The sequence below is a fragment of the Physcomitrium patens genome, chromosome 10 (genome assembly GCF_059467195.1).
Source record: "Physcomitrium patens ecotype Gransden chromosome 10, ASM5946719v1, whole genome shotgun sequence".
In the NCBI taxonomy this organism is placed as follows: Eukaryota; Viridiplantae; Streptophyta; class Bryopsida; order Funariales; family Funariaceae; genus Physcomitrium; species Physcomitrium patens.
The window spans coordinates 5,385,783-5,450,305 of NC_143419.1; the positions used below are offsets into that span (position 1 = coordinate 5,385,783).

At 36.0% G+C, this 64,523-nt stretch overlaps 6 protein-coding genes and 1 long non-coding RNA gene across 11 annotated transcripts in view; 5 read left to right on the plus strand and 2 right to left on the minus strand.

Moving 5' to 3' along the window:
- LOC112287273 (putative receptor-like protein kinase At1g11050) overlaps window positions 1–1,887 on the minus strand; it is a 3,193-nt gene extending 1,306 nt beyond the window's left edge. The window contains exons 1-2 of one of the 4 annotated variants that reach the window (XM_024530136.3): window positions 1,378–1,887; window positions 1–1,097 (exon numbers count right to left, since the gene is read on the minus strand). The exon at window positions 1–1,097 is cut by the window's left edge and continues 1,306 nt beyond it. In XM_024530136.3, coding sequence (XP_024385904.1) covers window positions 1–1,016 — 1,016 coding nt within the window. In that variant the 5' untranslated portion in view covers window positions 1,017–1,097; window positions 1,378–1,887. Of the gene's footprint in view, window positions 1,224–1,377 lie in introns of all 4 variants that reach the window. The other 3 variants (XM_024530135.3, XM_024530132.3, XM_024530134.3) reach the window with 3 other exon arrangements.
- Window positions 1,888–13,274: 11,387 nt separating this feature from the next.
- On the plus strand, window positions 13,275–20,905 carry LOC112287232 (uncharacterized). The gene is made up of 19 exons (XM_073536699.1): window positions 13,275–13,415; window positions 13,548–14,202; window positions 14,612–14,731; window positions 15,193–15,255; window positions 15,402–15,681; window positions 15,836–15,971; window positions 16,320–16,437; window positions 16,662–16,721; window positions 17,021–17,073; window positions 17,420–17,622; window positions 17,928–18,123; window positions 18,321–18,381; window positions 18,597–18,653; window positions 18,819–19,076; window positions 19,253–19,317; window positions 19,488–19,544; window positions 19,767–19,860; window positions 20,187–20,327; window positions 20,493–20,905. The coding sequence occupies exons 2-19, from the start codon at window positions 13,588–13,590 to the stop codon at window positions 20,577–20,579; spliced, it is 2,664 nt and encodes an 887-aa protein (XP_073392800.1). The 5' UTR covers window positions 13,275–13,415; window positions 13,548–13,587; the 3' UTR covers window positions 20,580–20,905.
- Window positions 20,906–22,233: 1,328 nt separating this feature from the next.
- LOC141045857 (uncharacterized) lies at window positions 22,234–23,815 on the plus strand. The gene is made up of 2 exons (XR_012218376.2): window positions 22,234–22,475; window positions 23,629–23,815. It is a non-coding gene; the product is annotated as an uncharacterized LOC141045857 (long non-coding RNA).
- Window positions 23,816–24,257: 442 nt separating this feature from the next.
- LOC112287756 (succinate--CoA ligase [ADP-forming] subunit alpha, mitochondrial) lies at window positions 24,258–25,995 on the plus strand. Its single transcript, XM_024531114.3, has 2 exons — window positions 24,258–25,667; window positions 25,856–25,995. The coding sequence occupies exon 1, from the start codon at window positions 24,586–24,588 to the stop codon at window positions 25,558–25,560; it is 975 nt and encodes a 324-aa protein (XP_024386882.1). The 5' UTR covers window positions 24,258–24,585; the 3' UTR covers window positions 25,561–25,667; window positions 25,856–25,995.
- Window positions 25,996–26,397: 402 nt separating this feature from the next.
- On the minus strand, window positions 26,398–29,289 carry LOC112287757 (putative oxidoreductase C663.09c). 2 transcript variants are annotated; one of them, XM_090253550.1, is made up of 7 exons: window positions 29,120–29,289; window positions 28,637–28,916; window positions 27,918–28,067; window positions 27,662–27,758; window positions 27,353–27,435; window positions 26,997–27,150; window positions 26,398–26,751 (listed from the first exon to the last, which is right to left on the minus strand). In XM_090253550.1, the coding sequence occupies exons 2-7, from the start codon at window positions 28,868–28,870 to the stop codon at window positions 26,516–26,518; spliced, it is 954 nt and encodes a 317-aa protein (XP_090109676.1). In that variant the 5' UTR covers window positions 28,871–28,916; window positions 29,120–29,289; the 3' UTR covers window positions 26,398–26,515. The 2 variants fall into 2 exon arrangements, with proteins under 2 accessions (XP_090109676.1, XP_024386883.1); XM_024531115.3 differs by lacking the exon at window positions 29,120–29,289 and having other exon boundaries at window positions 28,637–29,084.
- Window positions 29,290–38,424: 9,135 nt separating this feature from the next.
- Window positions 38,425–48,788, plus strand: LOC112287548 (transportin MOS14). Its single transcript, XM_024530623.3, has 24 exons — window positions 38,425–39,360; window positions 39,903–40,001; window positions 40,283–40,507; window positions 40,831–40,941; window positions 41,177–41,260; window positions 41,477–41,536; window positions 41,745–41,873; window positions 42,120–42,181; window positions 42,432–42,488; window positions 42,703–42,811; window positions 42,992–43,144; window positions 43,493–43,579; window positions 43,730–43,843; window positions 44,182–44,261; window positions 44,557–44,692; window positions 44,949–45,098; window positions 45,404–45,489; window positions 45,832–46,007; window positions 46,282–46,374; window positions 46,610–46,797; window positions 47,055–47,166; window positions 47,349–47,506; window positions 47,626–47,742; window positions 48,004–48,788. The coding sequence occupies exons 1-24, from the start codon at window positions 39,055–39,057 to the stop codon at window positions 48,244–48,246; spliced, it is 3,135 nt and encodes a 1,044-aa protein (XP_024386391.1). The 5' UTR covers window positions 38,425–39,054; the 3' UTR covers window positions 48,247–48,788.
- A 424-nt stretch (window positions 48,789–49,212) lies between these two features.
- Window positions 49,213–52,646, plus strand: LOC112287549 (uncharacterized). Its single transcript, XM_024530624.3, has 7 exons — window positions 49,213–49,688; window positions 50,052–50,141; window positions 50,308–50,452; window positions 50,941–51,080; window positions 51,314–51,468; window positions 51,586–51,803; window positions 52,130–52,646. Exons 1-7 carry the CDS (start codon window positions 49,578–49,580, stop codon window positions 52,483–52,485), a joined length of 1,215 nt encoding a protein of 404 aa, XP_024386392.1. The 5' UTR covers window positions 49,213–49,577; the 3' UTR covers window positions 52,486–52,646.
- Window positions 52,647–64,523: the final 11,877 nt, after the last annotated feature.

The following is a 64,523-nucleotide window of genomic DNA, read 5'->3' on the forward strand; positions in this document are numbered from 1 at the left end:
TACACGCTCCCATAGCTGCCCCCACCTAGGAGACGATCACGTGAGAAATTTCGAGTAGCGGATCTGATATTGGACCATTCGAACCACACTGGAGTTATGCCATTGGATTGCAACATACAGTTGTTTCGAGTCACGAACTCACGATTTATGGCAGTTTCTTTGCGGTGCTGCCTGGCAAAGAAGATTAGCCCGCAAAGGATTATCAGGATGAAAACCGCAATTCCAACACCGAAGCCGATGTACACACCCATGTGCCTCCCCTTTTGGCTTGAACTTTCAACCACAGCCCCGAAGAGGCATCGAGCAGTCTGGACCCCCCAGGGGCCGTCATTGTTAACAATTCCAGCTACATAGACTATTACATAATCAAAGCAGTTGGTCCCTGTCGAGGAATTTAAAGTTCCCATCTTGTCTACTGCGATCATCATATCTTCCACACAAGGACCGCAGTGGCCTACAGACAAAGTACCTTGGCAAGAGGTATCCATCGACATAGAACCAGCAGCTGCTTGCACACTTCGGAATTCTTTTACAGTATAGATGCCTTGGCACTCATGAGGATTGTAAAGGAACGAGTAGGCGCTGTAGTTGTCCAGAGTTCGTTGCTGCTCGAAGCAATCTTGGACAATGTCACGTTGCAACCCGATTCGACGCAGGTTAATGCGGAAGGAACTCAAGCATGCATTTGATGTGGGCAGATCATGAAGATGAAAGAGCTCCGTCTCCTTCAAATATTTGGCCATTCCCAGCCCCATGCCTGCCAAAGCTGCGGTGCAGCAGCCCGGCGTTTTTGCTCCCTCGTTGCAAACATCCCTGATCCATGGAAACTTCTTCAAGAATGAGAAATCCAAAGGGCAAGTCACATTTTCCTCGTGCAAGCTCCTTCGAGAATCGATCCTACTCGCAAGCACGGTGCCACCAGTCCTTCCAATCGTCAACCCTTCCGAGGCCGCAGCCAATTCAAGCACGAGACTAAGGAGGCCCAGAAACACAGCTCCCCACCCGATGGGAACCATTTAACCTTTTTCTAGAGTGGTTTCACAACAAGCAGCTGCGAAATACGCCAAGACAACCCACAGCGACGAAATGACCTAGTTCTGCAATCCGAAGTAGCAACAACACCGATATCAGCGTCAACTACCACCGTCCTGCAAATCAAGACCCCCGGCGTGAAATTTGGCCCCTGGAATCGCAACTCCTCCCAACTCCCTCGTCGCTACCCACTCCACAAACCCCAACCAAGCACCGAAACCTATTAAAATAAAAAATAAAATAAAATTGATGGCAGCGAATTCGATCACCCATCTGCCACACAGAGAAATCACCATGCACATCAAAATCTCTTTTTTTTCCCCAAACCAACACCGCAGCTCTCACCTTCATATCACCACGAGATTCTCTCTCGCGTGCTTGAACTACGAACCTCCTCAATAGCTTTGAGCCGAACTCCACCGCCACCACCAATCATCTCTCGAGACGATGCTCCAGTCTATAGACCCTACACTCTCAGATAACCAAACTCCCCCCTCCCCCTACTACTCCAAAATCGAGGAGTTTCTAACGTCGACTCAGAAAAAGACCACCCACTGAGCAGAGGAGGCGATCCGATCCACTGGGGCTAGCACACAATCACTCAACCCGGGAGGCTCTGCACCAGTTAAATAAATATACATACATGTATGTAATATAAAAAAACAGCTGTTTGACAAGCCACTAACCAGAGCTCGCAGCTATCACAGCAACTACTACCACTATTAGCATCGTCAAAAAGACATGAGACACGACACAAATGCGGAGCTCAGATTGCTGCAGCTAAAAGAAAAAGAAAAAAGAACAATAAAAACTAGCAGCAGTAGCAGCAGGTCTGAATACCGACAGTGTGGGATTGTAGATATCTTTTGTTGCAAGTGGGTGGACTTCACATCGACAAAGGGGAGTGTGGCTGAATCATCCCCCAACGCGGCCGCTTCTGCTGCTGGCCATTGTCCACCACGTGATGTGCGAATTCATGACGCTGTGCTTCCCTTTTTCTCTTGCAAAAAACATAAAAATATTTTTTTTCATATTTATTCATACTTAAGAGTCGACATACTTTAAAAATTGACAAGTTGTGTTTATTGAAAAAATTGATATAAAACTAGCATATGCAAAAAAATTACTTGAAAAATCATAAAGATATTTCAAAACCAAAAGGTTCACTATAAGTGATATTTTAGCTAATATCTTAATAAATTATTTTAGTTGATTTTATGAAGAAATACATTAAAATTTAGTAAATAAATAAATATTATTATATGTTTTGTGTATATTTTTATAGTTACATGTACAAATATACATACTAGATTGAATTCAAAAGAAATCATACTGTTATTAACTGAAATTATAACTTACTTAGACATAAAAAAATAAAAATATAAAAATATGTATCATAAAAACATATATAACTTAAAATAAAAATCTTTTAGAAGAATGTTTTTAAAATTTAATAAAATATCTTCATATGAATATAACAGTTTAAAAAGTTATAATTAAAATACAAATTGAAAAAACACTTCCAAGAAAGAGCACATTTTTAATAAAAAGAAAAATAGACCTTGTTTAAATAATAAAAAATTTAGAAATAATTGATGATAAAACATCTAATTTAAAAATTTACAAATAAATAGCCAAAATTTATTTGAATCAATTTATATACCCCTTCTATACCCTGGATTTGTCCCCAAATCTTTACCAAAGACACTCCAATCATATCACAAGTTTGATGTCTATTACTGCTTTAATTTGTTTTAAGTTATAAACACAATTTGATCAAACCATGATTTTGGATTTGAGGGTACTTTGTCTGTTTGAAGGCCCCAGGAAGAATAAAAACAAGGAAAATTACAATATTCTATGCTTTTGCATGATTTTGGCTTTGCATCTTCACATCCATGTGCCGCTCTTGAAGTAAAAATACTTAATTGTGTTAAATTTGTTTAATTATCGTCTAGATACGAGGAATAATATTACTTTTCATAGTCAGCACAATTTCATGTCCCTCCAACTTTGACAAGGAACTCTACAGGTAATGTTTGGTGCTTCCCAGCTTCTTCATATCTGACACTTACTTATACTTCTGTTTTGTGATGGGAACTATATAAATCTGACAAACTGAACTGCAAACTGTTTTGCAGGCTGGTAGGGACTTTAGATTCTTGAGTTTTAATATGACCTTTTGCTTCAGTGGCTGCACTATCATACTCCCTGGTGCGTAGGATTTCTTTTTTGCTTCTAATATCCAGCTTAATTGTCTTGTAACATACCTATTTACATAAGCTTGCCTTCTCCACCTGGGTCTACAGACACTGCATTTCTTCATGGTCAAGGAATTCTTTCATTATTATTGGAATGGCTCTCAATATTCTATTGCATGTACATTAAAAAATAAAGACACTTGCAAACCACCGAAGCTCTTGTCACAAACTCAATGTAACATGGTGTAAAGGAAAAGAGTCTCCTCGGGAGAACATGGGGTCCATGGCTGCAAATGGAATACAAGAATGCACAAATTTTCCAAATGATCTCAAATATATATAAAGGCTGCCCTAAAGGGCTAAGTACAATGATTAGATTAAACCCCACTCACAAATAGAATTGAAACAATTTCAAAAGTAGACTATCATGTTATCCAATTTGTCCTCATTCCTCTAAACACTATTGAAACCTTGAAGCCCACTTCAAATGAAGTTGGTCTTGATGGAAGCACAACACCAAATGAATCAACTCCTCAAGAAAATCAACCTTCAACTCCAAGAAACAAAGTAGGAGAAGAATTACCAAATAGAAAGATGGATTTCCACCCTTCAATAAACCTCTTTTCACCAAATTGGCCACTAAAACATTGTCACAAATCCAATTCAAAAGATCTTAGGTTTTATTGAGACAATGTCATTAACTTTAAGGGCACTTTTCAACAAAACATCTTCAACATGACTTATTCATTTAATTTGTAAGCTATTAAATGTATATAATACAACTGATGAATATATATGCATATAAACACATGTATTTTCAGTATTATTGCATACTAAAAATCAGCAATGTAGTTAGCATGATGTTCTTTAAACTTGTTTACACTTTTTAAATATTCTTGCATGCAATTGAAACCATCTTCATGTGGTGACTTTGAAAAAGTAAAAAAATAATGTTTTATCATTTTTACTAGTGACTTTGAACTAATAGTTTAGGTCTATTACAACATTTGTCACTAAGTACCATTTGTAATGTAAATTTTTTCCCTATCAGCTTTAATTGTGACTTTATTCTTGATCCTATTGTTTAACTTCTAGCATCTCTGTCTACAATAAAATCTATCATTAAAGAACAAAAAGTTGAACTTATGTCTTTCTAAAATTTGAAATAAATATCATTTTAGATTTTTTTTATTTCAATTTTTTTTACAACCACAATAAATTATTTTATTTATGAATCTTACCTATTATTTTTAAATAAGTATCAAGGTTAGCTTCTCTTTGTATAGAAAAAAAAGTTAAGAAATGCAATATAAATCCAAAAGTTAGTACTTAATGGCATAATTATTTTTTATTTGATAAATTATCATTTTTTTAGTTATTCTAAACTATTATAAAAATTAATTTTTATAAAATCATTTTATTATAAAATAATTTTAATGGAAGAATTTTAAGGTAAAATTAAAAAAAATGAACCATTTTTATTTTAGTATTAGTTAAACATCATTATAAATAATTTTAATGAATAATAAAGGAGATTACATAAAATAATATAAAATAAAAATTATTTTTTATTTTATTATATAATCTAATCATTAAAACTTATCAAATTTTAATAAAAATATGATATCTTGCTTTAATTAGAATTATTTTTATTTTTATTCTATATAATTTTAGAAATAAAAATTATCTATAAAATCTTATATTATATTTTTAAAATAGTAAATTGAAAAAAAATTATAATACCACTTTATCTCTTTTTTAAGATATTTTTAGGAAGTTAAAAAAGTATAGGCTTCAATAGTTAACTATATTTTAGTTTGTATTTTTTAACATATTACTTTAAAGAATAAAATTTTATTTTTTTGATTAGCTAAATAATGTTTTTAAGATAACACTATATCTTTTTAGACCAAAGTATAACTATTTCAATGAAAATGTAAGTCAAAATAAAAAAATGTCAAATTTGTTAAGGCTCTACCACCAAAAACTATATAGTATGGAAAAATTATTACAACTTTAGTTGGTTGTCACTACTTTATAAGTTGGTATAATTATAAATTTATACAAGTTGAATAATTAACTATTGTCTTGTGTCTTTGATTATACATCTACAAATCACAATGCATAAAGAAGAATAGGAAAATATCATAATCTTATTCATTTCTTAAGTCAAAATAAGAAACTAAAATTTTTTACTTAATATTATTTAGGTGTTATTAAAATATAGATGTCAATATCTAATAATTTTATAATTTTATTTGAAATTAATAACTATTAATTTTTTTTTATCAAACCATTCAATTCTAAATATCATAACTTATATTAAATATCTACATATGTAATCATGTCATATAAAGAGCTGTTATTTTGAAGTTTGGTAATTGGTACGTAATGTTTTGAGATGTACAATCTAAAATATTTTCTATTCATTCTTTGCTTAGAACAAATTTAGTGAAGTTTTTTGTTATGTATTTTTGTATAGAAACCATTAGAATATCTTATACAACTTTAATAGAGACATTGACAATGGCCAAAAAAATAAAAGACAACTTACAAAAATATCTAAATTACAAGAAAGGTGCAAATTCATTTGATCAATAAATGAACATTGACTAGATTATAATAGCATATATATATATATATATATATATATATATAGATATATTTCAAAAACCTAACCAATAAACATATTTCTATAAAAAACATAGCATCAATTTGTTTTATAAAAAAATACTAACTATGCCACAATAACTATAAAAGATGCATTTAGCAAAGATGTATCTACATGTTTTAAAAAATATTTGTAAAGAACAAATAAATCTAACTATCTAAAAAGTACTTGTTATTTTACAAATGTAACAAAAAATAAATCCAAGTTATAATTTTTTTAGCAATTTTTCTTATAATAGCTTGATTCTACAATATAAGTTCTTAAAAAAGTATTAATATATTAATATCTTTTAATAATATAAATTAAATAAATAAGAAAAATAGAATTTATTTTTAAATAGTAAATTTGGTATAAATATCAATATTGAAAGAAAAAAATGTACTATAAATATTTAAATATTTTCTTATAATATTTAATTTAAATGCATGCTATGTTTTTATTGTTTAAAGATTCAAAATAATGAAAAATGTCAAAATTAATATCTATGGTAATTCTTACAAGATTGTGATTTTTAATTAGATTCAATTACAGACTTAAGACAAATTAGACTATTTTACTTGATAGACTAAACTTGAAAGATGACCAAGTTATCTAAAAAAAATTAAAAGTAATTCATAATAGTTTATAAACAATAATATATCTAAGATTTTTGGCTTCAATATGAAACTTGATTTTTTATGTTATCATGTTAAAATGATTTTTATTCATTTATTTATACTGTGTAAATAAAGCATAGACCAAGATAGAAGAAGTCTTATTATTAAAAATAAGTAAGTTACATATATTTATAATGTTTAGTATATATTTATTATTCAGGAAAATATACAAAGAATGTATTTGAAGGTGTCACTTGCATTCTTGTTGTCAACCTGTTCCGCACTCTCCATCTTACCCACCACAAAATTATATGCGCCAAGGGTGTGCAGACAATGAGGAGCCAGTCATGGACCCCACATAGCCGCAATTTGCAAGTTGTATATAAGTTTTTGTTCCGGTCGTGGAGAAGGATTCCAAACTGGCCGAAGTTACGGACGCCGTGGTGGCGAAGAGCCGTGAATGAAAGCTGTGAACCAGGCAAAGGAAGGCCATGAAAGCAAACAATGAGCCGCAGAGCTGGACTGACCTAAGAGGCTCATTGACGACGACGATGCCAGTAACTCAAAATCTTTACAGACAAAAAGCCCAACAAGGAAAGGGAGTCAGAAGTCAGAATAGTAACAGAGAACACATCTTAGTACAACAAGGTCTGTGAGGGGGATCTTAGACCAAATGTTTGGTACCAACTGCGTGATTTGCTTGGGCGGTTTGGATCAGCTTTCTTCGGAGGAGCAGTTCACACTTTGGACAACCAATTCTCAGCAATAACACAAGGATTGTATTGCAAATATTTGTATTGCAAAAGCTGCTTAAATTTATATGGTTTCAACAAGCTCAAGATTGCATATGTAGAGGAGCATTGAAGAGATTGGAGTGGTTATTGGAGTAAATTGTCTTAAATCAAGGAGTTGGTAAGTGGTTGAATGTACCAAAAGTAAATAAAAAGTGTGAATATTAAATTTTATTATATATAAGTTGGTATAGCTTGTGATTGTGGTTATATTTTTTTATTTAATCTATTGATAATAATGTTTTTGGATAAGATTTATTATAATTATAATTTATTTGATTTTGTAGAATTAGAATTTTTGATTATATTTAGGATATATTATAATTGATTAGAATGAGGGTTTGGAAGTTATGGAGGTTTTTTAGGACATAAATTTGGAATTTGATAAAAATATGTTAGGATGTAGGATTTGCTTTGGATTTGTTAGAGTATAGGATTTGTATTGGATTGGTTAAAATTTAGAATATGTTTGGAATTTTAGAATCTCTTTATGCTCTAGTTAGCAATTTCTAGGATTTGATAGTATTGTTAAAGGTATTATAGATTATAGTTAGTGTTGCTTAAAACAAATCTAAACTAAAATTGTGAATTTGTTTTAATAGGGTCAAACCGGAATACTTGTAAGTAATTCATTATCATATTGTTTTGGAAATCAATCAAGAAGTGTATATTTATGATTTAAAGTATTTACCTTATTTTTGGAAGCAACCATTTATAATCAAGTTCAAGCAATATAATAATCAATTCATAGATTTTCTTGAAACATCAAACTTGTAAGACATTGGTAGAAATATGTGAAGGAAATGTCAAATGTGTATTAGAGAATTAAAGCATTTACTCAAAAGAAGAAGAAATATTGAACAAAAGCCAATGTATAAATCTATGCGAGAATTTTAATTAATTATAAAGATATTTTGCTATCTAATATCTTATAGTAAAGAGGCATTAGAGTAAAATTCTTCCAAGTCACTCATACTTGGACAAAACACAAGAATTTTGGCTATAGCTTTGGCTCACAATTCCCTAGTGGCTTTCTTTTATGATTCCATTTTTGTAAGATGATGTACCTATTTAACTCATTGTAAATTTTTATTACTGTGTTTTGTATAGTTTGATACCATTTCTAAAAAAGTCAAGACGCTATACGAGTTAAGTTCAGACAAAGATGCTTTCAAAATCAATAGCCAATCGTCTCTTGCAATAAACACTACCCTATTATCTTTTTGAGAGTGGAGTTGATTTGAGATGGTTCTGCCCCCACCATCCATATTTTTCATTTCATTTGTATGGTTCTTTCTACTTCAATTATATCTTTTCAGACTTAAAATCACATACATTGTAAATGCATATCAAGTATTAAAGCTTCTATTGACTGAGTTATTTCTTATGTGAGAGAAAGTCTTTTCTTTAATAAAGAGTTGTGCAGAACCAATTTACAACAAAGTAATTATCTTTCAAATGAAGAACAAATTTTTTTTAGAGAATCCCTTTGGGATTTAAATTATTATTGTGATGTAATAAGTGATATGATTTTAAAATATAATTTCAATAAATAAAAAGATAATGTATTGGTTTCTTTTTATACAACAACCAATGATGAAATAGAAGGTGATAATAAATATCTATATAAAAGATTGATCTATGAAAATGAACAAGATCATTTTAAAAAACATGGATTAATAAAGCATTTAGTAAAAAGGTTGAAAGATTTTTATTCTATAGAAGGTAGGAAATTAAAAGATTTAAAATTATCATCAAATATTATAAAAAATAAATAAATAAATAAATAAAAACTTAAACTTATAAAATTCTTGATTGAAGAAGCTTATAGGAAGGTTAATAAGTTAAAATGGTTAGAACTTATGTGTGCCTCTAAAAACATAGATCTTGAATTTGAAAAACTTTTCATGAAAGAAGTGAGTATTATAGTAAGTCTAAGTCATTTCAACTTGGTAAAGTATTATTTTGCAATGAAAGATAATGTAGAAAAAAGAAGTCAATCTTATGTACTAATAAATATTAAAAAATACTTATATTTTGAGATGGAATTGATGCAAATAATTTTAACTAAGATACTTGAAGAAAAAAGGATAAGAAACCTACATTTTTCTTCTTGATATTTTGTTTCAAATTTCAAAAGGAATATGTTACTTATATGACATGCACATTGCTCATTGTGATCTAAAGCCTAATAATATTTTAATTGATATTATAGAAGAAAATATCATGAATAAGATAATTTGACATACAATTATTAAGGTGATTGATTTTGGAATAACTAAGATTGAAGTTGGAAGCAAACCAAAAGCCAAAAAGAATAAGCATGTTTATAATACAACAATATACATGGCTCTTAAGATATTAAAGAATAAGTTTCAAATAATGAAAATTTATCTTTTTGAATTAGATATTTATTCATTTGCAATGGTATATTCAAAGACTCTTTCTAAAAAGATCCATTTCATGATATATATAAGATAAAAGAGATATTAGAAAGAATATCTCTAATATGATAGACCATTCTTATCTTCATATTATGATGAATTAACTAAGCTCATTGAAGAGTATTGGAGCTTAAATCCTTTGCAATGACCAAAATTTGCAAGTATTTGTGAAAGATTGATTAACTTGAAGTAATTGTTTTTAGCTAGAATCATAATAGAAAAAAGAACTAAGTTTTTGTGCATCAAAGAAAAATTCATCAAACTGTAGAATTATATAATATATACACACTCATATATATATATATATATATATATAATAAACTACTAATTTATTATATCTTAAAAATATATATTATAAAATATTAGTTTATTATTACCAAATGGTATATATTATGGTATTTAAATTTGACATTATTGAAAAATAAATTGAGTTACTTCACATCTTTCAATTACTTAAACATGTCATGGTCCTATGGCTTGACATCATTGGAAAATAAATTAAGTCACTTTACATCTTTAATTACTTTAAACATTTCATATTGTTTAGATCTAATATCATTGCTAAATAAATTAAGCCATTGTACATCTTTGACTACCATAAATAGGTTCAAGTATTTAAGCTTAATATCATTACCAAATAAATATAGTAATTTTACATCTCTGACTACCTTAAGCATAACATATTATTTAGACTTGATATAATTGTCAAATAAATTAGGCCACCTAATACCTAAGACTACCTTAAATATGAAGGAATATCCAAGCTTATCATCATATCCAAAAGAATTGGGCAACTTCATATCTTTGACTATTTTAGACATGTTGTAATAACTGACCTTGACATCATTGTCAAATGAGTTTAGAAATCTCACATCTTTTATTACTTTAGATATGTATGTGTCCTTAAGCTTGATAATATTGCCAAATGAACTAGGCCACTTCACATCTTTCACTACCTCAAACATATTGAGGTACTCAAGTTTGACATCATTGCCAAATAAATTTAGGAACTTTACATTATTAATTATTTAATCCATATAAGAGTGTTCAAATCTAATATCATTGTAAAATGAATTGAACACCTTCACAGCTTTGACTACCGTAAATATGTGATAATGCTCAAGCTTGATATTAATGCCAAATAAATTAGATAACCTCACATCTTTGATTATCTTAGATATGTTGAGGTGCTTAAGTTTAACATCATTATTGAGTGCATTAGGCAATCTTTCACTTTTAATTGCCTTAGATGTATAAGAGTATTCAAGCTTAATATTATTACTATATGAATTAGAGAACCTTATATCTTTGAATACCTAAAAAATAATAAGATATTTAAACTTGATATTATTACTAAATGAATTGAAGGATCTCATATTTTTTATTACTTTATTTATGTAGGAATATTCAAGTGTATCAAATAAATTTAAAAACTTTACATTATTGATCAACTTATCTATGTAAGAGTGTTCAAATCTGATATCATTGCAAAATGATTTCAACAAATGACAACTTTGATTACCTTAGGTATATCAAGGTGTTCACCCTTGGCATTATTGCCAAATAAATTAGACAATCTCACTTCTTTGATTATCTTATGATGACTATAAATTTTGTCTTTAGCTTAGTATTATATATTTAATATTATATATTTTTATAAATATATTTTAAGTATATATTTTTATTTATTATTTTATCAAAATATTTTATGATCTAAGTTTTTGTTATTTTTTAAACTCTAAAAATTCCTACATAAATTTTTATTTTTTTATTAGATACCAGTAATAATAATTTATTATTTTTCATTATTATATACTTAAGAATTACATTAAATAACTACATTCCAGAATCAATGAATGCATGTTGATGTTTTTAAAAACTAATGTATTTGTGAAAGCATATGTGTTGAATGCAAGGTTTAAGATGCTAAATAGAAAAATTAACAAATAATTCGGAAATTTTATTTACTATAAAACTGTCCAATTTAAAATGTAGAAATTTATATGAGTTTTAGAATTTATTTTTAATTATCAATTGAATCAAATAGATCCCATAAAGGTTGTATCTTTATTAATTAATTTATATTCGTTAATTTATATTAAGGTGTAAAAAATCACTGGATGTAATTATAATGCAAAAATGATGTACATATTATACTCATCATGCAATTGAATTCTTATGCAATTTTAAAATAAACATTTACACTAGATATGCAAGAATTTTAATAACAACAAGATATTATTTAATAAGAAATGTTTGCTAAAATCATCAACTGAAATATAGAAATTCAAATTAAAATCTATGGATATACATTAAAAAAAAACGATTCATCAGATTTGTATAATATATGTTCTTTAAACCAAATCAAAAAAACACAAAATCTTTGAATAATTATTAAAATCCTCAAAGATAAAAAGCAGTCAGTAAATATAAATATATATATATATATATATATATATTTGAATAAAAGCCCACAAAATATGTAACACAAAACACTATACATCAAAAAACCCATGCCATGCAACATGCTAGTGATTGAATCTAACCACGATTTCCTTGCTCATTCCATTGCTTCAACCCAAATCCACCATGCAAAGCTTCAAAGCGTAACGAGAAGCATGTGAATTTCATCCATCGGATGTGTAACCAACTCCACATCCGCATCATTCATCCATATACGAGACTCATCCTGGAACGATGAACGTCGTACATCCATGGAGCTGGTGGGGGTGGGTGTGAGAACATGAGGAATGGGGACAGCACAGCAAGCAACGTCGGCGCGACGCCGAAGCGGCGAGGGGGCTCTCATCATCATCTTCGTCGTCGTCGTCATCGTGCATGGGATCATCGCAACAACGAGGCGAGGGAAGGGACCGAGCGAGGCAGCCGTCGTGCAAGAATCACACGGTGTGGAGTCTCTCGCATATCATGCACACTTCTCATGCTCATGCTCCTTGTGCTGCTACTTCACATCCATATCCTGCGGGGAGGAAAGGAAGGGGGGCTTAACTTGCTGTACTTAGGGATAACACGGAGATTTGACTACGCTGCAACTGAAGCTCACGGGGACGGAGCCAGGGAGCGAGCGAGGCGGAGAGGCTGGCACAGATGTTGAGGTCCTGGAAGCATGGGCGTCGAGGGTGGATTCGGCGTGACGAGCGAGTCTGTGATCGTATTGCTCCGACGTGGGCAGGGTGGCATACGGCGTGGAGGGGACCGGGCCTGCATGTCCGGGCAGGCCGAGGTGAAGGGAGAGAATGGGAGAGAGTGGGAGAGAGAGGCTCTTGAGAAGTGGGTGGGGGCGGCCGTGACGTTGCAAGATGTACGAGGTTGACAGGCACGGCTGACTGGCCACCCAACTACGGTAGGCTACTGGTGCCTGCCCGGGGCCGGGGCTTTAGGGTACGAATTGCAGGTGCCGGGACTTGGTGCGTAACGTGTGAGCGCGAGGTGTCGTGGGTAGATCGCAACGGACGTGCAGGAAGCGAGGCAGCAGCGGCAGGAGCAGGAAGGAAGGAGCAGCTATTGGTTGTTCCACGGTACCCGGCCGGCTTTGGCTATCCCGCTCGAGGGTGTCTCGGTAGTTGTTGTTGACCATGGCTGCTGCGGAGCAGAGCTGTTGCGGAGCTTGCATTGCGAACTGTCGATCGAGTCTGGCCGATCGTGTCTGAGGGAGATGGGTGGGTGTATATCACTGCAGAGTGAACGTCAGAATTTTCTGGGTCGTGTGGTTGCTGTCATGTCCCAGTGGGTTGAGGATGGACGAGGAAATTTGGGAGACGAGCGTTTAAATTTGGTGCTGTGGCTGACAGTGGACTAGGAGTGGACGAGCCGGGTGCGTGTCAGAAGATTATGGGGGCACAAACCAACATTACGCAAGGGTTGGGTGAAGGTGATTACGTCGTGGACGCAGGTCGCGGCCCAAACATACAGGGTGCAATTGCGACAAAAATGGTCGGTTCGACTGACGACGATACTGAGCATTCGCCGAGGGTTTCATCATCGGACGCCGCTGATAGCAGCGATGCAAAGGCTCCCGACGTGAACATTAGTGTGTTGGACCATCAAGACAAGGATGAAGTCATGGTGGATGCCCAGGGGGGAGGGGGAGAGGTATCGCCGAGCGTAGAAGCACATCATGGTGTCTTGAACGGAAATGCCCCCACGGTCATGGTAGCATCGAAATTGGGTGAAGCGCAAGTATTAGACGTTCAGGCTAGGAAAGACTCTGGTGGGCTTAGCGACAGTGTTGTGTCGAACGGTTTGGTTCATGACACAGATCGGTTGGTGAAAAACGGCGGGTCTCGGAAGAGGAAGCCCAAGACTATCCACTACATGAATTCTAGGGTACCTCATTCCGTTCCTACATTGGAGAGCGAAGAGGGCTCCGATGGTCAAGAGAGTCATGAGGAAGGAGACACTGGTCCCGTGCGCCCAAGCCAAGCCCCGCGTGCAGCTGCCACTAAGGTTGGTTCATGAGATGAATTTTCCAAAAATGATTGGGCTGATATTCGGGTTTCAAATGGCCTTAAAAACGCGATTGGGAGTGATTGAGGATGTTTTAATCATGACTGCCTATTTTCGTGTTGGTCCCCATATAGAGAATGCATTTTCCTTCCAGCGCAGCGCATGTGCAGACTTCCAAATTTAGGGCAGCATCGTAATTTGTCTGATGACTAGCGGTTGGCCTGGTTCACTGTAGCATAGACAGTTGAAATTAGTTTTGTGCTGCGAGGAAGTTTCGGCGAGCTCTTTGAGTGCTGCACATAGAGAGCTGTTCGTGATCTTAAAGACCAGATCTTTACTCTACCATTCACCTGCCGTTCCTACGTGTGGATGTGACCTCAGCTAACGTGTCTGTGATGGTGGGAAGCAGCTGAAGTCGATGGTCCCAATTGGAGACAAGTTACTGAAGGCTCCAAGGAACGCGAAGGAGCTCATGGCCACCAGACTCATGGAGGGCCATTTTGTGCGATGCTCATGCCGAGGCATACAAGTATGTGCCTTCGCCGTGTTTTTGTTTTGGATATGAATTTTGGTGAGGAGATTCTTCTAATATTCATCGCTTCGTTTACGTGAAGCCTCGGTCATTGTGAATGAGGCTGATTCGGTTTCCTAGGTATTGAGTGTTCGGTTTACTAGGAAGGACAGAAAAACTAGGTCTTTCTTTAATGCAACTTTTCGGGGTAATGACGGCGTGAGTATTTTATTGTGGAAGTTTTTGTATACAATCTAAATCCTGTCATTGGCTGTAGTTGCCTTGATGCCGCTGTATGATTCCTTCTAAAATAATCTATTTCCTGTTTTGCGAATTGAATTGAATCCTCCATTCAAGAATTTAATCAAGTACGGGCATGCTGCTGTGGGACTGCCACGCCTTTACAGGGGTACTGTGGTGGTACATTAAGGTGTTGTGAGCTTGAATTTTCACGTGATCATGTGTTGTTCTTTGCACAGCTTACGGGAATGTTGAAAGACATGGGTGTGCGGTGCGACTGCCGGAATTGCAAGAGTTCTGTGGTATGTTGATGGCAGAACTTAAATTATATCATTTGATAGTATCCAGCATGATCGTGTCCTTGATGATGCAATGCTAACGAAACGAGTGATGAGGTCTGGATTCCCTGTTGACCATTCGGTGGTTGTTACTGGGTAAAATTTTGCAGATCGTTTCTATTTCAGCATTTGAAGCACATTCAGGAAGTACTTCTCATCATCCAAGCGACAACATTTATCTTGAGAACGGGAAGAATCTTCGGGACATACTTAGCGCCGGTCAAGAAGCTGCAGATTGTGGGGACAACATACTTAGAGCTTTGAAGATGGCTATAGGGGACATTCAGGGCGTTGAAAAGTGGAAGGTTACATGCGCAAAGTGTTGGAATTCAGATGAGGGTGACCTAATCTATTGCAAGGGAGCAAGATGCTCTATAATAGCACATTCCAGTACGTATAATACTTTTGTGAATGTAGTTTTCTTCTGAAAATGTAAAAAAATTAAGTTTTTATCCGGATGAATTGGGCCAATGTAATAGTGATGCATGTATTCTGCTCTTTTTTAAACGAACATGTAGTGTCTTGTTAAATCGTAAACTTGCAGGATGTATTGGAATTTCGAACCCACGGCTTGGGGACTGGTTTTGTGACAAGTGTGAAAAAATGAAGAAACCTCATGCTACAGTGAAAGTAAAGCGGTCCATTTCCAGTGGAACGGAGAAGGATGACGGCAGAGTGAGGTGAGGGTGCCATGAGACACTTGAATGCCAATGGGTTGTGGAGTGCTTGTGTTTAACGATTCAACGTATCGTTGTTCTAGTAGCAGTCTGTGTGATGCAATACAATGTCTTCTGAACACCAAAGTTCATTCCTGCTTCACTCATTTTCTGAAAAGTTAGGTCAACAAATTATTGTAATTTCTGTATCGGGCGGAACAAGGTTTCGGAGTCTGGTCAGATTTCGGTGGAAGTATATTTACTATGTGATCTATGTGTATTATATAGAGTTTCAAAATTGGCTTTTAATGAGGTTTTAGGCATGGATATTACAGGAAGGATTTTTTTCATTTGGCCAATTGATCTTTGCAGGGAGAAGGATGCAACAGAGTCGACCAGATTGAACCGAGATGCGCATTTACATAAGGCTCTTTTCTTGCCTGGTGGATTGGAAGACGGAACAGAACTTGGCTATTACACGAAATCCCAGGTATTTGGTCAGATCTCTCACTTCTCAAGTTCCTGTATTTCTTTGTTACTTACGTTTTAAGATTATTACGTAACCGTGTTTGTAGGAGCAAGTACTGTGCGTATTAGTTGATCCTTCATTTCCATGGAGTTTTAGTGAAGTAACTTTGATAATGTCTTGGATTGTTCATGGTAATGTCACAAAGTGAGTGAGAAATTTCTGATATGAAAAAGTTGTTGTGGCAGCTGAAACTGAAAGGTGTGAAGCGTGGTGAAGGTATAAGCTGCAGTTGCTGTGACAAAGAGGCAAGTTTCACTGTAGTCTGAGTTTTAACTCCCGAGCTTATTGTGATGTTGCTTAAATGATCTATACTGCTTATGTTGGTTCACACTTCGGTTTAGCGGTTTGTGTGCGATTGTAATGAACTTCTTCAAAGTCATGTGAGGAAAGTTTAGGAGACTGCATAAATCCTATGGTATTGTAATGATCTGCAGCGTTCAAGAAGGTAGTTGTGGAGGTTTGATTTCCTGCAAGCATTAGGTATTAGTGTGGACATATTTCGAGGACATGAGAGTTGTCTAATGGCCAATTTGATTTCTCACAGATAAATTGTTACAAGTTTGAACAACATGCTGGCTGCGAGGCTCGCCGAAATCCGTAAGTGTTTTTTCTCCTTCAGTCCACGCATGACGTGGGAGTTATTGGATATGAAATCATGCTTGCAGTTGTGTGAGCTGCAGTTCCAGCGCTGAAAGTCATGTTTCTGTTACACTGGGTCATCATTAACCTTCTGGTGATATAATGGTCATTCTGTTTCATCGGTGAAAGAGGAGTATCGTCATGGTTCAAGTGTAATTGGCTATGTGCTAAACACGCTTCATATTGTTGTTGATCGATGAACTGAAACTTGACCTTAACAAGCAAAATTTGCATACCCATTGATCCAAGTAGTGGAATATCACTTCGCTATCATGTATGCTGAAACTAGTGATGGATGTGTCAGGTACGGAAATATCTTGTTGGTGGCGGATGGTCGTTCTCTGAAAGACGTTTGCAAGGAGCTGGCACATAAGAACAAGCTGGGTGAGAAAGAAAAACGTGTTGCACGTGCCGGAAAGGTCAACTCCTGCTATGAATGTGGCACTAGAGGGGAACTGAAGAACTGCCACGGTTGTGTAGAAACATGGTGTAACAGTTGTACCAAAGGTGGGGTCAAATGATCCAGCGAGAAATCGCTTAATGTATGTCTCTGCGTTTTGATTCTGTCTAAAGGAGTACCTGCACATATTCATAGAAACGAAGCAGGAATTTTTCGGCGATGTTCTTGGTCCGAAATTTCGGTAAAGAGAAACTGCGGTTCTTGTATGGTGTCGACTCTCACGTCTGTTGGAACAAGGCTTTAATTGGAATATTTTCAATTTTTGTGTGTCCCGAGAAATGGTGATGGGTACGTATGGAATGGATTGATCGATTAGCTCAGTGTTGATAATTTGTCTACAATTATATTACAGGATTGGAGACAGATTCCGATGGCAAGTGGTACTGCCGAATGTGCCGACAGGACACTCTCAACGTGGCACAGATTGAACAAAAACGTTCTAATAAGCACATAGAGGGAATGTCTAACATTGCAGAAACCGATGAGCGAGATCGTTGCGTACGCCATTTAGAAGGGCATCGAGAAGTTGGGGGTTGCGCAATCTGCAAGTAAGTAGTGTATATTTGCGTTTCATTTAAGAATTTTTAGTGAGGTTAATATCTTTATAAAGATGTTCACTCAAGTGTTTTGGTCATAAAGATGTCAAATCCGTGATGTTTGGCTTTTTTTCTTTGCGTGAGGTGTGATCATAGAATGGCCTCTTCTTGACTTGCCTTGATAGCTGACTTCATTGCTTCACTTGCAGGAAATGGAATCTGAGCAAGACAGGTTTCGTTGATGGCATGACGATTCTAGTTTGTGATCAGGTGAGGACCCTGAACAAAATTCGCTAGGTAGCATTTATTGTTACATAATGATATTTACCTAGTTGTTGGATCGTGCCTAGAATCCTTGAGGAAAAAGTGTGGAAATTTGTCGCATCCTGTACAGTTCAAGGTTTGCGTGTTAGTTTTATTTGTTGGTAGCGGAGGCTTGGAATGGTGAGTGACATCAATTACTGAACTCGTAATATTACCAACAGTGTGGACGAGAATATCATGTTAGCTGCCTTAAAGATTCAGGCGTGGACGACCTTAATGTGAGTACCGTTTCCTAACATTTGTAGCACTATCTGAGATTCGGATGTGGGTAGTCTCTCTTTTGTGCAGCCTTGGAAGCTTGTTCAAATGCATGATTACCTGAGCAACGGCTAAATTTACTAACCCCAGTTTTCCCACGTCACGATGATAATGTTTGTTACCAGGAGCTGCCAGAGGGAGAATGGTTCTGTCAGAAGGATTGCAAGGTAATAGATGAAATCTTGACACAGTTAGTAGCCAACGGGCCAGAGTTGCTAACAGACAGCATAATAAGTGAATTGCTAGAGAGTCGGCAGCAGCAAACCGGTGCGAAGGATAAAGCTGAGTCCAGTTGCCCGAGTTTTGCATGGCAAATTCTTTGTGGCAAAAGTGGCAACACCGCTAATACTCAGACTCTTGCCGAAGCTATAAATATTTTTACAGTAAGTGTCATTCGTCCTTGTCTTCGTTTTCTTTTTTAAGTCATTTAAATGCCCTTCAAGGTTTTTCTCGAAAAGATACGATGCTTGCTATCTACTGCTTGCTGTGGATAGCGTCTTATCGAGGAGGCAAAATTCAGAGCGAAGGAATAATGGTGTTCAGTATGTTTCGTTTACAGGAGTGCTCGGATCCAATCAGGGATGCGAAAACTGGGAAGAATTTGATTCCTCTCATGGTTCAGAGGTTTGTCCTGTTGCAAAGTTTTTATATTAAGATTATGCGTGATGTGATATTGAGCAGTAATGTTCCAGTGAAAAGCTAGAGTTTTGTGATGTGAACGATTACTTCCTTAAACTTGTGAACTTATACGTGGACGCTCATATATACTAAATGTAGCTTTTTATAATGTACAGTCGAAGGTCAAAAGACCACGATTTTGAAGGTGTTTTTTGCATCGTTCTCAAGCTCAAGTAAGCTCCCCTCTCTAAATTGCCCTGTGGATATTCGTGAAGAAAGTCAGTCTAATCTGTTAAATAGATAATGCTATGGTTTCAATAGTAACAGGATTTTATAAAATAGAATGTTATGTTTTGGATTATATTTCGTAAACTCTGCTTCTGTTGATTCCAAATCAAAAATTGATTATCCTCATGTTCATACGTAACTAAAATTGGGTGTTATACGGATTGCAGCGAGAAGGTGGTTTCAGCAGCTCTGCTGCAAATTTTTGGTGGAGAAATCGCGGAAGTTCCTTTGGTTGCAACTAGCCTTACACACCAGGGCCAGGTAAAGTGTCTCCAATTCAGTTGATGGTTGGAGACTGGTATTTTGGGCATAGGGTTATAGAAGTCAGGTCTACGCTTGTTAAAACATGGAATGTAGAAACGATTTTAATCAAGAAACCATAGTTCTATGGAACTGGAGATAGGAGAGGAGTAGAATGTCTACCTGCACGTCTGCAATGTTGGACGAAAGTTAAAAATTTAAACGTGTAAAGATCGGAACGGACCTTTGAGTTATTTTGTTGAATCACATGCAATGGTGACGATGCATCTGGGTATTTGATCTTGTGACAGTGTTCTGTTTCAATTGTGCTGGGTATTGATTGACAGGGTTTCTGTAAAGCACTTATGACAACAATTGAAAGACTTCTTGGGGTGCTAAGTGTGGAGCGGTTGGTGCTCCCCACGGCCAAGAATACAGAATCTATTTGGATCAACAAGTTTGGCTTCAGTCGGGTTCCAGACGACGAGGTTAGTAATTCCTTTCTTTCAAAATAGTATTACACAGTGGTCCATGGAAGCGGAAACGATTATTTTTATTTTTATTGGAATTTTTTTTTTTGAAAAAGTTAAATAATTTCTTCTGTAATATTTTGTTCTAGTCTTATATAAACTGAGAGGGACTAATTTGTGCAGCTGAAAAAAATTTGTACAACTATACGTTTGATGACATTTACGGGCACGTGTATGCTGGGGAAGGCGATCACTCCAATGACTGTGTAGGGAGCGATGGGCAAGAATGCTCATTGCAGAACAAAGACGGACATTATTCTTGAAGTCTCCCAAGCATCCATTTTCTGTACAGAAAGAGGTTGTATCAAAGACATAAGATTCGTGATGGTTGTGTTTGTGCACACCCTGTAGGGCTCTTTCTTAAGGTGCACTTTCACAGGACTGCAGCCTCCCCCAGTTTTGGGTACATTGATGAGGAGATTTTTCTGGGTCTTTACATGGATAGTTAGAAAATACTTTCACACGGATGGTACTTGCTTCTGGCTCAAATGCAACGCGTGTCTAAATGGTCTGTAAAGAGCTCATTTTTCCTTCAAGTGTGCAAATTGTCTGGACTTGCTGATAGTCCCACGTCCAGTTAGGCTTCTCAACTGAATCCTTCTTCAAGGACTCATTTTCTGTGACGCCAAATACAGATGACTGGATACATTTTGGGACTACGACCAATCAATTTGTTTCTTTCCAGCATTATGTACCTGACGAATGTAGTTTCATGTTCACTTCAGATCCTCTACGTCACTAAACTTTCTGTTCGACTCTATTATAATTTTCTTGGAAAAAGGTGAAGACGGAATGGTGTTCAATGCTAGTGGTCGTTTGCTCGAGCGACCAGAGGGTGTAGGCTCCTGCATGTCTGTTCATGGTGGTGACCTAACATGCTAGTACCATTTATGTGCCCTATGGATTCTTCACTGATGAGCAATCAGAACCTAAATGATCTGTGGTGAAATTACACTCAGTAGCTTCAAATACCCCTCTATCTCGGGGTAGAACTGATCAGATCACAACTGAGAAAGTGTTCCACCAGCAAATTATCCAAAATTATGGGCCCCATTTTGTGAAACCACTTCTGAATGGAAGCCAATACTGAAAACACTGTCATTTCGTTTTGCAAGATTATTTGATACATGTTTATTAATACTCCATTTTCATTTTGGGAATGAACTTTTAGGTAGTAGCTATGTATGCTAATTTACAAGATAATGGTAATGAAAAACATTTTAATAATTTCATTTTCCAAATAGTAAAAAATTAAAATACTACTTTTCTAGATACAAGCTTTCAAATGAAAAGATAGACTTCTTTTCATAATTCACTTAAGTTTGTAATCAAACCTTCCACATGCATAACTCATCAAATATTGATAGAACTTTCAACCAAAGCTTTTTGTAATGAATAAATGAACAAACCCTAAACTGTAAACCTGATTGCTTTGGCAAAATCTCTCCTAGAACCATAGAATACAAGTAATAATACTAGGTTTTTATCCATCCACATAATATGGTATGGATGTTGCCCACCTCATTGTAGGTGGACATTAAACTGGGTAGCACTTAGATCAATTTAAATCAAGTGAGATAAAACTAGTACATTAGTTGAGAAAAAGCTTGTATAGTTCATAGTATGCAAGTCTAGTGTTCATAATCCCATGTGTGTGTTACATATTTGCTTGGCTTTGCTTTGCATTTTGATCCCTCCTCTCACTACTACTATTTATTAGTGGCTTCTCCCCATCTCTCTCTCTTTCTCTCCCTCCTCCTTGGCTTTGTTTTAGTCTTTGCTCCCCTTGGCCCAAATTTTGGAGGCATTAATAAACTTTTGTTAATATCACCCAACATCGTTCGAAAGCCCACTACGGCCTCAAACACCGCGGGACGGAAAGGTGGAGGAAGGAATGCAAATTGGGCGATGGTGGAACGGGAATGAATCATGTTGGGTTGTGGATTTTTCTTATTTTTGTTTTTCGTTTTATTCTTTTTTGAGGTGTTGAATTCGGTTTGGTGAAATCGGAGCCTTGATTTGGAGCTTTTATCCCAGACGCGTCATGTGATGAAACAAAGACATTGTGATGTCAAGCTTGTTCTCGAAGACATTGACGACAGAGTGGTACATTGTGCTCCCGGAATCAGAGTCTTTTGAAACCTAGTGATCTGTGTGTGTCTGGGTGGTTGCAACGTTGATCTAATCCTGTTTCGGTATCCTTGCCTATGAAGCGTAGTTAGGTTGGATGAGGGATGCCGATCTCCTGTGGAAATTTGACCTCCATTGTTTGCTTTAGGTTTTGTGGACATGTGCATGTAATTTAGCTATTTTTTGAGAAGCGTCTGAAGTGATTACAGGCTTTCAATTGAAAAGATAGAGTTATGCTCATCTGCGCAGCTGAGATGGGTTTCAACGTGGTAGTGCCTATTAGATTTTTCTCAAAAAGACGCAACTTCGCTCCGTACTTCTCATTCTTGATCAGTCGATGTCACATTTAACAGGGATCGTGTATTGTCTGAAACACAACGTTTTCATCCGATTCAAATTCGTGCTCCGATTTCAGTCAAGGTTGCAGTATGTGATTGTGTCGTGGAATTTTGAATTGTGGGTTGTAGTCTGGTCTCTGCTGAATATGGGCGATTGTTTGTGTAGCTTGCATTTTTTTTCTAATGATCCAAGACCTGAAACTCTCATGACTTGATACTTGGGAAATCCAAACTCGTTAGGAAAGAGTTAGCTTGAGAAAGTTAGTCATTCTATTAATCTTTTACCAATAGGTTTAGAATAAGTGGGTTCGTGCACATAGACTCCTCTGTGCAATATTACCGTGTCGGACGGGTGCCAAAACTGATGAAGCTTAAGCACCTGGTCCTTCAGTCTCTGATTTATCTTGTTCAAGGAAAAAATGCAAAGTAGATTTACACGATTAGTTTCACAGGAACGCAATCACGATACCGAAAAGGACGAACGAGCTACTAGAATACTCCGATAAATGTGAATGAATGAATCACAACAATCTTACTGTTTATGTGAATGTACACACACAATAGGACATGCCCTTCGACTTAAAGAGATTGTCTGAGTTTTATACCAAGTTTCAAGGTTCGTTTCCATCTTGAAGCCGTCGTCTCGGGAAGTCTTATTGTGGTATCCCTTACTTGTAGGTATCAATTGATCTCAGCTTGTACTTGCTTCTTTGATGTGCTTCCTTCTAGGTCTGTTTCACATGTACCAATTCACTGCTGAAACCTAAACCTTGTTTTCTGAATGGCTGCAGTGGAAATGCCAGAGGACTTGCCGAAGGAGGTGGTGCCACCGTCAAAAAAAGGAAGAGGGCTGAGACAATGAGTTCCCGAATTAGTTCGATACTTCTTTTTCTTTTTTGAAGTGTACTCTCCTCCTCTTGGTGGGTGAGAACACTAATTAGGTGTCATTACGTTGCACATAAACAATTAATTTCGACCCGTTGTGTGTCTGATTTCGACATGTATTCTGCTGCATCTCATTTCTGCCCCCGCGTGATTTGGAAATGCCCATTCAACACAGCCTGATATTCGGATCCTGGAAAGTTTTGATTCAAAGTTTCATTTCCTTGGTATCCGACTTGGCACAGCATGGCAACAACGTGCATGATTCTAGTCAAAATCTGTTGAATTTCGCATGCAGTCCACTGCTACACAAAACATATAAACGAACTAACAATCAAAAACAGAAATGCTATAATGTTGAAGGAATCCCATCGTCACACCTAATAGACAGGAAGTTCGGCCACTGAAGTGAGACATATTTTCCAATGTACGAATAAAATCTGTCACCCGTGAGAGAAAACAAGACCCACGCACAATCCAACAGAGTGATGACGTTGAAAGTCCTTGGCTGATCTGTCCGCTCGGTAGATGCAGTGAAATGGGTGCGTCACGCAATGTGGGCGGAGAGGGAGAGAAGAGCCGCGGAAACAGACATATCCAGAAACGGTGACTTGTAGAGAGCAAGAATCCCTAAACGATTCCCGAGCCCGTTCGGCACTGGAACCGTCGTCGTCTACATGCTCCCGGGACCCATTTCTAGGCTTGGAAAATCCATCGCCATAACGCTAACATTACCCATCATCGCAGGGTTTATGCAACTGTGTGTTCTGTTTCACGCCAGGGTTGCTTGCATGTGCGAGGTGTTTTGCCGCTCTCGCTTTTTAGTACTCTTTTGCGCGTTAGAGAGTTAGACAAGTAGCGGAAGGATGAGAGGAATCGGTGGCATTGCTCGGCAGCTCCAGCGGTTGGCAGCGCAGAGAGATGGCGCACGGAGACAGCTCACTACAGGGCCGGCTGTTTTTGTGGACAAGACGACGAGAGTGATTTGCCAGGGGATTACAGGGAAGAATGGGACGTTTCACACGGAGCAAGCGATTGATTATGGCACTAACATGGTGGGAGGTGTGACGCCGAAGAAGGGCGGGACGGAGCATTTAGGCTTGCCCGTGTTTAACACCGTGGCGGAAGCGAAGAAGGAGACGAGAGCGAATGCATCGGTTATTTACGTGCCCGCGTCGCTGGCGGCGAATGCGATCTTGGAGGCTCTGGATGCAGAGCTGGATTTGGTCGTGTGCATCACGGAGGGTATTCCGCAGCACGACATGGTGAAGGTGAAGTCGGCGCTGCTGCAGCAATCGAAGACGCGGCTGATCGGGCCTAATTGTCCTGGTATCATCAAGCCAGGCGAGTGCAAGATAGGTATCATGCCGGGGTACATCCACAAGCCGGGACGCATCGGGATTGTGTCTCGATCGGGGACTTTGACGTATGAGGCAGTGTTCCAGACGACGGCAGTTGGGCTAGGGCAGTCGACGTGCGTGGGGATCGGCGGCGATCCTTTTAATGGAACGAATTTTGTAGATTGTCTTGAGAAGTTCGTGAATGATCCGCAAACTGAAGGAATAGTGTTGATTGGTGAAATCGGGGGCTCTGCTGAAGAGGATGCAGCTGCATTCATCAAGGAAAGTGGTACACAGAAGCCGGTGGTGTCATTTATCGCTGGTTTGACTGCTCCCCCTGGTAGGCGAATGGGGCATGCGGGAGCTATCATCTCTGGAGGAAAGGGGACTGCCACAGATAAGATTAACGCTCTGAGAGCAGCTGGTGTGACGGTGTGCGAATCTCCTGCTCAAATTGGATCGACTATGCTGAGGGTTTTCCAAGAGCGCGCCCTAATTTGATCTGCATGCACACAAATTAAATTGGTGAACACTCTTGATGGCGATGAGCTACTTGAAGCACTTTTACTTTCACCTGGCACATGAAAGCTATGCGCTTACTGGCATCTGTAAGTTTTGAATTTCAATATTTAAAACTTACAGCTGAGACAATTGAAGCAGTCCTGCTTACACCTTTTCTTTTCCGAATTGGATGTGAGTTTTTTGAGCGGCATATGGAAGCCACAAGATGAGGGGAATTCTAATGAATTCATTGCTGTCTCGTAATTAATGTTGTGATATGTATTGAATAATGCAGAAACTGAATAATCTTACTTTGGCGTACACTCTTGTGCTGTCACATTACGAAGACTTTGTTGGTGTACCTCTCAGCTGAGCATCTGCCGTATTACTCATCAATATTACTCTGATACATGAGAGTTGGTTAATCACTTTCTATTGATGCGTTTTGAGGACAGTTGCAGTTGTCTCAGCTGTATGTTTCTTCTGGGCCCAGCTTTTTGATGTTCGATTATGTTAGCGCTAAGGTTGAAATCTACGTCCACAGTCGCAGTTTTACAGTTATTTGCAAAGCGCGTGCTGTTTTTGACTTGTATAGTGGATGATTACTAGTTGGAAACGTGTTGGGATTGCAGTATATGATCATAAACGCATCATTAGAAACGCCTCCGGCATGAATTCGGCATGGTTAGGGGAATGTACAGACCAGGACTGAATTCCTCTCTAAATGATTCGCTGTTGCCAGCTTCTCTATCTTGCCCATTGCTGTAAACGCATTATTTGCACACCATCGAGTTAATAACATGTCAATGGAGGGAAGGAATGGTGGCAAAACTTGAGTTTCCATAATCAAGAAATTCAATTAACTGGTGAAAGAGCTGCACAATTCGATGTACATAGCGTTGATGGTACGCATAAAAAATGGTCCTGCAGAGGATAAACTTCTACCTCTGTGTACTTACCATACTATCTCTTGCCCGTCCCAAGCGAAGAACTTCCCGTTGTCCTTGGCATCTATCCTATTAATGATACCTAGCAACCTCTCCACTGAGTATTCTCTTGTGAACAGCTTGCCTTCTGGTACGTTTCGTTGGAAGGGTTTGGAAAGGTCAGTGTCCACTGTTCCTGGATGAAGTAAGATGCTAACGATAGGGTCCCTTTTCCTTGCAAATTCTAACGACGCTGTCTTGGTCACTGTACAAAGCAACACCCACAGTTAAACATCAAATTTCCGACCCAACGTTGATATGAACACAAATAAGTAGATCCTATACCTAGGAAGACTGCATTATTGAACAAGTTTTGCGCAAATGGACGATGACTAGTTCCACATTGATCTAAGAACTTTTTGAACACCTGATATCTTTCCTAGATCTATTCAATCTTTTCACATCAAAATTTCACATACACAGCTTGAAAATATTGGATACTGTACTTACATTGATTTAGTGCGGATTTTGATGCACGGTAAGCATACCATCCTCCTGTTCCATTATCCCCAATGGATCCCACCCGAGCACTGAGATTTGCTATGATTGCTGCGGGCCTGCTAGTCCCCTTTCCTCCTCCCTTCTTCAACAAAGCTGCCATGTGCTGCAAGTGCACCAATATGCAACTCATTAGGTGCAGTCTACGACACCATCAAGGTGAAGACAGAATCCTATCTGATAGAAAGTTTGAGTTAAGTGCTAATGTTTGACAGCAAAGGAATTCCTTTACAATAGTCAATGGACTAGAAACTATATTTAAGCTAACAGCATTTGTAGAGGCAAAAGGGGAAGAACTGGTTTTACACCTTCATTACAAGAAGTGGCCCAACTGCATTAATCTGATACACAAGCGTCATAGCCTCTGGATTCACTTTGAGCAATGCAGTCTCTGCAATTGTTATCGTCAACACAGCCTCGTCAAAGACTACAAATAGTTACACCACTTTTCGCATCTCTCCGGTGTACATGTATAATCCATTTCTAAGTGAATTCTCTCAGGCACACTCTTGAAGATACGGATGTAAAATACAAAGGCAAACCGTGTCTTATGGCATTCAGAAAATACCTTATTAAGGTGAAGTCAGGCAATGACATATGGGGAAAATAGCGCTTACCAGGCTGAATTTTGAGACTACTAACATGGAGGATTCCAGCTGTGTTTATGAGCAGATCCAGCCTTCCGTGCTCTTTGGAAATAAGCTTTGCCGCTTCCTACTATCGTCACAGGATCCAGTTAATTCCTTACGTGGTTTTATACTAAAATTGAGCTGAATTTCCATGCTCATCGTTTCTGGGGGATGCATGGGCTCACATATGACTCTTACTCTATCACAATAAGTAATACATGACTAGGTTGTTGAAATGATTTACCTCAATAGTATTCTCCTTCGTCACATCTAGAGGTAGCAGTGTCAGTCTGCCTGCATGCTGGTCCTTCAGCGACGATAAGTCAGCAGCACTCAGAGGGTCCCTGCAAGATGCAATAACGTGACCCTTTTCTTTCTGTAGAAGCTGTCGTACCTGATAATAACCACAAACAAGTCGCAAATCAGACAACAGCCAACGCTTCACTGCACTACAGCATTTTAGGAACACCATAAAATGTAAAAGTTTGTAATTCAAGGGTTAACGTGCGTTCATGACCCTCGACAGACCTCTCTCTCTCTCTCTCTCTCTCTCTCTCACTCACTCACTCTGCCCCCACCCCACTCCAACTTAACAAGATTATTCAATAATCAAATTGTTTTTAACCGCTAATCCAAAATTTTGATGCAAACAAGCATACTCCCTAGCTTGCAAACACTAAATTTCTAACAAACCAACATGTAAGCAGAGGAAATTGTTCCCAATAGTCACAAATTACGTGCATTGTCCTAAAATTATTCTCTGGGACAAATTGATTGCACTGTAAATTTCTGCAGCGCTCAAGGTTGACGATTTCAGGCAACCAATTTGAAGAGAGAGCGACAGAGAATGACTCTCCCTGCAGCAAGTGTGCCATAATTCAAACTTCCACACACGAAACGAAGCCAATGCAAAAAGGTCAAAGAGAATGCGAGGGATGTAATTGAAAGAAAAAGAATACTGACAAACTCCAGACCGAGGCCCCGAGACGCTCCTTGCACTAGCGACACACCAGCATCGACGCCCCCTACTCCATCTCCACCCAGTCCCTCTGCAGCTATCACCGGTCTCCCAGAATGAATTGTCATTCTGGAGCTCCATCCCCAGCTCCCCAATTGTGTGTGCCTCCCACACAGACCCTCCGTTGCCGGAACTGCCCCCAACTTGAAAATGGCTTTGGGAATTCTTAAGAGTGCCATAGCCAAGCAAATCAGAGCTCGACCTCCTACTCAAAAGTACAGCAGCCTGAGACCCAATACTTCTCCCCTTGTCAATCCACAATCACACAACCGACTATTCCTTGAAGCATTCACCTTCTCCGAAACCTTAATAAAAAAAAGAATGTAGTTAACCCTCAAACTTCTTCCTCCCAGTGACACAAGCACGGGAAACTTCAACTCTTCATCAATACAAACACACATGTGCTGAAAAAAAAATACAACACCCACTTTCTTATGATCACCAACTTCAGTCCAGAGTGAACCCCTCCTGTCAACTGCACATCCAGCCCCATCTCCAGGTCCAGAATGACACACGTCGTGCTGGGATGTAGATCACCCAAAAGCTCAAAAACAGAATTAGGGCCTTTACAAACTCTTCTCCGCATTCTTCATCCAAAAGATATAAAAGAGAGAAATAAATAAGTGCCGATTATACAGTTCCGCAAAAGTGCACTTATGTGAATGAAAGCTGACAATGTTGATATGATTCTTGTGGTTTGATCGACTTCTGAGTAATTCTTCACAACCAAGTGATACAAGTAATCCTACATTTTGTCTAAATAAAAACCCATCAAATCGTTAATGATGTATAGCAGGCATTGATTGTGCACACCAGGACGACACTCACCGATCTATCTCCCCACGTCTACTACTGAAATTTGTGCAGCGAGGTCTCCAATTGATGGACCTAATTTATCTCCGTGCTATATCCTTAAGATTTCGACTCTTACTCTTCTTCTTCTTCTTCTTTTTTCTTTCTTTTATTAACACAAAATCAGAGTACATCCGATAATAGAGTGAAAAAGTACAACAAACTACATACAACATTTATGTGATCATATCATACTAAGGTATTTTAAAGTTTAATTTAATTACTATCTCATTTCAAGAACCAAGTATGTGATTTGTCATTTGTAAGTTATTGTTTGAGAACAAAAGAGTCAAATTATGGATTTTTTCTAATATCTTTTAGACAAATTTCCAACAAATTTGTTCATATTTAATAAGCACTTTTTAAACCAAGCTTCTAATATGGAGTGTACACCACACTTCATTTTTAAAGACAAATTTGTTTCTTTGAATCCAAATAATACAAAGACAAAGATCTCTTAATAAAGATCAGATCTTACAAACATTTGAATCTAAAAGAATAGCTTTTGCAAAAATAACTTCTTGCTAAGCATATGACTTCTAACAATTCCAATTCTAAGAATTAAATGTTAGTTTATATAAAAGAAAGATTGTCTAGTTCCAAATGTAATAGGCTTGATGACAATTTCAAAACCAATAGAAAATAGATTCAAGCATATGAGATTGACACACAATGCAATAAGTATCAATACTAAGGCTAATTTTTCTCTTCAAAGTATTAACTGCTATATCTTTGTGCTATATAAGTCAACTAAACATGGCCTCTTTATAGGAAAAAAAAGTTGGACCAAGTGTTTTTTCAATTAAATGAAAAGTCTTGATCTAGGACATTGCTCCATTTATGTGCCACTAAATTAGTTGTAGAATTACTACTTTAAAGTAAATTTTTACCAATTTTAACAAAATATATTATAAATTCTTCTCTAATAACCTAGATATATGATAGAAGGCCAGAGGTCAAATTAATAATTAGACCATAGCAAAAAAAAACACCAATTTGATTTTAATTTTAATTTTTTGAAAAACAACTCTAAAAAAAAATCAAAAACCTTCCATTGATTCCTATTGTCTTTTAAGTCGTATTCAAGGAAAAAAATATCATAATAGAAGGTTCTAAATTATATGTTTATTCAAAAAAAAAAAAAAAAAAAAATAGTAGAGCGAGATAAGAGATACCATTTTATTTTCTTCACCACCAACATATTTCAAAGGAAGTTAGAATGTCATAACTAGAAGTTCATTTATTTCCAAATTTCTATAATCTAATTCTATCATTGGATTTTGGAAGCCTATTATTGTAAAGAAGTATATATTTAAGAAATCAAAAAATAAATATGAAGAAAATTTCAAATATAGCTATAAAATAACAAAATATAGTATGTGGATATTGATTCTTTTGTAGTGAAAGGAGTCATTGGTCCTTTAAAGATTTTTTTTACCATTGTAAAAAAATATTGAATAGAAAATTGTAGCTTGTTGGGATCATAGATGAATGTCAATTAAAGAAATTTGAGAATCTAACTATAAGAAACAATTCTATATGTTATGAAATGAGATAGGAGGATTTAGTCAAAAAATTGTATACATATGTATCTATATTTTATTAACTTTCTTCCATCTTTTACATCCAATATTCTATTTGGGATGAGAGATTAGACTAGATTTGGTATTCAAGTTCCATATCTAGTAGCTTAAGCATTCATCATTCTAAATCTAAAAAATTGTTAAATATTGGCTTAACAAAGTTGAAGAATCACTTACATTCATTTGAACAAGAGTGTTTTGGTGGCTTCTTCTAAATAAATAGTATTAAAACCACCTTTTGTACAATTGGTTTAGATATATCAATTTGGTTGGACATGAACATTTAATATAAATACTAATAAACTCTTTAGAACCTTCATTAATATTTCTTTAAATACTTATTACATTGATAAATATGTTCGCAATTAAATAGCACAAACAAAAGATTATTGGTGCTCTATCTAATTCAATATAGCAAGCAGAACTATCATTATGAATAACATTCTACTTCTCTTGTTATATTTATTTTTAGCCAAATAGATTAAATTGGCTAAGCTATTTAAAGTTTTAAGTCTATGGCAAAAACTTTTTGTAGAGAAATATCATGTCGTGAATACAATCTAATGTGGCTTGCTTTGTGTATTATGATATTTATCAAGTAAGTAACATTCTCTTTTTTTCTTTTTTTCTTTTTTATTAAGATGGTAGAGTCATTATTATATTTGCTAATAACTCACTTATAAGGACTCTAAACAATATAAATATTTCATAGATAGTGTTGTTGGACCACATTTTGAATAATAATATTAAGAATTTTGTCAACTAAGATGAATGGATATGGTGTCAAAGAATACCCTTTTTTCACTATTCTTTCTATTAGAAAATATTTTATTATAGCCCTATTCATGCCAACTATTGTAGTTGCACATTGGAAGCTAATTTTAATCATTTGATAGAAGAACTCAAGACCAAGTTTTTTTAAAGTTTTAAATATAAACTCCCAAGAAACTTTGTAATAAGCTTTAAAAAAGTCCATTTTTTAAAAGAAAAGAGTTTGTTTGGAAATTATAGTCTAATTTATAGTGTCTTGAATAACTAATACATTATATACAATAAAATGTAGAAGGAAGAAAGTGGTTTGGTCAAAGTAAATAACCTCCATAGAAATTGCTTAGAGCCTCTTTGAAATACTTTAGTATAAAGTTTTTAGAAGGTATTTATTATTGTGATAGATCTCCAATTGCCAAACTTCAATTTATCATCACATATGTGCAAAATTCTATGTAAGATTTGACCTTTAACTAAAACATTATAAATTATAGAAATATAGTCATTACAAATGATATGCCAAAAGATCTAGTAAAATTCAATATCTACTTTGTTTGGACTAAGTGCATTTGTTTTAGTTATATTCATAATAACCTCTTCAATTTCATATATATTTAATGTCTTTGATGAATTCTTATTTATATTCTCAATAAACTTATGTGGAATATTATTAAGCAAGATAGTCTTGGCTTCTTTAGATTCTTTAAATCCTTAAAGTTTTTGTAAAAATTAAAGAAATCAAATGAAAATGTTTTGTAAATCTTTAGGGTTTCTTTGTAATTTACCTCAAGAATTTTTGAGTTTGGTGATAATAAATTTAGAATGACAAATTTTAATCAAAATAATTAATATTTTTTTATTTATCTCTAATTAATCAAAGTATGCATTATTTTTTATTTTTTCTTGTTACTAATCTTTAAGTTGATTGAAGAATACTTCAACTTATTTAAGACAAGCTTAAAGGCCAGTGTTGTAAGGACTTAAGTTGATTGAAGAATACTTCAACTTATTTAAGACAAGTGTAAAGGCCAATGTTGTAAGGACTTAAGTTGATTGAAGAATACTTCAACTTATTTAAGACAAGCTTAAAGGCCAATGTTGTAAGGACTTAAGTTGATTGAAGAATACTTCAACTTATTTAAGACAAGCTTAAAGGCCAATGTTGTAAGGACTTGTTTAAAGAGAAATCTAATAGAAGATATAATTGAATTTATAGTTGAGTATTAAAAACAAATTTCATCATTGGAGAACTTAAAATTTATTTAAATAAAAAATAATCATTTTGAAATTAGAAGGTTTAGATATTAATTATTTGAGTTGAAATTGAAATTCAATAAAGAATTGATTAGAAAGTGCACAGTTACATCTATTATAATAATCTTGAATTTAATCAATTTGTAATGAAAAAAAACTAATGTAGACTCTTACTAACTTAAAAAAAATACACCTTCTTCATCTCTTTTATAATTCTAAGAATAGTTTATAAGATTGATGTATTCAAAGGCATCAATAAAAAAGAAGTGTGATTTGAAATAATTCCAATTATTATTTTTATCCACAAAAAGAAGTTTTATCTCTTGCATATTCAACCTTATTCTAATCACTATAAATGTAAGTGGTATCGGAAGGTAATAATTTTGTAAGATTTGGACACATCTTACTATATTCTTGATACTTACTAGAAGTATATGTTAACAATGTGTACAGATTTGCCAAATATACAATTAATAGTAATCAAAAGAATCTTATTATGTATAAGATCTAAACAATATTGTCTTATTGAAAAAGAAACAAGTATACAAACTCCACCAACACTTGTATTGTCCAAGTTGTTTACATAGTTAGGTACAACTTTTAATATAAAAACAAAAAAATCCACACATTTGGCCATAAAATCCATCCCAGATATCGTACTCTAGAGCCACGTAGTTTATGCTCTTGAATGAGAAGCATATTTATTATTGCACATAGAAATACAAAAACTTAACATATGAAATGCTTATCGACACACTTAACTTGCTCAAGCCTTTGCTACACTGCAATTCGAAAACCAGAACAATCCATGATTGCCCTGGACGAGCTTAAGGTCACAGTTCTGAATTCATGTAAGTTGCTGCAGATGCTAACAATAAGTAACAAAATATGAACTGCGCAAGTGCTGTGGGGAACTATATCAAAGCCAAAAAATACTTTAGCGCAAAATAACAAAAATCTAAAATAAGACTTGATTGCTAAGTGGAGGAGGTGCAAGTGAAAACAAGAACCAATTTGAACTCGTGAGGATAACTCTACTTCCGGTCACGTTGATCAAAATTCCGACACATGAGACTTAACTACACAAAACAATAATGTAAATTATCGTTATTGAGCAATTATGTCAATCCTACCAAAGGGCTTCAAAGAAATATTTCATTTCAGCTCGTTCAACGCCTTTTTGGCGGCAATATCATCACCATGACAGTTGTGAAGCGCGAACAAAATACAAAATAATGAAATAATATAAATAAATAAATAATTGCCGGTGCTAGAAATCAAACCTTCACCTTAAAACAAAGTGATTCAAAATCATGTCAGTAACAGGTTGATTCAATCTTAAGAGGAACTCACAAAGGTCCGAAAACTAATTTGAGAACCGCACCGAACGCAGAACACTCAAACCACTGACGACAGCACGCCCTGAATTAGCTATGGCCATGGCCAAGTTCTAGTGGTATTCTCATACTCCAAATCTATTGATTCCTTGAGCTCCACTAGACCTTCGAAAAACCATCAAATACATTTCACTACATACGAAAGCGGAAAAAAAAAAAAAAAACAAACAAACAAACAAACAAAACAAAACAAAACAACAAACACACATACACACACAGCAATTGGATCGATACGGAAGCAGAAAACAACGCCAAGCAAAAGTTGCCGTGATGGAAAATGACCACAACGCAAACGAGAACGCTCGAGCGGGAGCGTCAATGGCAGCAGCAGCAGCACGGCGTGGCCTGATGACAGCAAAAGACCTCTCTCTCTCTCTCGGGTTTCAAATCCCAATTCAGAGGCGAAACCCTTTTCTTCAAAGAAACCCTTAGTCCACATTTGGCAGGGCTGCTTAGAGGTCCTCTTTATCCCCACCCATCCCACTTGTAAGTGCCACGCTAACTTGGATTTTGCGCCGGAGCACACCTACTTGGCCCGTTTTGTTTTGCAGTGGTTTACATCCGTTTGCAATTGATGCAAGTCTAAATACCACTTACAATGGGGTAAAATCACGGTTTCCCTCTTATTACGAAAATAAATAAAATATTAATAGTAATGAACATAATAGTATTAATTATGTTTTTGAATAAATATATAAACACACATATAATTATATACTCATTTGTTTTTATATAAACTTTAAAACTTCTATTGTTACTTGTGTAAATTTTTAAAAATGAAAGAATTTACATATTTACTAATATTTTACTTTGGATTCCACTTATTATAATTAAATTTTTGTTGGAATGATTAGCCTATCAATTGAAATTTTAGTGCTTTTACAATGATAATAGCAATAACATATAATAGCAATAAAAAATAATTTAAGTTGCATGTATATATATATATATATATATATATATATATATATTCTATTTTTAAATATCATACCTTTGATTATGTTATTGGAAAAACTATTAACTTTTAAAACACTAATATTGCAATCTTTTTTGTCAGATTTAATTAGTTGTTCGGCCTTTAAATTGTATATTTCATCATTTTTTATAATGAAGTATATAAAAAATATCTATAGAAAATTTATATATGTTGATAGTATACAATAAAAAAAAGATAAATAGGATTATGTTTATTGTAAGCATAAGTGTCAAAATAAAGTTTTATTTATCAATGACCTCAACACTAATATAAAATTTACATTAATTAATTAACTCTCAATTATTTTTAAAAAGTGAAATTTAATTATTTTCAGAATAATTAATAATTTATTAAATATCTTCTTAACTATTTTCATGTACATATATATATACATAGAGAGAGAGAGAGATATGTGTCCTTTTAAACAATAGTTATTGTATGGGTATGGCTTATAATTTAGCAACATATAATTATTTAGGAAGAAATATTGATTTGAGCATATAGAGCTTGTTTTTGAGATTTGTTAATAGTTACAAAATATAATATCTTTTTTTTTACAGATTAATTGTTTCTAAAAAAAGAAAACAGATATTAATGCCTTAATCCAGATACTGATTTAGATAAGGATCCTAATTTCATAGATTAGATTCTCATTTTTTTAATTTTAATTTTTACCCTTAATAAAATACATCAGCTTTGTTTTGAAATATCTCACACTATATTTATATCCATCATTACATGTAATTTTGGCACCAACAGCCGAACTACGGTAATTCTATAAGCAATTTAAATGATATTATTATTATTATTATTATTATTATTTTCTCATTATGATTGTATTCTAAATAAGCAGCAATTTAAATTGCTTGTAGAATCAGTGTGTATTGATCTAAAAATTGATGATTCTTTTTGTATCCATGGAATATTGTAGAGGTGTCAAGTGATAAAATCTCCTCTTTAGAAGAACAAGTATTTAAGCATGTGGCACCTGTAGATGGGTGATTAAATTGTGGCAATTGAACTTTAGATTTTAAGCTCTTCTTTGTTGTGAAGGATCTCTTCGGTATTGCTGTTCATGCTAAAATTTCTAAGAATGGAGTAAAACTTCATTGGAACTATTTATTAAACATGTAATAAGTACTCAACATCTACTCTCTTAAAACATTTATGCTTGTTTGGTTTCTTAAGAAATTATATCTCTTTACTTAAAAGACTTTTTTGAAAAAAATCCAATTGTCTATGCCATATACAAATTTACAAATACAAGAGTACTGCAAGTTATATCTTGTGTTTACTGTAACTTTAATATCAATCATGTATAATTCATATCTTGAGATGTTTTAACCTTAAAAATTCTCTAAACAATTTATGATCATTGAAACATCATGTGTGTTTCTTGTGCACATATTTGCAACACAAGTCTATTTGTGTAAATCTCCTCAAAATACAATACATATGTGTATATATATATATATATATATGTGATGATGATGATGACATTGTTTGCCCTTCTACACATTTCTTTATAACTCTTCTTCATCAAAGCAAATATTTCTTTCTTTCTTTCTTTCTTTCTTTCTTTATTTTTTTGTAATAATTCAGAAGATTTATAGATGGATGAGTAGGTGCTTAAATATAAACATAAATAGATATTTGGCTCTTTAGATAAACCAAAAAAAAAAAACACAAACAAACAATATTACTTTTAATATACAAATGTACATTTTAAAGTAGACAATTAGATTTTTTAACAAAATACTTATGGCATGGTAGTTCTAGATCCAATAATATGGTATCAACAATATTATTAAAAGTTTATATCATAGTGATTGAAATTTAAAGCCAATTATTTTTTTTTTTTTAATGTTTAATATAAAACTTTTAGATAAAAGAATAATTTTAGATACTACTAAGTTTCATGCATATTACAAAAAAAAAAAAAAAACAAAACAAAACAAAACAAAAAAAGAATACATACATACATACATACATACATACATGCACACACACACACACACACACTTGTATATAGAATATTTTTAAAACTATTTACAAAACTTCAAAAAACCAAATTTGCAAAATAGAAACAAAAGGCACACATCCCACCGTAGAGCGTGCCTAATATGGAAATTGTAGAAATTGATACTCGTGAACACTGAATCTATCCCAAACCCCAAAATCCAAACAACTTCGAAATTATCCAAAACTTCATCATCTTTGTGTTGAGCGGGTGGTTATAGAAAATTTGGGATCGAGGGTCCATGACAATGAGTCGGATGAATGAAAACATGAGACCAATGGAAGATCACCATGGATGAATGTATCGAATGAACGCAACCGATAAAGGCCAGGACGAATGAAGCAGAAGCAGTGGGGGGGGAGTGAGTGGGTGATGTGGAGCTCCTGACTAGCTGACAACGCATGTGGGGGCAATGAAGACGCCGGGGGACGTGACCTAAGCCCAGCTGCCAACTGGGATCCAGAGAGAGGTTCGGGGACAGGGTCTTCTCTCTCCCCTGCAACAAGAGAGAGAGCAAAACTTTCTATTCTGCCCGACCCCGCGGGCACCTGGAAAGTCATGGACTTATCGTCACAGGTCCTCCACCGTTATCAAATCCCGCGTAGACTTTTCTTAACCCGTTATCGTGGATGAATACCATCCCCAAGGATGGCGGCAGATGACGGGGTCCATGGATGGGATGCGATGACGCTTAGGCATGCATGGACATGGTGGCATGGGGTCATTCAAGGCGGGGGGAGGAGTAAGAAGCGGCGCGGGAGGCGGGCGGAGTCAATTCCTGTGTGCACCAATTCATTCATCCCCCCCCCCCCCTGCGCGGCATCGGACGCTGCTCATTCATATTGCTCTCTCGAATCTGCTGGCGCCGGGCCTTTTTTGCGTTGTAGCCCTTCCGCCGTGTTGCACCGGGTGCCTCGGCCGCCTTGCCACGGAAAGCTAGCGGTTCCGTTCCATCACTCACCCCACTTGTTGCGGCCCTCGAGCGTGATCCACGTCCGCTCGAATTCTTGATTTGGAGTGTGATGCTTCCTTTGCTTCTGTCTGGATGCAGCGTCCCTGTAGTTGAGCTGTCGGTGAGGGCAACGTAACTGTTGTGTTTGGTTCCGGATGCGGTGAAGGTCACTGGCAGGAGTCAAAGGAGGGGGAGGGGAAGTTTAAATGGTTGTGCACATGAGGGGAATTGTGTCAACAGTGCCAATATACTCTGGCGGTAGAACCGTTGTGTAGAGGATTTTAGGGGTCCCCCCCCCTTTTTTTTTTTTTTTTTTTTTTTTTTTTTGCAGGGGAGTGGCAGCTGCCGGTTGAGAGTGAAGGTAGGTGAGTGATCTCCCAGGTTATAACGAAGCGGATATTTAGATATCAATTTGTTGATTCGGTTGTTGGAGAAGATTGCGAGGGGAGAATGGTTTTGGACTCTATCCTAGAAGACTTGAAGGATTTACGCCAAGGAATGGGATTTTGTGAGCTCGCTGAGTAATCTCGTGCAATTGCATTCTCGGATGGTGATGGATCAATGCTTAATCTTGAGTGCTTCAAACGGTCAAATGACCTGAGGGGTGAACGGAATGCGCTAGCTAGCTCTAGCGTCATAGGAGTGAATATAGATATGGAATCATTACAGGTACAAGTGGCTCAGGCCGTTCACATACTGAATCACGACACACAATCAGTCAATCGTGTTGCTGCAAATCAATGGCTGGTGCAATTTCAGAACACGGATGCTGCTTGGGAAGTGGCTACTACGATTTTGGCCATGGATTCGTCTCCAACGATTGATTTTGAGGTCGAGCTCTTTGCTGGCCAAGTCCTCAAACGAAAGGTTTGTATCACTTTCTTTCTCTTCTACCCTATTCTGCTCAATCTAAAATATGTTACTCAATGCATACATAGCATTTTGTGAGTTTGAACTGTGTGGGATGCACCCGTGCCACCATGTTCTTTTCTTTCTGTTAATGCCGATCTTGAGCAAAAAATGTGTTTCAGTTTTGTTGCATTCGACAAAGTGGACTTATTTAGGTCAGCATTTGGGAGACGGTTTAGGGACTCTAGCAAAGCGCATTCATATATTCTATTATGCTCACTATTTTAATAATGAGCACGGATTGGAGGCATGTCTACGCCCAACTTAATTTTTGCGCTCTCTATGGTTGATGATCAAGCAGGGCTGTTATTTTTCAATATTTGCCCTCTGTCCTTGTTGCGGAGTAGGCATTGATCTTAGAGTTTTATACTTCGGAGTTCATTAATACTCTGGAGATATTTGATAGCTGTTACAGATTTATAGCTTGAGAATTAGTCTGAACTACTGCGATATACTTACCATGGCTTCTTGCACTTGCCATCAATTCATATTTCTCACAGATACAGTGCGATTTTGGAAATCTATCTCGAGAAGGGCGGGCTGCTTTGCAAAACGCATTGCTCGTATCTGCCAAGAAGTTTAGTAATGGGCCTTCTCAGGTGTATGTCTTTTGCCTTCCACAATTAAATAAGTCAAGAGATGAATCATTTGTGCTTTAGGACATGTATTACCAGCAGTTCTTTTATCTTCCAAGCCCGTGTGTCTATGCACAATAGAAGGTGATAAGTTTCAGTGAGGTACATTTTGTTGTCTTACAAGTGAATCGTCATCCTGCTTTCCTGCTTGCTGCTTACTTGGGTTTATCGAGGACAGCAAGACAGCACTCTATAAGACAGCTGGACAGGGATGAAAGACTTCAATTCGTTGTTGTTGTGGGCAGCTTTTGACCCAGATATGTGTCGCCCTATCAGCCCTAGTGTTACGTGCAACTGAGGCGAGGAAGCCAGTTGAACAATTATTTGCAAGCCTGAACGAGCTGCAGGGTCAAGGCACTGGTAGCAATGCAGTGTTGGAGCTTCTCACAGTCCTACCTGAGGAGGCTCTCGAGGATCAATCCTTGCTTTCCAGTGTTGATCCTGGTAGAAGGACGCAGTTTTCTAGAGAAGTAAGTATACCTGAATTACTAATCCGTCCATTGTCTGAAATAGGTTTTTGATGGAGTTTATGATTGACAAGGCGTGTTCTCTCTGATGCTGACAGTAAGCATTTTCAGGATTGGAATAGTTTTCATATGCTATCTCTCACTGGGTTTTTCTTGGTTGTTTTTGTGGGCCCTTACTATGACTCACAGTGATTTGTCGATCGTTATTTCCATGTTGACATGTTACTACGCTTTGATTCTGTCTAAGCTCATGAGAAGGTTAAGTAAATTGCAGGGTTATTACTTTTCAATTATCTTACTTCCCCATTTTGTATATGTTCTGGCAGATTCTTTCTCACACAGGTGCGGTGCTTGAGTTTCTTCTTCAGCAAAGCGCCAATGAAGGCTTAGATAAGCACAATAGGCGGTCTAAGGTCCTTCGTTGCCTTCTTAGCTGGGTACGAGAGTTTCTTCTTTCTAAAGAAACCGACAACTAACATTTTGGCTTAGTTGGACCAAAGCCGCCTACACTTCTTCGCTCGCGTAAATTTTTCTAGTATCATCCTCATCTTAGCTTGGGATCTTGAATAATTTTTCGAGTCTTTTAGCCAACAATCGTGCGCTTGACAAGTATATTGGGACGAATTTTTTTTGATTGAAATTTTGTTCATGGGTACATTTTCTATTATACAGGTGCGTCTTGGATGCTTCTTGGAAATTCCTCAAAGCGCTATACCTAGTCATCCACTCTTGGGGTTTGTGTACGGTTCCTTGCAGGTAGCGGCTGCTTCGCATATTTTCCTCTAGATTTTTCTACGATATTCCAACTTTGAACCTGCTGAATTTGATCATAGAAGGAATCATGGCTGTTTATAATAACGCAGAAGTTGTGTATTTGTGCAAGCTTAGATATCCAATCTGTAGAGTAGTGTATTTCATATAATTAAGCATAGTATGTCCTTGCAAGTTTTATAAATATTGGATATTGTTCAGGACCCAAGCTCGTTTGAATTGGCAGTGGAGGTGCTTACAGAACTTGTCAGTCGTCATGAGGTATTTTTTTTTTTTTTTTTTTTTTTTTTTTTTTTCTGTTAATGGTGATGCTTAGTTTTAGACGATTTCATCAGTGGTGAAACACTATTCAGTATCCACTTATACTAAGGTCCTCTACATTCTTGAGGTTTATAAGGCTTTGGTCATATTTTCGTTTGTGCTCTAATAGATAGACTGCCAGTAAGTCCTTTCCTCCTGACCTGTGCAGGGTTTACCTCAAGTATTGCTTCCGCGGATGCTTGATGTGAAGGATGTGCTTTTAATGCCAGCCCTGGCTGCGCGTGAAGAAAATGTTGTTAGTGGTTTGGCTAATCTTATGGCAGAGCTGGGCCAGGCGGTACAGAATCGTGCATCGCCTTTTCTCTCTGTCCATCAATGTATCTTAACCTCCTTGAGTATCAATTATTGTACTAGTCGTGTAAGATGGATATGTATACAAATATTAGAGATGCCTCTGTGTGCTACAAATCATGGATTCAAATGCTGAACAATCAATTTTTTCACTGAGAAAGTCATGGAAGCTGTCACCTTGTCAAGTGTTACTGTCGCGCAGCCCAGTCAGCGTTAATGAATTTGTTTGCAGGCTCCAGCATTGATTGCGCAAGGGAGCAGAGAAGCTTTGGATTTGGCTGATTCTCTTTTGCGGTGTGTTAGTTATCTAAATCATTTCCTATTTCTCTTTTTGTGCTGAGATTGTTTTGGGGCTAGCGTCATTGCATGAATGCTCAGCTTTTGCCGAATTTTTTTGCCATAGAATTCAGCAACTTCATTATTTTTTACATGCCGAATAACTGCGTTACAATTGATGTCACCATGAACGACTTGGGTATGCTTGCAGACTCGTTGTACTTTCCTTGTGGTGTTGTTCGTTGATCTGACATTTCTGTGCATCTAGATGTGTCTCATTTCCAAGTTGTGACTGGGAGATTGCGGAATCTACTCTTCAGTTTTGGTAAATTAACTTTTTTTTCGCTCCTATTATGTTTTTATTCTACTACTAAACATTTTTATGTCTTAGACCGATTTTATATTCGGAGAGAATGCATCAACGCTTTTGCTCAAGCGTAAGTCTTTTACTGTGGACGGGCGTCAATGAATGCTGAACTATTTTTTGAAACTTGTTTTACGATTTCTGATACTGGTATGGGGCACTTTGAATTGTGAAGGTGCGCACTTGCTGAATTTTTGCTCTCCTCTGCGGATACTACCGCAGCGGTCCAAATGTTTACACCTGTGTACAGTGCCCTTCTCGAGGCCCTGATTGCAAGGGCTCAGGTGAGTAGATAAGTGTATAAAGTTGGTATTGGTATGAATTCATGAGAAGTATCTGGTTTAATCCTATGAAGCGTTCAAGAAAGTTTTAGTGCCCGCAAACATCGAGTTCCTTAGATCCAGCTTTTAGCGATTGAAAATGATTTATTCGATACATTTAAGATGTATTTTTTGGTTCTATAGGTGCCAGATCAGCTCGGAGAGGGTGGTTATGCTGAAGATGACCTTGATCGTGCTAGTGGACTTCCTGATGGTCTTGCTCTATTTCGAAAGAATCTAGACGAACCCCTTGTTGATATTTGCCGCTTATTGGGGCCAAATCAATTCCTTGCATTGGTGTGAATCGAATTCCCCCTGCTTTTCAATATCTGGTGTGTTGTAACAATTCATTGAATCTGAGTTTGGGATGTGTGAAGTGATGTATTTCCCTTCACGTTAACGGTCGTTAGCCCGTTTCCTTCAAGAACTGAATGTGAAGTCTTTTGTAGTTTCTTTGATTAGTAGGGCGTAGCTGCTTTGAACAGTTATTAATTCTATATTCGTTTTTGTAGAGGTCCATGGAGGCTAACGAAGTCTGTCGTATTTATGTACCCTCCTTATATGTGTCGACTTTGGTTGCTGAATTTTTTCTGTGAGGAATTCCTGGGAATATTTTGACTGTGGAAGTTGGTCCTGTGCTTGCAGTTACTTAGTGGAGCTGAGACATGGTCTCAATTTGAGACTTCAACACCTTGGCGATCAGTGGAAGCACGCCTCTTTGCATTACACATGGTCCACCACCGACAACCACCTGGTTTTGGATTTAAGGGCCAAATATTATCTTTGGCATATTTTGATGCATTAGAAGGTGAACCCTGTCTTGTTTTGATATCTTCCTTGATGTGGTTGCTGCATGACACTTTTTCTGTCACTGTTGTACAGGCATCAGAGGTGGTGTTGTCAGAAGGACAACTTTCGGACATCAGGCCTGTAATGCACCTAATTATTGTTCTTCAGTCCAGGTCTTCCCAGATTGATCCAAACTTGTTGCACTTGGTACTTTCTTTTAAACCATTTTGAGATTTTTTTAAACAAATTAAACTTGTTTAGGCTTAGAATTTTAGATGATGGATGCATGCCTGTTATTTCCATAAATGTATGTGGTCAGATTCTCTACTGTGTATCTGGATAAGTTTAATGCACTCGAAGCCCTTGTATTACTTTATTTTGATATGAAAATATTTCTTGATTGTTTTCTTATCAAGCGAATGTTTTCTTTGTTCTCCCTTTATGTTTGAGCTTTTGTGAGTTCTGCGGAGTTTGGACGATCGGCTGTTTATTTTTGAAAAGCTCAATTGCTGAGTTGTACAACCCTTTGGTTTGATGTCGTTCAGGTCCAAAAGTCAGCTGCCGAAGTTGTTGGATCGTATTCTGGGTGGTTACAAAGCTTTCCTACTGTTGTCACGCCTCTATTGTAAGTAATATAGCACAAATCATTGTATGTTTTGAATTGTTGTTTTCCTTTCAATCTTGTCTTCATTATGAAAAGCAACATGTAGCCCTGGGCAGTGCTCATTGATTTTGACATGGTCTAACTCTCAGCAAATAAAGTCATTGTGCTGCAGCTGAAGTCTGGTATAGTTTCATAGGCACTTGTAATTTTTCTTTGATAATAAGGGTTGTTAATCTAATAGCAGTGGTTTTCGTGTTGTATAAGTATTCCACCACATGCAGTCCCTTTTTGACAGGTGTGTGTGCACTATGTGCAGGGCATTTTTGGCAAGCGGTTTGACGGTTCCAGTAGCAGTAAGTTCTTGTGCTGCTGCTTTGCGGAAAGTTTGTGAAGATTTGCCCAGTCTTTCACATGAATCATCCAACATTGCTGGGCTACTACGTATTGGCGAGGTAGTTGCTCATCCATGCCTTCTTTTTTTTAGTATTATTTACTTTTTAAAACTAAAAACTGAAATAACAATACATGGTATAAAGTTTAAAACAAATTAAAATAAATTTACCCTTAATTTTCTTTCACAAGTCTCATATATATAAATATATATATTTATATTTTTGAGATGTCAGGGCAACGTGGTTTTCTGTTGGAGATGATCTGTGGATGTGATTATTCCTAGTTGATTCCAACATCAATCTTGTTTCACTTCAGGAGCTGCATGCTGTGCCATTGTCTCTTGAGGAAGAGGAAGATGTAATGTGTGCGATTGGCCGAGTATTGTCTTCCCTGACAAGTGTAGCTGATTTGAACGCTGCTCTAGAGCGGTTGCTGAAACCCAGCCATGATGCAATCGAAGCATTGGTATGATTTTATTTCCAATGTTGTATTATCTTGAATATTTGTTATCAAACGTGATATGGTTCCATCAAAATGAGCTCCGGAATTGTGCTTATCTACGAGTTAGAGGGAATTGATTGTATCTTTCAAATCTTTGCTGCAGCAAGGCGAGTTCTGGGATTTGGCTTGCAAATACGTCTTAGATTTTCGAAGCTTCTTTAGTGATTTCAGTGTGAGGAATTGGTTATTGAGCGACTTTGTGGATTGCCGTACCTAGAGAAAGTTTTTTGATTATTTGGATATGGTACTATCAAAATGAATGTTTGCAGTTGAGTTCAGACAGTGAGGGTTCACTCAGACTTCATTCAACAGCATATTCGGCTGCTTTAGAAGCTGGCATCAGGGCTGTTCATAGGTAAAGACTTGACCTTCAAAAAATGTTCTGTGCTGTTCTCTTTTGAATGTCTCGAAATGTTTTGGATAGTGCATGATGTAATCTACAACAGCATATTTTAATATTTCTGGTGTTGCTACTATGAAGTAAAAATATTTTTAGGAAGTTTATTTGACTTAAATGTTGGAGTCACGTAAGTGTAACTGGGGATGAGTCACTCGAGAAGTCTACGTGATACACTAAAGCAGATAAATGAAGACTTTGAGGATTAGTTTTTGAGGATCCGAATATGAAATTTTGAACTTTTAATACATTTTGGTATACCTTTACATTGTTTCACTGGACATTTTTGTGTCGTTACAGAATAGGTCAGTTGACAGCAGCTCTTTCTTTACCAGCCAATGGTGATGAGCCAATTTTGAGAATTATAGCACATTTCTGGCCCTTATTTGAGCGACTGCTTGCTTCCCGTCACATGGAAGACTCTAGTTTGGCTTCTGCAACTTGCAAGTCTCTTTCACAGGCTATTCAAGCATCAGGTTCGATTGGTTTGTTCTTGCTTAATTAGTTATTGTGAGTATTTCGTTTTCTTTCCGGTTGTTTGGGTTCTAAGTAAACGAACTTCAGTTTGGCAAGCTCTGTTTTCTTTCTGGCTGTTAAGCTGATCGTCTCAGTTCGGCGTGCATGTATTGAAAGGAAGTTTCTCTTGCTGTGTGCCCTGATAGTTTGGTTGCTCACGAAGAACAGATAATAGTATGTCACTTGTTCTGCTTGGCCTCTTGGTCGTAAACTAGTTTTACGGTGAAAATGCAGGTCGGCTATTTTCTTCTTTGCTTCCTAATATCATGGCAGCCATGTCCAATGATTTTCTATCATTCCAATCGCACGTGTGCTTCTTAAAAACAGGTGCGACCATCTTTGTAGTTTGTTCTTATGAAACCCGACAAAATCTTAGTAGGGGTTCCATTACTTCATCATATGCTTGAAAATATGGACCTATACTCAATTTGGGGGGGGGGGATTGCTGATACATCTACTATTGCTTTCAGGTTAACATGGATTTTTGCTACATTTTCATTCTGTATTCGTCTTTAATGTCCTAACCTTAATACCCGCTGGGAATGTAAATGGCAAATTACAGCTGGGATAGCTGTGGAGGAGTTTGGTCAGGAAAAAGAACATGGGGCTCTTATTGTGGAGACATTACTTGTTTTGACGTCCTCTGAAGCTATGGCTGCAATGACTACATCGTATTCATGCGATCAGGAACCCGAGCTTGCCGAGGCTTACTTTGGTTTATTATCAACATTTGTGCGCAGCTGTCCTCATGTAATGAGCTTTCCTGAATCACTCTTTCTGGCATATCTACAACTATCTGTCATATTTATCACACTGAAGTTCGCATTTTGTGAGTCTTTGCATGAGGAATTCTGAAACAAGAAATCACTGCAGTATTTTTTTGGCTGGTCCTCAAGTACAGATGATACTCTATGTGTTGAATTGTGAATAAAACTAAAAAAGTGTACTGTTGATGGCACGCCTACTTGGATTTATTTTTTAGCCTTAATATGATTGTATGCATACAGGAAGTTGTAGCCGCTGCAGATACTCTCCTGGAAATTTCATTCAACCGTGCTTCTATCTGCTGTACAGCAATGCATCGAGGGGCAGCTTTGGCTGCCATGTCCTATATGTCTAGTGCGTCTCTTTGACCTGTAGGCTTAGTATTAAGTTGTTGCCACCAAGGACCCTCGATTACCAGGACATGTGGTGATTATAGATACTCGAAGGAATTCTGTTTTTAAATATTATCTTTTGTATTCTTTTCGTGTCCTGGGTTACGAATTTAGGAACTAACCGATACCTTTGTCCCTGAACAGACTTCTTGGAAGTTGCATTGTCAGCAGTCACATCCCTTAGAGGTGTTTCTTCGGATGGATCACTTTTGGCTGCTGTCACTAGAATGTGTGTACAATGCGGTGAAAATGTTGTTTCAGGCATGATATATGCATTACTTGGAGTTTCCGCAATGACGAGGGTGAGTCTCAGCGAGCCCTGTGTTTTATCACCTATTCAGAACACCTACAAATTGATAGTTTCCAATGATTATAATTAAGCTGTAATTATCTGAATCAAATGTTTGGAAACTTTACGCAGGTTCACAAGGCAACTACCATACTTCAGCAAATTTCAGCTTTGTGTTATTTCAGTGGAAACGTAGACAGCCAGTCTCCTCTAAATTCGTTAACTTTACAAGGCTGGCTAGTATCTGCGGTTAGTATTACTTCAACTTGGCTGTTATCATCTTCTCTTCTTCTTAAACTGCTCTATCTTAAGTTTTTTTTAAGGGCGTGAGTTCGGTCAAAATAGGTCTTTTCCTTCGAGTTTTACGTGATTGATGTGAAAGAGTACAAATTTCTTTAGTTTGAAGCACCTTTCTAATTGTATGCATACGATTAGTACTTTCGACAACTTTTCCTGAAGATAGGGTCTGTTGTGCTCAAATACTTACCAAATTCTCGTTCTACAATCCAGGTTCAAGCTTTGCCATCTGAGTACTTAAAACCTGGAGAGGTCGAGACACTGGTGCCTACATGGCTCAAAGCTATGGAGGCTGCGGCTGGTGACGTATACAAGTCCAAAACGTCATTGAGTAATGGAGGCCGGGCAAGTGGAGGTGGTTATCTTCAGGGAGACGGTGGCCGCATGCTGAAACGTGTGCTTCGGGATTTCGCAGATGCACATCGTTTCACTGCTCCTACATATGGGCCCAGCTGACACTAAGATTCTCGAGTCCACGTCATCTGTAGCAACGGAAGCAAGCAGGACAATGTGCACAACTAATGTCCGGTTTTGTGGGACCAGGAACAACCTTTTTCTGGATTCTTAAGCCTATTTCTCACTGCAGCGTCTGCTATGTTTTCAATATTTGGAATGTTACGACTTTCTGCTACCCGCTTGATGCAGATAATTCCGGCTTTCATTCTGTGTCTGTTGGTAGTTTTTTGTTCTCATGGAATTTTTGTGCACAATTCTATGCCAGAACAACAAGCTATCTATTTAAATTGTGAAGCCTCACATTTGTGTGAGTTTGTGGTGGAGCTGGTGTTTAGATGCCTTGAAACGGTGCGAAAAGTACCAATTAGATTCGGCATAGCAGAGAATGCAGCAGCTAGATCACTCAGGAAAGTAACGTGCTTGTTAGTTCATGATGTTTGTAGCAATCAACTACATTCAATGCAGCTGTTCCTTTGGATTGTCTTATATAAAGTGGTACCAAATCTGCTGCATCAGTTTTGGCAGCATGATTTTTTTGTGTAGTCGCATCTTCTGATTGACAAACTTCGTTTTCAACCTCCTTTTCTTTCCAAAATCAGTTGTTTCTATCGTCACTTTATCCTGGAAGTTAGAAACATGTGAATCCAAATGAACATTAAATACGTACTTCTACATACTCTTGGCTGAAACTATTAAAATTTCTATTTTGAGCTTATTAACATTGTATCGAACGGCGTATGCCCCAGTGTTTGCCAAACTCAATTCTTAAGTGCGTGTGATGAATTACCTCTATACACTTAGAAATAAATCACACCTCTTATCTTTCCCTTGGATGCGATGGTGTAGAACTCATTTCTCCGCGGTATGCAGTCGCTGATGGTCGATTCCTATACTACGGAATTCGCACTGAAATGTGGAAACCCAACAGAAAACAATGTTGAGCAAATATCAAACATTTCCTGACATTGGAATTAGTGGTACAGTTAGATTCAGGAATAACCTGTTTGCCGATAAACATATGCATCGGAGACAATTTCTGGGTGATGGGTAGATTGATACCCGCCTTAATGTAGTCTCTGCCTCTCTAGGTTCTGGCAGACGGAAGCATGGGCGTTGCACATGATTGACTCCATGTCGGAGCCACCGAAGGAGCCGGGTCATATCTCACCTGTTTCCTCGGTCGACCCGTTTCCAGGATATTGTTGAGAACCTGACGAACAACTCGGTGTTTTTTTTTTTTTTTTTTTTTTCGGGTGTTGGGTTTTGATTGTGGGAAGATTCTATTTCTGCGATTGTATGTGTTTTGGATTGAAGGTATAGGTTGGGAAGCTATGCCGAGCGAATTTTCAATGAAGCAAAATGGGGATGTGGCGAAGGCGCGGGAGCGCATTCGAGTACTCAACCGCGTGTTGGGTGCTTTCGATTCTTACAATGCTCTCCAGGTACGTTCGTTGGGTTGGACTTTGTTGTTCAGAGCTTTTCGATTGCTCGGATCCCGTTACGAAATGCTCTTGCTGCACCTTGTTGGGTTTTCGAGGTTGCTGAAAGATTTTTCGTAAATATTTTTTTTTCTCTGACCTAGGTTTCCTGAGGTTCCTTGACGAGCCGTAAGGTATTATTCGAGGTTTTGCATTATTTGCTTTTTGATATTAGCGGCATTCTGTTCTGCGTTTTCAAATGGGAAACGATGGTGTATTCTATCCATTGGAGAACGTGCTTTCTTATGTCATCAAGACGATTGTGTATTTGTAAGTGAGGAGGTTTATGATTTTTACTCGCATTGTATCAACATGTGGGTTCTCCAGGAATCTGAGCAACCTGCAAGAAAATTGCTCGATGATGACAACGTGGCGGACAAAATTTCCAGACTGTTATTGCAACCGACATCTGGGAAGGTTAGTCGCGGGGCACTGATGTTTGATGATGAGTGACACGGTCTACGAAAAATTAGATGCGGTTAATGGAGTTCAGTCTCGGTAAGGAATCAATAAAGCATCTGAATATTACGGTAAGCCATACCCGTACTTGAACCTTGGTAACGTTCTTTTGGTGTCGTTGCAGGGAAGTGATCTGGTGTGTCAATGGCTATTCGACACCTACCAAACGCAAGATCCGGAGTTACAACTTGTGGTGCTTCGATTCGTTCCGATTCTATGTGGGGTGTACCTGCCTCGCGTCACCACTAATCCAGACGAGCCCCTAGCAGGTACATTTATGTAAGTACTTGGAGCTGAATTGAACCCTTAAGTGTAGGATGCGAAAGGCTTGAAAGGATCCTTTTTTATTGTATTCGACACCTTTTGTTTTGCGATGTTGGTTTTTGCTTTATAGCTCTGAGGAGTTTATGCGTATTGCTACATACTGGAAATATAACTTTTTGTAGAGTAATTCATAAATTATTTTGCTGGTATATCTATACTGCTGCACTGATTTAATTAGTTGAATTTTAACGAAGTGACTTAGGTCAATGTTTTATGACTATTATTGTTGTTATTATTGTTGTTATTGTTGTTATTATTATTTTTCAATATGCTGCTGTTTGAACAAGCACGTGGTGCTGTGTTTACTGATTACAAGGCTTTAGAGTCCTAGTGCATTGCCTTGCTTTTGCTTTAGGTCTTTGTTTTTGACATGTGTATATCCTAGTTTGTCTTAGTTTGGTGGGTCCAAGTTCTAATTTTGACATCATGGCAGGTTTTGAGGCGGTCTTGCTAGCATTGTACACTGCTGAATGTAAGGCACGAGGGGGAAGGCCAGTGATGATCAACATTCCTGACCTTGGGCATGCCAGCCTTTACCACTCTCCGCGTCATATAGTTGGTTCTCCTCAACCTGTGAGTCCTCCATAGCCAACAATATTTCATATTTGTTGCCAGCTTCCATGTACAGAAACATCTATAATCTCCTGTTTTGTTTCCAACCTGATGTCTCATTAATAGCTTCATTATCGTCACCGTTCTTGATTCAGCACAGCATCTTTTGTTCCTTTAGAAGTACCTTGATCATCGGACACAAGTTTGAATGAAGGATTTAATTTTGGTGCACATGGTTTAATGTATGTTCCCAGCACGTCGAAATTGTTTCACCAGCACTTGAGCCACAAAGTGCAGTGAGGAGCACGAAACGGGCGGTGATCATAGGAGTTGCCCTTGAGCTGTTTTGCAAGCGGATCTCTATGATGCCATCAAAAGCGAAGCTTGATCTGTGTCATTATGCGAGAAGGTGTTGGAATTCATCTGCCATCTCATGTACCTTAAATAGTTTTTTTCATGTGTTTGTTGTACATTCACTGTTTCTGACATATAGTGCCTAATCTCAAATATTTTCTCAATATGGCAGCTGGGCAGTGAAGGGATGCGGTTGGAGCAACGAAGTAGAAACCTTAGCTAAGTCGGCACTGCCACCACCTCCTTCTCTGAACCAGACGCGAGGAGGGAGTGGATCTTGCTCTCTAGGTGTTGCATTAACTATTGGCGAAGCTCTCACTGTGGAGCAGGAGCCTGCTGATCCGCCTCTTCTAAGGAGGTCTAACCGGCCTGGAAGATGGGATGTTGCTGGTACGACAAAACGTGACCTCATGCTCTACTTTACCTCATGATTTCATCCGAGACATTTTCAATCAATTCGAGTCATTGATATTTGTCACGGTTTTGTGATACCAAGGAGATTTTGGGTGATTTCTACTAAGTTCTTAGTAGTGGTAGGTACGAAATTCTGCTCAAAGTACTTCAAAATGAGAGCATGTTCATCGTTGACTTGATGGATGTTGAACCTCATCACCTCATGGTTGACGTTGAAGCAAATTTGTTGCAAACCGACCATTCTGTTTGGACCCAAGTGATCGACAACCCTCACCATCACATCGTTGCCCCCAATTGTGCAGAGCCATCTTTGAGCAACGTTCTAGACTCTCGTGAAAACGATCGCGATGCAGTCTGGGAATTCGACTATCAAGATGACTCTACTGATGGGCCTCGTGTGTCCCTTGAGATAGAGGTGCTCCGTCCTATTTTCAAGGTTCTCGGACACTGCCTCATGGCCCCTGCAAGTACTCCGGCGCTCAAAGCTGCTGCTGTAGATGCCGCAAAGGCGTTGTATGCAAGGTCTTCTCAGTGCTTGCTTCCAGAAGCCATGCTAGCTTCCAGAAGTCTTATACGATTGAGTGTAGGTTCTTCTTTAGGTCCTACAAAGTCCCAGAGAGCAGATAAGCTGGTCAAGTCAACAAGGCATGGAAACTAGCATTATCTAGTTCACTCTTTTAGACGGTAGTTAGGAGGTTGTAGGTTCAAGAGCTGTATTTCTTCTTTGTGTTTGGCTTCTTTGTCTGTTCAGTGTCTGGGATACTAATGAAAGATATGCTGGTTAAAGATTCTAGAATATGCTTCATTTATTTCAAGAGATTCAAAGAGCTCTAGTGGCATCAATGGTTTTCTGTTTCAAAAGCTTCTGAAAACCCTGGAGTAATTACGTGACTTCCAAAAAAAATGTCGACTCTTGATTCTTATCCGTGGTTCCCTTAAGATTGATTTTTCTATTGAAGTCAATGATATATGAGAAGTAAAACATTTAAATATCAATCTTGGTTTAAGATTAATAGTTACTTTTAGTAACTATTAAAAGTAACTATGAATCTTAAATCAAGATTAAAAGTAACTATTAAGTGGATCATGAATAAAAAAATTTGAATTTTCAAAAGGTGGTTTGTTTTTGTATGTGTGAAGCAACAAATAGCATATACAAAGATGAAAGTTGCTTGTGTGAAATGAAAGAATCAAGGAATTGGTGATTGGAATTAGACATGTATGTGTTAAGTCATGTACATATTTTCTTCAATGATTCATGTTCAATTTACTATCATTACTTTAAACCTTATTGATGACTTTTTTATTTTAAAGGTGAGTCCAAAAATATTCTCACTATCAAGAAATTACATTGGATGAATTATACAAGGTTAGTTTGTTACATAAATCTAAATTTTGGTCTTTTTATTGGATGATTACATATAGCTATGAATATATAATTTTTGTAATAATGATATTATAAGGAGTGATTTTATATATGACTATTTTATTAACATAATAACAATTTAATAGCATATTGCAACTTATGACGTAAATTAAAAGGAACAAATTAATGTACAAATCTTTGTACAATCTATAAGTAAAAGCAATAATAACTTAATTGAAATCTTTTTAGTATTCATTGAGAATTGTTAAAAATCTCATTCTGATATCATATGAAAGAAGTTTAAAAAATTAATTATATAAAAATATAAAAATAATAATTCCTATAAAAGCTTGAATGTTCATATTTTCTTAATAATCTATTATTGGTGTTATCATCTTCTTCAGGATCATCAACATCACAACAAAATTGTACTTATCCATTGATCCATCCATCACCATTATAGTTGCAACAAAAAAATATGCTCATTGTAAATGAGGCCGCTCAATGCATTTGCCAAGGGCCAAATCTGGATCTGTTGCTTGGAAGGCAATTATCTTGACATTGAAATCTCCTTTTAGGTTAAAATAAAGCATCAAGGTACATTCCATGATGGATGTAAATCCATAGTCAATTTTCATTAGCCGTATAAGGATCATTGATCTTGACAAGAATAAGGTTAATTATTGTTGTCCTTTACCTTTCTACCATGGAGTAATCATAGCTAGTCTTTATGAACTCTATCCAGAAATATCTGGGAATTGTTCTTTGCATTCTCATTCCATGTGTACTAGAATCTCTTCTACTTCTCTATCCATTTACTTATTGGCCAACTATTCCATATGATTATTTCCTAATACAAGCTGATATGTAGATGCAATGCCATCTTGTCTAATTTGTGTGTGTTGTGATTGCGGTGCTATATATTTTTGATTATGTGCTTTTAGTAGATAAAGAAGATTGATGTCTCTATGTTGTAACATACTATCAAGGAGCTAGAGTTTATTGCCAACTTCATCATATCATCCATGGTGAGTTGTTTGGAGAGGATTGTAATCTAGAGATTTGCTCTATTGGTTTGATCTTTTGGGAGAGGCGAGGCCCTTCTCTACATAGTTATTGCCTAGTATTATTTGTTCAAAAAATATGTCTATGGCTACTAATAATTTTCTACTCTTTGTAGATGTATGTGTGTAAGTATTGGATCTATGTAAATGAATTGGTATATCCGTGGAAATTTGTGGGATAACTTTTGCTAGAGATTCTAAGAGAATTGTTACAAGTGGAAGCTAGTTTCACCATGGAGTGGTGGCATAGATTGCAAATACACCTTTTTCTATCTAGATTTTGTAAAAGATTTTTTTTAATTTTTTAATCTTATTTACTGAGTAAATGAAGCAGATGATGTTGCACCAAACTTTGGCACTGATGTTTATCACTATTTTTTAAGAATAAAATAATACTTTTTTTAGTGGAAAGGTGTATCTTGAAATTTCTTGGCCACATTTTTGAACTCAAATATTCCATAGGATGCTAGTACATAGCAAGTCCTAAGATCTATTCTTATTAATTAAAATCAAGTTTGATGAATTCTAAAAAAAATGCGGTATTGATGGAATTACATTCTACAAGGGCCAATACTCTAAATCAGATAGAGTGTCAAGGTGTATATAAATTATGTAGACGATGTGAGGACCATAAAAAAGTAAGATGATGCCATGCTAGAGAAACCTGAGGACATCCATATAATGTGTGTTCTATGTTTTCTATACCTTTAAAGTTACAAAGTCCACATCTATTGGCTTATGAGACTTTTGATCTTCATTTTCATATTGATAAGCTCCTAAATAGGTGTAGCAATTCTACAGCTATAATTTTTTGAAAAAACCATGGATACTATTTTTTATGAAGTAGTTGTTTCTATTCTTGAACAAAATATCTTAAATTTACCATATTTCTAAGCTCTTTCATTGCATTGATTAGGTGAACGTTATTAAGTAATTATTTTAAAAGAGATTATAAAATTTGACATTCTTTTGCATCAACTCTTCCAAAGTATGATCTACCATGTCCAAATTATTTTCAGAGAAGAAATTTGGTGCATTGTAATGAAATTCAATTTCAAAGATTATACAGACAACGACCAGCTTTAGCTCTTCTATTGGTATGTATTACATGGATGTGCAAAGTAAGGTCTTGAAAAATGATACTCATTGAATCAAAACAATCTTCAATTTAGTAGTTGTCATAATAAATAATTTAATGTACTATTGTCTTGTTGGCTGATGAAAAACATCTTTAATCTGAAATACCCCGTTGTTAGCCCAAGTTGAGAAGGTGGAAGTTGATTCAATTTTGAAAATAGTCCCTATTATTTGTTTGATGAGAGAGTTGCTAAAAAGTGGCTTTCTTAAGATTTCAGCTATATACTTTAGTGGATTTTTTTATAAGCCAATTTTAATTAAAATCCATGAAAAAAAAACTATTCTTTATAGAGGTGAAGAGCCACAGGGTGAGGTGCGTCTAGTTGAGATTTAGTGTAGGTTGCAAGGCCATCTTCCTGTCCTTGTGAATTTGATATAATTTAAGTAGTATCTTAAGAAAATCTTCTAAGGCTCGTTATCAAGTTTCAAACTTCTAATTAATAATTTTGTAATTAAAGTCTACATTTGTAATTTATGATCTAATATTTTGGCCCCTCCAAAATCTACCATTTGAATGAATGCTCTTTAGTTCAATTTATCTCTTTTTGTGCTACCTATTTTAGCATTGTTGTATTGTAAATGCTTATAGTATGTAAAAATTAGTAAAACATATTATATGTTAATAAATCTAGATGTGTGTTAGAGTGGTTAGTAGATTAAATTAAAAGGAGTTGGTATAAGAAACTTTACTTTGTTTTTTTTACTTGTTTTGATTTTGGCATCAAAAAAAATATAGGACCTAAATATTTAGTAAGAAGCCTTGAGAGAAGGTGGAAGCCTAAGGATGAAAATCTGAACTAGTAGGAGGCTAGTTGAGAGGGATGAAAGCAAGGCATGGTCGGATGAAGATAAGGAATGGAGAACTTCATTCCTATTGGTCGAATACCATGCCCAATGGACTTTGAGGAGGCTACCGACAATCTTAACAAGAATTTTGGCAACTTCAAAGAGAGCATTTGGAAATTAAAAGCTAGATTTGTAAATTTTAGAATTCAGAATATAATTTGTGTATAAAAATTAGAGGATTTGGAGTTATGATGAAGAAGATATAGCCATTTGAAATTAAGGTGTTAATTTAAGACATACTGTTACTCTTTTGAGGTTATCAAGAGTTATACAGTAGCTTTTGAAGATCGAAAGGTGCGGCTAGAACGGCGATTATAAGATCTACATATTCTTTGAAAGAATTATAGCTTTTAGAATTCAAGTAAAGGAGTTATAGGGAGTTGAAGGCGACACTTCCAAATCAAAGGCAGTAAGTGAATGGTTTTGTTTATAGTAATGGTTGGAGCCATAACTTAAGTTTTTGGAAAAATTTTTAGCTAAAACTTTTTAAAAAAATATAAATTTTTTTATTAAAAAGCTATAAATAAAAATTTCGTAGCATTTGAGCTTATATTTTGTGAGATATGAAGAAAGTTGCATGTAGGTATATAAATTCAAGGATATAAAGCGGCTGTAAGGATTTTCAAGATATCTCAAGATCCGCAATGAATTTGTAGTTGAAATTTATTAAAAAAATTAGTAAGAATACATCAATACCTCATATAAAATTTGAGTTTTTTTGGATAGTCGGATTAGGAGATATGAGGTGTTGAAGTTTGGAAAAATTTCCACATATGGATATACAAGGTTTTAGAGGATTTTATCATATTTTGAGTGTTGTTGGTTACTTGAGGCTTATGTATTTGGTGTAATTGTACAAAAAGAGAAATTTTATATATAAAATTGATATTTTTTATTTCAAGACTTGATTGAATAATTAGTGATAGCTAGGAGCCTAGTGCTTTCTTGACGCAAATTCTCTCTACCTTGATAGTGTCTCGTATGTAGTTTTTTATAAGAGTTATTATATTCTTAAATATATTGTTTGTAATTGTAGCACAAGAAAAAAGAAACCAAATGCTTATTAGTATTACTTGATTTTTTAGGATAATACCACTAATTAATAAAAGACCGTATACACTTTAGTTTGAAAGTGCAATAGTTAGGTATTTCAGGATCTTATTACAAATTGCTTTAAGTGGCACCTTAAAGCCTATTAGGAAATCTAAGTAGCTGATAGTATTGTCCAGTGGTAGCCACTTCATTACTAGATCTCTCAATCCATATTACATTCAAGGAAGGTGAGATGTCTAGATTCCAATGGACTTATTTCAATTGAGTTTTGTACTACTTTTAGTATTGTATATTGAAAGAATATCTATATACTATGCTAAAGTTGCTATCATTTCCTTTTAAAAAAAGCATTGTATGATTTGTGTACATCTAATTGTTTGAAGATCAATTGTCTAGAAGCTTGAGGCCTGTTGAAGATCTAATTGGGTTGGCTAGCATGTGCTCTAATACATCTCTTACTAGTAAATACAGGTAGAGTGCCAATGGGCACCTTTATTTGTTAGACTATTGAAGAAAAAATTGCTTACTTGAGATACCATTCAAGATGATTTTAGTTGAAACTTCAATATAAAGTGACATGATCAAAGTGATCTAATTTCAAGAAAAATCCATAGGTAGCATAGTCTTGGTGATCAAAGTCCAAGTAATTCTATTATAAGTTTTTTCAAAATCAAAAAGAAGAAGAGTCAATACTTGGTTGCACTCTACAATCCAATCCATTGCAGCTTGAACTATGAAGACATTGTCAAAAATGCATCTTCCATGTACAAATCTTTTTTGAGAATTTCAAATCAAACATATATAGGTATAGAATCATTTTGTTTACTAATTTTTTTGCAATTATCTTGTATGTTACACCTAATGTGGATATGCGACAAAAATTATTGAAAAATGTTAGCTTGCCATTTTTAGGCAATAGACTAATTTTACTAGTGTTGAAGGATTAATCAAGCAAATTAGTAGCAAAGACTTATTTGAGTAATTCAAAGAGATCCTCAATAAATTCATTCAAAAAGACATAAAAAAACTCTATTGGAATTCCATCGATCCTTACTACTTTACATTTTGGAAGCACTCTAATAGCTTTTATAATCTCTTATTTAGATGGACTCTAAATGAATTCTATCTCTTGTGTCCTAGTGACGCTTATTGAAATGCTTCAAAAATAGTTAAGTCAAGTTTTAGTGTTCATTTCTACACTATTATCCAATGAGTAGATCTTGATATAAAAATAATCAATATATCATTGTATGTTTTTGTGGTTTATTAGTATTATTCCATGCTTATTAAGCTCTCATATAAGTGACACTTTATTTTTTTTTGAATCCGATATATAATTCAAAAAAAATTCTTATACAACAATCTTTTATGCATGTCCATTTGAACATATATTAATCATGTTGGGATTCTAGTTTTTATTGTTTATAATTGTATAAGGTAAGTTGAGCCATGCTAAAAGAGTCATAAGCTTGTTGATTGTTCCAATTGACTTGAAGGAACTTTTTGGCTTCAAAAATAGGTTAGAATTGATGAAACAAGACCAGACTATGTCAAAAATCCAAGATCCTTTTATTCCATAGTAATATAAAAATTCATCACAAAAGAAGATAAAATAGACTAGAATAAAATTGAATGGAACTAAATAGAATAGGATATGAAAGACAAATTGAGCAAACAAAAATGGAACAGAACAATACTAAACAAAAAGATGCAAAACCAACCTTTACTAAGAGGAAGGGTTTGAAGCCATACTTGACTAAATTTCCTCAAAGGCCATAGCCACTCCTATTTATATCTTGTCCTATCACCCTAGACTTTTTTAGAATATTTCTAGGTGGTACATCATACCTAGATAATTGCCTTAAATTCTTTTTCTAAAAGATTCTATGGTAGATCCAACCTAGATAACCACCTTAAATTCTTTTTAGAATGTTCTACAATGGATCTTACGTGGTCTACTAATTTAATTCCAATTCTAAAAAGTTCCATAATTCTATCTATCTATACAATTATCTTATCTATACCTTGTTACTATTAATCTCTCTCTACTAATGTAGAACGTCCTCATTTTGCTCTTGATGGTATCTCAAAATTGTCTCTTGGCAATGGGTGAAGTTTTGTATAAGTTCTTACGTTGTATCGTGAATGGGATAATCTTTCTAAAGAACTTTGTATTAAAGTTGTGGACATCCACTGCCACAATAAAGATAACAATGTTCCAAAATATTGTCCATTTCATATTCTTGTTGGTCATCAACTACAATTGGTGGTAGTCATAGTGATTGATGTTGATCCAAAAAGTCATTTGGCTTGGTATGAAATTCCTTCAGTTGCAAAACATGAAAGATTGAATAGATCCAAATACATGGCAAAAGCTCAAGGTGGTATGTAACTCAGATATTACTATAGAAATGTGGAAAGATCCAAGCCACCGAGATGCTAGTTTACAGATTTGGATTGATGTAGCAAATAGCAAGTTGGTGTTGGAGAGTAACACTTCATCACCCTCTCAAAAGGTCTTGTGTTATCGATGGTTATCTGCATACTGTTTCTATCAATTCTATGCAGTAAGGAAGTGATGCCATACCTCTTGTAAGGCCATTGTAAGTCGTTGTATGAATTCTTCCATTATCAGGTTGTTGATGTCAATGGGACGATGAAACATTGCTGGTATAATTAAATGCTCAGTAGTATTCAAGAAACATGGTAAATGACCAATACTTTCTTGAATACTATTATTATAAGTAAACTCCAAGGACATCAAGTATTCATCCCAATCATTATGATGAACCACTACAAATGCCCACAACATATCCTCTAAGGTCCGATTAGTACGCTCTATTTGCTTATCTGTTTGGAAATGGAAGGCTATAGATATGACAAGTTATGTACCTTATAACTTGAATAAGGCTTGCCAAAAACTTCTCTTGAAGCGGGGATCTCAATCTAAAATGATGACACGAGGCAATCCATGGTGACAAAAGACGGTATCAAAGAAGACTTGTGCAAGCATTAGAACATCAATATTCGAGCATATCATGGCCAAGTAGAGTTACTTCAAGAGTCAATTCACAAAGACAGCAACCACAGTATGATTATGAGGTGTGTATGGCAAACATGTAATAAGATCTATAGTCACTTGCTTCTAATGTGCCATAGGTATCAAAATTGGCTACAATAATCTAGGAGACGCTACATTGCATGCTTTGTTATGTTGACATGACTCGCACGAGTATACAAAGGCTTGAACATGATAATCCAAACTTGTCCAAAGTCATGTCTTTGAGATCTGTTCTAAGGTCTTCTCTCATCCTAGATGTTTAGATATTGGAATATCATGTCTTTCTTGAAGTATGCATATTTGGATTTTAGCATTGTTGGATACATAAATTTGCTTCTTAAAATAGAGCAAGCCAACATTAAGAGTGTAATCTTGATATTGTATATTGTCCACTTTCAGCCGATCGCTAATTATCTTAAAATAAGCATCCCACTGCATAGCTTCCTTCTATTTTGCCTCCTTGATTAGATCTAAAATGATAGTATTAATGGTAGCGACTTCTGCCTTGTCTTCCAATTTGTCCTTTAAGTTTAGTCTTTGTGATAAACGATCTGGCATAGTATGTTGTCACCCTTGCTTGTATTCAAGCTGAATATCAAAAATTTGTAATTGTTCTTCCCAATAATGATGCCACAATTTCATATTTTTTAAATGCAAATCATATGGCAAGGATCAATGGTCAGTCTTAATAACCACTCGCTTTTCTAATAGATAGTATTGCCATACTTTTGTGGCATGTACAAATGCTAATTTCTCTCAATCACATGAAGAATAATTGCGCCCTATCCTTCTAAGCTTGTGTGATTCAAACCATACATATTGAAGGCCCCTATTAAAATCTTGTTGAACAATTATTTCAATAGAAAAGTTGGAAGCATCAATGTTAAGGATATAAGGAAGATTAAGATCATACGATTGTAATATTAGATCAGTAATAAGTGCCTCCTTCAACTTAAAAAAGTCATTTTTCTCTTCTAGTTTCTATTCAAATGAGGCACCTTTCTTCAATAGATTTGTCAATGAAGCAAAAATATGAACAAATCACTGAACAAAATAGATATAGTATCCAATAAGGCCTAAAAATGAGCAAACTTCAGAAGCATCTTTGAGGATTGGCCAATCCTCCACTGCTTTCATCTTATCTTGCTCCATATGCACGCCTTTGGAGGATACCACATGCCTCAAAAAAATGACTTTTAACTTCCAAAGTTTACATTTTGATTGCTTGCAATAGAAGAGACTATCTTGCAGTTGGCACAACACTTCTTGTAGGTGTTGCTTATGCTCTTTAGGAGTTTTATTATATATAAAGATATCATCAATAAAAACAATTACATACTTGTCCAAAAGATCTTGAAATAATCTATTCATGTGACCTATGAAAGAAGCTGGAGCATTGAGACCTCGATAATCAATGCAAAGATAAAGTTCACTATTTGTTTTTAGGTGCAAAAAGTATAGGTGCTTCCCATGGTGATTTGCTTTCTCGAATAAGACTTTTCTCTAAGAGTTCGTCTAATGTCTTCTATAGTTCTTTAAGTTCTTTTAATGCTAAGCAATAAATTAGTCAACTTATTGGTTTGGCTCCAAGCAATAGTTCTATTTAAAAAAGAGCACTTTGATTAAGAGGTACGCCACTAGATATGTCAATTGGAAAGACATCTTGATATTCTCATATGAGTTGCTCTACTCGTTCTATCCTTTTGGTTGTTGTTCCCACTATTGAAGCGAGATTTAGAACCACCATATATATATCGATTATTCATGCTATAGTTGCTTCTTCATAAACATCATCTCTATAAGTAAATCTTTAGTTGGATGTTATTTTTTCTCTTTACTTGATGTAGAGGTGTAAAGAATCACCTTGCATCTTCCATCTTTAAAAGAGATTGTTCTTGCTATTCAATCAACTTTCTTATTTTCCATCTGTAGCCATGGTATACTAAAAATAATATTATATCTTAGCTTTGTTACCTTGAATCTCTCTCTTAAGATGTAGGTGTCTATTAATCTCAAGATTTCTTCTTCACACATATCGCTTAATATGTTCTCTTGGTCATAAGATATGTACTTCTTCCCTTGATTTCCTTACTTTTAATTCTAAGCTCGTTGATAATTTTAGTTGAGATACAATTTTCTATAGAGCCACAATCTACAATCAATCAACATGGTTGTCTTCCTAGTAGTCCTGTTAGATGCACCGATTGACTCTTTTTATAGTTGTCCAAGGCTATGCCATTTGTCTTAAAGAGACAATAGCTACCTCCAGTATTAGCCTCCGATGCCTATATTGCAAAGCCCCGTTGTTGTGTTGTAATACGACTATATGGTGAAAGATGATAATATGGATCTTATTATAGAAGAGCCAAGTTAAAAGATAAAATAGAAAAATATGGATAAAAGATAGGGAGGTAGTAAAACTTTTAGTAGTAATACTATCTTTTAGAAAAAATAGCTTCTACTTACTTTGTAGGATCATAAATAAGACAAAATAAAGTAGATTGGAAAAATAAATGATATAAGCATCTTTAGAAGGAAGTTAAGAGTAAATTTTAGCAAAATTTTCTTAGAAAAACTAGATATTGATACCTAAAGAGGGCTGGTTATGAACTAGGGTCGAAATCAGACCCTGAGGCACAAAACAAGGTCTCGATGACGACTCCGGGATTCTTTGGCAGATCAAAGAGTAAGGTTTGATAGAAGATTGGATATGATTTTTATAAGCATTGGTTTTAAGTGATTTGGATTTGTATTGACTATATAAGAGCTTTGCAAAGTCAAGGTTTATTTTGGATGACTTGGATTTTATGAAATAAAATAGTATTTATGTTTTGGATGATTTCAAGAGTTTGTAATAGATCTATAGGTGAAATTTCGTGGATTAATGGTTATAGTTGTTTTCAATATGTGTTATAAATTTGAGCTCGATCTAACAATTAAATTGAGGATTATTGAGGTTTAAGAGAATCAAGGTCTTAGAAAGTAGAATTTTAGGTCCAGTGAGGATTTTCAAGATTTCTTGCAATCTACTAATTGGATTAGAGTGATATTTACATAAGAGGATATTAGACTTGTTTTTATATGTATATGAGAATTTTGAGATCAATCGAATGGCTAAAAAGAGAGATATTGGCTCTAGGAAATTGACATCAAGGTTGGAGAAGGAGGCCAACTAATACTTGAGCATATTTTTGAGGTTATCGTCTATTTGGTTATTTCAATCCTTTTCAAATTTTTTGTACTTTTTTTCAACTTAGTTTTTAAGAAGTGTGAAAAATTTGAGTTAAAATAAAGAATTCATTCATTAATTATTCAGTTTTAAATCTATTGTGGGAATTACTAGGATTTAGTTAGGGTTTAGTTTAGGGTTTATTTATGGATTGGTTAGAATTTCGTTTAGGATTTGATTAGGATTTGGTTTAGGGTTTAAGATTTAGTTAGGGTTTGATTTAGGATTTAAGATTTGGTTTAGGATTTGTTTAGGGATTGGTTAGAGTTTGGTTTAGGATTTGGTTAAGATTTAATTTAGGGTTTAGAGTTTAGTTAGGATTTGGTTTAAAATTTAGGATTTGATTTAGGGTTTAGGATTTTATTAGGATTTTTTTAGGATTTAAGATTTAATTAGTTTTGGCCTAAAGTTTGAATGAAGTCCAATAGGATTTTAACTAGGATTAAATTAAGATTAAATTGTGATGTACTTGAGATATATTTGTGATCATACTAATATTCTTTTAAGATTTCTTATTGTTTCTTTGAAATTTCTTTGAAGTTTCTTTGAATTTGATTAAAGCTTATTTGAAATTATTATGGTCTATCTAAAATTTAATTAGTATTCTATTAGAGTTAGGATTTTGTTGTTACAATTTTCATTCTACCTTCCACAACCAGGTCCCCGGAGCATTCTCAAGCAAGAGTTCACATATTATGATACCGTTTTCTTGCTCTAATACATTATTGGCTTGGTGAATTTTGAGACTATGAACTTGCCTTGTCTTGTTGATACTTGCACTTTGATATTTTGAATAATCTCTGATTTGATGGCCTAACTCTCAATAATAGAAATATAATCCTTTTTGTACCAATATTTGTTGTCTATGTAGTATCAATGATCCTTATAAAGAATCAATTTCTATTGAAATTTCTTGTTGTGCCATAATATTAGATAGTGG

Bases quoted from the DNA above. Each gene is read 5' to 3' on its own strand.
- LOC112287756 (XM_024531114.3), top strand. From the start codon at position 24,586: ATGAGAGGAATCGGTGGCATTGCTCGGCAGCTCCAGCGGTTGGCAGCG.
- LOC112287757 (XM_090253550.1), bottom strand. From the start codon at position 28,870: ATGGCACTCTTAAGAATTCCCAAAGCCATTTTCAAGTTGGGGGCAGTT. The intron at 28,068-28,636 runs GTCAGTATTCTT...GGTTATTATCAG, and splicing joins GGGGCCTCGGTCTGGAGTTT to GTACGACAGCTTCTACAGAA. The intron at 26,752-26,996 runs GTAAGTACAGTA...TGCTTTGTACAG, and splicing joins AAAATCCGCACTAAATCAAT to TGACCAAGACAGCGTCGTTA.
- LOC112287548 (XM_024530623.3), top strand. From the start codon at position 39,055: ATGCTTAATCTTGAGTGCTTCAAACGGTCAAATGACCTGAGGGGTGAA. The intron at 39,361-39,902 runs GTTTGTATCACT...TATTTCTCACAG, and splicing joins GCCAAGTCCTCAAACGAAAG to ATACAGTGCGATTTTGGAAA. The intron at 47,167-47,348 runs GTGCGTCTCTTT...GTCCCTGAACAG, and splicing joins TGCCATGTCCTATATGTCTA to ACTTCTTGGAAGTTGCATTG.
- LOC112287232 (XM_073536699.1), top strand. From the start codon at position 13,588: ATGGGGGCACAAACCAACATTACGCAAGGGTTGGGTGAAGGTGATTAC. The intron at 16,722-17,020 runs GCAAGTTTCACT...GATTTCTCACAG, and splicing joins GCAGTTGCTGTGACAAAGAG to ATAAATTGTTACAAGTTTGA. The intron at 17,074-17,419 runs GTAAGTGTTTTT...TGGATGTGTCAG, and splicing joins TGCGAGGCTCGCCGAAATCC to GTACGGAAATATCTTGTTGG.
- LOC112287549 (XM_024530624.3), top strand. From the start codon at position 49,578: ATGCCGAGCGAATTTTCAATGAAGCAAAATGGGGATGTGGCGAAGGCG. The intron at 50,453-50,940 runs GTACATTTATGT...ACATCATGGCAG, and splicing joins TCCAGACGAGCCCCTAGCAG to GTTTTGAGGCGGTCTTGCTA. The intron at 51,469-51,585 runs GTGTTGGAATTC...TCAATATGGCAG, and splicing joins CTGTGTCATTATGCGAGAAG to CTGGGCAGTGAAGGGATGCG.